This window comes from Peromyscus leucopus, chromosome 10 (assembly GCF_004664715.2).
Source record: "Peromyscus leucopus breed LL Stock chromosome 10, UCI_PerLeu_2.1, whole genome shotgun sequence".
Lineage (NCBI taxonomy): Eukaryota > Metazoa > Chordata > Mammalia > Rodentia > Cricetidae > Peromyscus > Peromyscus leucopus.
The window spans coordinates 14,759,461-14,831,549 of record NC_051071.1 but is presented as its reverse complement, the minus strand read 5'-3'; the positions used below and the strand labels follow the sequence as shown (position 1 = coordinate 14,831,549).

Genomic DNA, 72,089 nt, shown 5'->3' with positions numbered 1-72,089 from the left:
CTGTTGTTGAACACCTTTTAAATCCCCTCCAGCAATGGGATCTGCCTTACCTTTATTTTTTTAAACTTTTATAACTTTTTTCTAATATCTGGGGCCAACTGGGTGACAAGGGAAATCTTTTTAGCAGCAGTCTTTAATCCTTTAAAAAGGACCTAGAAAAAGTTGTTTCAAGTCTTCTTGGTCAGTGTTGGACGGAAGGGAAAATACGTTCTCTCCGGGCTGTATTGGCTGGCAGTAATCCCTCTGCACAGCCGGGGGCAGTTTTTCTACTTCCCCCCCAGAGAATGGTGGGCTTTGTGGATCATTGGTTTAAAAGGAGATATGAATCATGAAAGAGGAAAGAGCAGAGCTTCCTCTTTTCCTTCGGGCTCAGCCCAGGGGAACTTTCCCCCTTCCCTGGGGCTGCTTAGAGCAGACACAGAGCAGAGCAGAGGGAATGCTCACCTTGGGGAACTCTTTTCCCCTCCCTGTGTACATTCTGCTTAGATGGCCGGGGGCCCTGGTTGAGAGGCTTGGCTTCTCCCCACCCCACACAGGGACCAACCTAGACCATGAGCAGGAGTCAGGCAACAAAACCCGCAAGAGCTCCTGCTCCTGGAGTCAGGGGGCAGGCAGAGGGTTTTGGGTTTCTCTGGGTGACCTGGCAGAGTCAAAAGGATTTGGGTCCCCAACAGAAGGGGACATGGGTCTTAAGCTGGGTTGGGGGAGGGTCTCACACCAGAGAAAGCCACTGGTCAATACAGGGAAACAAAACTAACAGAAACACATAGAAAGACACACACACACACACACACACACACACACACACACACACACAGAGAGAGAGAGAGAGAGAGAGAGAGAGAGAGAGAGAAAGAGAGAGAGAGAGAGAGAGAAACCAGGGGAGGCCACCACACACTCATAAACCTGAACAGACAGACAGATCCAATGAAGTCTCACATGGATCCCAGATGCTGGGTCAGCAGCTGCGTCTGACCTCTCCTATGTGTCCAAACAGAAGGCACCGTAACCAGACTCGCCTCTGGAGGTGACAGATGAGACTGTTCTCTACTTTGTTTTCTTTTGGGGTGGACGTGTCTGAATTGTTAGTCAGCAATTAATCAAAGGGAGCCTGGGGATCCGGAGCATCTCTGGTTGCTCATCCTCTAGGAGCCCCTGACCACCACACTCTTCCTCCACCCAAGGGGCTCTGAGAGCCCCAGTGTCTCAAGCTCTGGTCTCCGGAGTCCCCAGAAATGTTGTGGGGATTCACCAGAGAACACTGCTCAGACATGGGTTTAAGCCAATAGAAAGTCTTATTAGCCAGCCAGTGACTACATTGGGTGTTTGGGATTCCATTGTAGCCCTGAGGCTTTCTCAGGGTGAGTTTTAAGCACAAAAACCATGTTCAAGGTTGACATACTTTAGTCAACAAGAACACTTAGTCAGAAGCAGAACTACAGAAGCCAAAAAGCAAGGTTAGTATTTGGAGATGTTCCCCTAACTACGAACTTTGATGGATTAGGTCTTTGTTTTCATTTTTGGCGGGTGGTGCTATCTGCATGTTGAGTTTTACAGCCTGAATGAGACTTCCATCATGGAGTCGGTCGTGCTAAGGTCTGGGCCCTGTTACACAGGGGCTCCCTGGTTGGCTGGGACTGCAGCTTGATTGGTTTCAGGAGTAGCTGGGGTTTTTCTGGCTCTGCCTGTCCCATGGTCAGGGCAAATCTCTCTCACCTGCCAGTCCTGCAGCCACTCAGACCCAACCAAGTAAACACACAGAGACTTATATTGCTTATAAACTGTATGGCCGTAGCAAGCTTCTTGTTATCTAGTTCTTCTATCTTAAATTAATCCATTTCTATTAGTCTATAAGTTGCCATGTGGCTTGTGGCTTACAGGTACCTTACATCTCACTTGTCATGGCAGTGGCTGGCAGTGTCTCTCTGACCCAGCCTTTCTGTTCCCAGAATTCTCCTCTCTGCTTGTCCTGCCTATACTTCCTGCCTGGCTACTGGCCAATCAGCATTTTATTTATACAGAGCGAAATCCACAGCACTTCCCCTTTTCTTTCTTTTTTTTTTTTTCCAAAAGGAAGATTTTAACTTTCACATACTAAAATTACATATAACAAAACAATTATCAAGCAAGAATTACAGTTACAATACCTAGTCTATTTATAATATCTAGTCTATTTGAATTTGGCAAAATTAAATGAAAATACTCTATCCCATATTTGTGAGTCTAAGGTTTCATATCTAACTTATCTTTTATCATAACTAAGGAAAATTATAACTATCTAGTCATCAACTACATCAAAGACCTCAGAAGGATATCATACTACCTGAGAAATGGGAGAAGGACGCAAGCAACTTTCAAGAGTCTTGCAAGAGTAGACAGAGACAGCTGGCAGCCTGGACAGTCACCTAATGTTTTTCTGTAAAGTTGGGGCATCTGTCTTCAGCCCACAGGCCTAGACTCTCTCAGTCACTTTTCTCTGTTTCCTGTAGAATGTCTGGCAGTTTTCTCTGTGAAGCAGGAACCTGAAGGACCATTTTGCGAAGCAAAGTTCAGTGGTTACCTTTCCATGGGTCCTGCATGTCCAGTTGATCAAGCAGTCCAGGCAAGAACAGTTTCTTGTCCAAATGGCTATTTTTGCCAAGGTGAAGATAAACTCCATATAGAGTGTCTTCGATGCCCATCCTCCTCTCTGAAGTAAATCAGTGCTGCCAAGAGCAGACATGTCTCACTGTCCAGAAAGTCTAAATTTTTAAAACATTTTAAATGCCATATTCTGTAGGTCTTTGAAGTGTTTGAAGATTACCTATCTATCTGAAATATATCTATGTATACCTAAAAAACTTAACATAACTTTAAGTTTGACTATCATAGAAGACTAATTGTTCCATTACAATTTAAATGAGTTGTATAAACACAATACCTTAAATTTTGTTATACATACAGTATAACAAAATATCAATAAACTAAAATCCATAGCAATGTAAAACATTTTAAACAAGTTGTTACTCTATAAAAGTAGGTTCATTAATCTACCCTTTCATCCTGTTATATCTAAACTATCCCCTTTTCTTCTTTAGAAAGAGATTGCATTTATAATCAACCTGATTTAAATAAAAATATTGGTTTTTCTCTACCCCACACCAGAGGGCTCTTCTGATATGGGACAAAAGAATCTCTTAACTTTTTTCTTTTCTTTTCTTTTCTTTTTTTTTAGCAATATGTTTGGGTTTAGAGAAGGAGTGAGCCAATTCCATCTCCAAAGCCAGCTTGGTATATTTGGGAATTTGGGCGTAGCCTCTCTTACTACTTCCTGCTTGGGGGGGGGCGCTGTATCTTATGGGGAAACAAAGAAAATTTTAGGATTATTGAGTAGTCCGTGAGGGTGTATCGTCTGAGCCAGTTGCCTTGAAACAGTTCTGGATGTTGGATCATCTGGGCCATGGTGTCATCGAAGACCTTTCAGGGGTTCTTGGCTGGTCAAACCTGATGTATCTTAATCTGGAACAAATCCATAGCCTCTGGTTTTCTGTGGAAACAAAAGCAGAGCCTCCTTTCCAAAGCAACATATCCTTAGATCCAAATTTTGAAGTCAAGGTATCTTTAAAATATACATATTGGCTTAACTCAACAACTTTTACAATCAAATGTTTTTCTGCAGTTAAGAATCCCAAAGACAACACAATCCAGATTTTCTGTGTAATATCCATCTTTATGTGGCTTATTTTTTATACTACCTTTTCTGTTTCTTTAAAGACTTTATTTTTTAAAAATTATCTATTTCTTTATATAACTACATATATTCCTTTCTCTCTCTTTCAAGCCTATGTACATTTTTACACACATTACAAAGCATTTAAAGTCTTGTTTCATCTGAAGCTGTCTTATTGTTAATCTATTGCTTTAAAACTGCAGCATTACTAGGACTGAAAAGGCGCTGTGGCTGCTGGCTCTGCCCACCTCAGCTTCCCAACATGGCTGTGGTACATTTACCGCCAGCTCTGGGAGCCATCAACTCTTAGAAACAGTGGTTCTATGCTTCTATTAAAGCAGCGTGTAGTCCAGAAACCTCTTTTTTTTCCCTTTGTACTAGTAAAGACTAAATCCACCATGCAGTGTAATGTGCCGCTTGTAGATGCCTCATTCCTGCCATACTGCTGGTCAAATGCTCACGCCCGCCATAGTAGCTCAAACCCACAGGCTGCTGTTACCTTGAGAGAGACAGCTAGGATGCTGTTTTTAGCTCCATTTTAGAGTCTTTTTTTCTCAGTTTTTAGGTGGAAACTCTTGCCAACCCGTTGGGTGCCATTTGTAGCTAGAGTTTTCCTGCCTGGCTCACAGTCAGGACAAATTTCTCTCACCCGCCAGTCCTGCAGCCACTCAGACCCAACCAAGTAAACACAGAGACTTATATTGCTTACAAACTGTATGGCCGCAGCAGGCTTCTTATTATCTAGTTCTTCTATCTTAAATTAACCCATTTCTATTAGTCTATATGTTGCCACATGGCTCATGGCTTACCGGTACCTTACATCTTGCTTGTCATGCAGCGGCTGGCAGTGTCTCTCTGACCCAGCCTTCCTGTTTCCAGAATTCTCCTCTCTGCTTGTCCCACCTATACTTCCTGCCTGGCTACTGGCCAATCAGCATTTTATTTATACAAAGAGATATCCACAGCATTCAGGGATTTGTTTTTCTTCTCATTTTGTTTGTTGGTTGGTTGGGACAGGATTTCACACAGCTTAGGCTAGCCTCTACTTGCTAAATATTGGGATTATTGGAGTGAAGGAGGTACCATGCCCAGTCTGAAGCAGGCATTTTTAAACTTTTTCGTTTGTTATTCTTTTATACTGTTAAGCCCAGCAGACAAGGAGTAAATGACCACCAACCCAAATGACCAGATTGGAGCAAGCTTTTTTATTGTGCACAGCAGAACACAGCCTGTATGGAGGCTGTGTCCCCTAATGTGGGTTTCAGAGAGTGGCCCTGGACATGGGGAATATCAGGTTTTTATAGCTCAGGAGTGTGGGGTTTTCAAATAGGGGATTTTGCAGGCAAATACATGGGAATTACAGAAGCAGAATATAAGCATAACAAGTTGGTTATCACAACCTCATCAAACAAAGGCGTGATTGCAAGGTGGTCATAACAAGGTGGCCATAACACAGTGATTATGACAACCTCTTGAAATAAAAGCCTGGCTATCATTTCCTGGAACAGGCAGTACAGAATCAATTGCAGTTACGGTTACAGGTGGGGCATAGCCCAATCCTTGGGAAAAAGAGATTTAATCGTAAACAGGAACAAAAGCTAGTTTGTCACTTATAAGATGGCTTCCAAGCCCAAGATGGAGGCATTCTGGTTTATCAATACCCAAGATGTTTTTATGGACCCTGGGTATATGGGAATATAAGCTATGTATACAAATTGATCATTTACTGATGATAAATCACAAATTTATTTTAAAACAGTTCTTTGGTATGCATATATTTTACCATTTATGAAAAATAAAAGCAAATTTGCATACTGATGAGATGGGAGTGCTTATTTGTTTTACATAAAGAATGAAGTATTGGCTGAATATCTGATACTGAGGTTATAAAGCATCTTCATTTTTCATTATATTTCTATAATAGAAAACCATGCACAGTGAAACAGTGCAATTCTTTTTTTTTTTTTCTTTTGAGTCAGGGTAGCCTTGGAAGTACACTATATAGACCCGACTGGCCTCAAACTTACGGAGACTCATCCACTTCTCCAGTGCCGAGATTAAAGGTGTGTGCCACCATTCCCAGCTACAATGCAGCTCTTAAAATACAATAGTCTAGAGGCTGGGCCGAGGTGTTCAGGCAGTGTTTGTTAGCAGGATGGCATGCACAGTAGTATGAAGTGTGCATGTTGTGTGTTCAGAACCAAGGCTGCAGTGAAGGTCACGATATAATACCACTGAGTGCTGTTGCAAACAGCTGCATTCATTACATGTTTGACATTGAATCTCGGTCATTGCGGATTCAGAAAGCCTTCACTGTTGCCAAAGTTTTCACAGCCTCCACATTCACTCAACCTATGGATCACAACCCACAATTTAAGAAGCTATGGATTGAGTGGGCCATGGCAGCACGTGCTTTTATTTCCAGGACTGGGGAGGCCAAGACAGGAGTTCAAGGACAGCCTCAGCTGTGTAGTGAGTTCCAGGTCAGCCTGGAGTGCATCAGACTTTTTTTTTTTTCTTTTAAGGAAGCTATAGGTTGGAAGACAGTTTCTATTTTCATCATTGCAATTTCAGCCTGTCACTTGACCAGGAAAATTTCCTTCCAGAACAGTCTATGTACAATTACATAGACAAATAAAGAATAAGTACACATGCTATATGTTAGAAAGGCAACAAATGAGGTTCCCAGGGAGAAAGGTATTTAGATCTTGTGGCCAGGAGAGGCTTCTTTGAGGTGACTGAATTTAGAAAGAGGAGAAGGGACCCGCAGGTTAAGTGGGAGGGCAGGAATTCTAGGCATCCTGATGCACAGAGGCTCAAGAATGGGCCCAACTCAAGACAGTGGTGGCCAGGCAGAGGTGGGCAAAAGAAGAGTTCCTCGATGAGGCAGGAGGGGGAAGGCAGGGCTCTGTGTGCCCTTCCTGTGCAGAGAAAAACCCTGAGGATTCGAAGAGCGATGAGATAATCTGGTTTGTGTCACGCTGGAGGGGTGGCTCCCGAGAGACACTCTGGAGGCAGAGGTGGATGAAGTGGTGAGCAGGGGTCAGAGGTGAAAGAAGAACAAAGGCCGACTCCTCAGCTGCTGGCCTGCACACTATGCTATAGGGAAAGGGACTAGTGGCCAGAAGGACCACCCAGTGTCTCTGGGTCCCAATAGCAAACTCCAACAGGAAAGGCTCCCTTGGGTTAGTGGCTGCCTGGCTGGGCTGAGGTGGTAAGAGGAAGGTTGCTAGAAAGCCAAATATGAAGCCCGGGATTCCAGCCTGCCCGCCACTTCCTCTCTCCAGTAGTGGTTCCACCTGCCCTGGGGTAGGGACAGCTGCAGGAAGGGGGCGGGGCGCTGGCTGACCAAACCAACCGAAACACTGGTGAGAAACAGAACTCCTGGCTCCGCACCCTGAAGTTGATGGTCCTAAGGTGGCTGCACTCGCCCTGCTCTGGACTCAAATCCCTCCCGACCCGTGTAGCGCAAACGCCTGGTCATCTCACCAGAACAGCTTTAGAAATGGTTCTCGGATTATCTTATGTGTCTGTTGAAACTTTCTGGCTGCTTGGTGTACCATCTGTATCCGTGGAAACTTCATCTCGTGTCTCTCTGAGGATTCTGTGATGCTGATGTCCCAGAATAGTGTCTCTGTCTGACTGACTAGAGGTACAGAAGCATACTGGTGATGCTGGGCAAAGTACCAAACCACCGATTTCCCCTTTGTAAGGTGGTAATTACAAGGGTGGCAGCCCCACTGAGTTCTCCTGGGGATCAGGTGGGGTCTCTGTATAAGTCACTTAGCGTGGTGTCTGGCACCCGGCAAACCCGACACTTGGTCACAGTTGGCAGCTAGCTAAGTAAAAAGGCAGAAAGCACGTCTCTAAATACTGCCTGGGGCAATTTCCAAAGTTTATTATGAAGTTAAAAAAGTAACAAAGAGCCGTGCAGCGGTGGCGCCAGGCGGTGGCGGCGCACGCCTTCAATCCCAGCACTCGGGAGGCAGAGGCGGGCGATTTTTGAGTTCAAGGCCAGCCTGGTCTATAGAGCTCTGGGGGAAAAAATGGTAGTGGTGGTTAGCATTTAAAATAACATAGAGGGGCTGGAGAGATGGCTCAGAGGTTAAGAGCACTGACTGCTCTTCCAGAGGTCCTGAGTTCAATTCCCAGCAACCATATGATGGCTCACAACCATCTGTAATGAGATCTGGTGCCCTCTTCTGGCCTGCAGACATACAAGCAGGCAGAACACTATACATAATAAATAAATAAATCTTTTAAAAAAATAACATAGAGAAGAGTATGTGGAACATTTTGAAAAACAGATCATTTGAAGAAACAATTATAATTTTGCTAGCAGAATTGTTATGGTATGACAAAGCACTGTGATATGTAACCTTATTCTGCCATTCCCAAAGCAATGAAAACTAGGTATCTGGGGCTGAAGATGTATGGATTTCAGCTGATGTTGTGCTTGGCTAGTACACAGATGCTCATAGTTCAATCCCAGGACCACATATAAACCAGGCACGGTGACAAACATCTGTGATCCTAGCACTCGGGATGTGGGGGAAGGAGGATCAGCAGTTCAGGGCCAGCCTGGGCTACATGACACCCTGTCTCCAAAAAAGAAAGGAAGAAAGAGAAGGAAAAGAAAAAAAATTGATGAGCCTAAAGCAAGAACCTCCCCAGCCTCCAGATCGTGGTCTGAAATGGCCATTTCCCACAAAGAGAGCCGGAATCTGTAGGGACATCACAACATCCAGGTCTTGGGAAGGGGGTACACAGCTGAGTCTGGGGGAAGCTTGCAGAGGTGACTGGGGCCATCCAGAGAGGACTTCAGAGCCAGTGTGAAAATCTGCCTTGGGGCTGAGGAGATCTTTAGCTCAATAGCGTGCTGGCCATGCGCACATGACAACTCAAGTTGGGATCCCCAGAACTTAAGCGGGGTGTGGTGATGCATGCCTGTGATCCCCATACTAGGGAAAATGGAGACAGGCAGATCCCCAGAACTCCCTGGCCAACCAGGTAAGTCAATAGATGAGCTCCAGGCTCAGTAAGAGACCTTGTCTCAAAAAAATAAAGTGGAAACTGGGCGGTGGTGGTCCACGCCTTTAATCCCAGCACTCCGGAGGCAGAGGCAGGCGGAGCTCTGTGAGTTTGAGGCCAGCCTGGTCTACAGAGGCCAGAGCTGCACAGAGAAACCCTGTCTCAAAAAACCAAACCAAACCAAAGCAGTGGAGAGCAATAAAGGAAGACACCCGTATCTACTGTGGCCCCTATGTGTACACATGCACACATGGGTATGTACCTACACACATGTGCACACCATATGCAAATATATATGTTATGCCCAGATAAGGACCCCCAAAGAGACCACCAGGAGACCAGATATATCCAGAATACAATAGCAAGGTTTACTTGTTGGCGCAATACGAGGTAGCAAGGAACCCCCATCCGCAGTGCCCGGCGCAGCGAGGCAGGGAGGAGAGTCCCTCTTTCTTGGGGAGGTTAGCTTTTGAAGGCAAAAACCACAAAATTCTTCAGAGGAGGGGGTTAGTACCGGGTCCACCCTTGATTGGTCCAGTTTTCCTGAGTTTGGACTTTTATCTTATTTTTTTGCTCTGTCAGGAGTTTTACAGCCCATCTCCAAAATTTGGTCATATTATCTCAGGGGAGGGGGGCATCTCATGGTTAGCTACCACCAGACAGTCTGATTTTGTACTTTTAAAACTTCTGACTTCACCCTGTCTGGAAATGGGAACTGACTTGGTTCTGGCTATTTTAAGATGTCCCTTTCCTCAGCTCTCCGGGCCTTAGGGGGAACTGGGGTGGGGGTCTCTCATATACACACAGAGAGAGCCTCCACTGTCCAAAAATAGGGAGATTTTAGTATCAATAAGGGCAAAAGGTGCAAGAAATTAAGTCACCAAGTATATTTAAAACTACAAGTTAATATTTATTGAAAAAAAAAAAAGGAAAATGTTGTCCTGGTTAGTTTTATGTCAATTTCACTAGTTTTTTTTTTTTTAAATCTGGATGCAATATGATTTATATCTTTATTTTTTTCATTTTTAAAATTTATTTATTAAATTTAATTTTACATATCAGCCACGGATTCCCTTGTTCTCCCCCCTCCAACCCCAATTGGTGTGGGAAAATTGAGAAAGAGGAGGGTTTGTATGAGCGAGAATTGTTGAGATCAAGGTTGGAAAAAGCACAGGGACAAATATACAAACGAAAGGAAACACATGAACTATGAACCAATAGCTGAGGAGCCCCCAACTGGATCAGGCCCTCCAGATAAATAAGACAGTTGATTGGCTTGATCTGCTTGGGAGGCATCCAGACAGTGGGACCGGGTCCTGTCCTCAGTGCATGAACTGGCAGTTTGGAATCTGGAGCTTATGCAGGGACACTTGGCCCAGCCTGGGAGGAGGGGACTGGACCTGCCTGGACTGAATCTACCAGGTCTATCTCAATCCTCGGGGGAGTCTCTGCCCTGGAGGAGGTGGGAATGGGGGGTGGGCTGGGGGAAGTTGGAGGTGGGGGGGTGGGGGTGGGCAATTTCACTAGTTTTATGTCAACTTTACACAAGCTAGAGTCATCAGAGAGGAAGGAATCACAATTGAGAAAATGTCTCTGTAAGATTGGGCTGTAGACAAGCCTATAAGACATTTTCTTCATTAGTGACTGATGGGGGAGGGCTCAGCCCACTCTGGGTGGGGCCAACCCTGGGCTCTAGAAGAAAGCAGGCTGAGCAAGCCAGGGGAAGCAAGTCAGTAAGCAGCATCCTCCATGGCCTCTGCATCAGCTCCTGCCTCCAGTTCCTGCCCTGCTTGAGTTCCTGTCCTGACTTCCCTCAGTGGTGAACTATGGCTATGGAAGTGTATGTCACATCAACCCTCTCCTTCCCAAGTTGTTTTACTCATGGTTGTTTCATCGCAGCAATGGAAACCCTAACTAGGACACATGTATTATTCCCTTTTAGAGGATGCTGAGAAACCGGGTCATTGTTTAGAAGACTGGTAGATAAAGACTTAAGCATTTGTCCTGGCTGGGTGTTGTGTTTTGTTTCTTTTCCTTTTCTTTTCAGGACAGTTCACACCCTGCAGCCAAGGCTGGCCTGGAACTTGGAAGTCTCCTCATTCAGCCTTCGGAGTGCTGGGATTGCAGACGTTTCCCACCACCCTGGTTCCTTCTCCTGGTTTTCTGTGTGAACTGTACACCCCCTACAGATAGTTGATGGTGAGTAAGGAATGACGTCGGACTGTCATCATTTTTTTTAAAAGATTTATTTATTTATTTATTATGTATACAGTGTTCTGCTGGCATGTGTCCCTGCAGGCCAGAAGAGGGCACCAGATCTCATCACAAGTGGCGGTGAGCCACCAAGTGGTTGCTGGGAATTGAACTCAGGACCTCTGGAAGAGCAGTTGGTGCTCTTAACCACTGAGCCATCTCTCATGTATTACGGGACATGTGTTTTGTCATAGTAAGAAGTAAAGGACACTGCCAGGCATGAGGATACTCTGATAGAACACATCATTACTCATCAAGCACCTTTACAAAGACACCAAGCCCAGATCTAAAGGAGCCTTGGGTTCCACCGGCGATTTATCCAGGTTGAAGGCAAGGAGAAGGGGGTGTCCAGATGATGCCGCCAAGGAGCTGAGATCTGCAAAATACAGGCTGCAGGAAGCTCTGGACCAATCGGAAACGTGTGGACCGGAGGCTACAACAACCACCTGCACATCTCGATGACTATCGTGAGTAAAGGTCTTACTGTGTAGCCCAGGCTGGCCTTAAACTCCTGGTCTTCCCGCCTCAGCATCTCAGGCGCTGGGATTGCAAGTGTGTACCAGCACACTGGACCACAATCTGTTGTTGAGACAGGGTCTCACTCTACAGCTTAGGCTGGCCTTGAACTCAGAGCAGTCCTCCCTTCTCAGATTCCCAGTTGCCGGAGTTATAGGTGTGAGCCACCACCTTGAGCTAAGGGGTGGAGGATAGTACCTGAATTCCACTGTGTTTTTGTTTGTTTTGTTGTTGTTGTTGTTTGGTTGGCAGGGCTGGCTTGGGAACAGACCTAGAATATTGTGCACACTAAGCAAGCATGCTACCATTGATTGCCACCCCCCCCAACCCCGTCCCCCGATATTTTGGGACAGGGACTCACTATGTGTCTGTGGCTGGCCCGGAACTCACAGAGATCCATCTGCCTTTGTTTCCTGAGTGCTGAGAATTAAAGGCATGCACCACCAGGCCCAGCTTCTGAGCCATATTTTGTAGAATTTTCTAGACACATTCACCATAACATTCTATTGGAAACGAGGCCGTCTAGATGTAAGTAATCATTTAGGTCACTAAAAATGCTGCCCTTATGGTAAATGCTAATTGTTTTGATTGTTTCTCCTAAAATGTCTTATAGTCGCCTGTCATAGAAAACTCAGCCACTAACATCTTTCTTTTTTAAAATGCTATTTGTTTTATTTATTAATTGTGGTGTGTGGTGTGTGTGTGTGTCTGTGTGTGTGTGTGTGTGTGTGTGTGTGTGTGTGTGTGTGTGTGTGTTGTACCTTTCCAGAGAAGGTTTCTCCTTCCACAGAAGGTTTTGTGGATAGAGCTCAGGAGGCCAGGCTTGGCTGGCAGGACAGGTGACTGGCACTTTTACCTGCTGAATCATCTCACTGGCTTTTTTCTGATTCCCTGCCCCCCTCCTCTTTTTTTGACAATGACTCTGTCATTGTTGTGAAACCTCAGGTACCATCCTGGCTGTGACCCATTTCATTATCTGGCGTCACCATAACCACGCGGACGCTCAGAGACTTACTTCTGTCTGTTGGAGAGTTTCCTGCTTCCGCCCTTGCTGCTGGAAGGAAGTTGGCTTCCCCGGCCTGCCATGGAGTTGTAATCTCTGCACGCTCTCTCCATTCATCATCACACTCTAGCAGGGCCCTCTGTGCACCGTGAGCATTCAAGCCCTGGCAGAATTAGATAAGACTTGGGAAGACGGGGTGACTGCCAGAGGAAGCCATTTAATTAACGTGTTAAATCATTAACCTTAATTTTAGGCACGTCTGTGAAGCTCTTGAGTGTGCCTTGGGAACCCATACACACCGGAGTTCTGCATGGTTGAGTCTGACTGCTGAACGGCAGTCGGGCTCTACTGTATGTGAAAGTGTCTGCACACAGACCTCACCGCTGCTGGATCGTACAGCAGGGGAACAAAAGTAGACAGAGACAAAAGAATCCTGTTTCTGCCAGGGGGTGGGGGCGCACGCCTTCAGTCCTAGCACTTGGGAGGCAGAGGCAGGTGGATCTCTGTGAGGTCAAGGCCAGCCTGGTCACCTAAACATTTGCTTGTAACTGTGTGTCTGTGTGTGGGTATGCGCAGACCAGTGCTGGAGGCCAGAGGTGTCAGATCCCCTGGAACTGGAGCTGCAGGTGGTTGTCAGGCGCCCACCTGGGTGCTGGGAACCCAACTCCAGTCTTCTGCAAGAGCAGCGCTGCTCTCAGCTCCTGAGCCGCCTCTCCAGCCCTGACCATCTTAAGAACAGCCACTTCATGACAGATGACAGTTTAGAAAAGTGCCACCATTGCAGTCCAACAGCACAAAGTTCAAATGTGTTTTCAGAAAAGGAGATCAAGGGGCTGAGTGTAGCTAGAGTTTTCCTGCCTTGCCCACAGTCAGGACAAATCTTGTCACCACCAGTCCACAGCCTCAGCCAACAAGTAAACACAGAGATTATATTGCATACAAACTGTATGCCGTGCAGCTTCTTGCTACTTTCTTATAGCTTAATTATCATTTCATAAATCTATACCTTGCCATGTCTGTGGCTACGCATCTTCACATGCTGCTGTCATGCGGCGACTGCAGTGTCTCTCTGCTCAGCTTCTGCTTCAGAATTCTCTCTCTTTGTCCACTACTTTCCTGGCACTGCCATCAGTGTTATTATTGACAATCAGAGCAACAGATTTGACATACAGACCGTCCCACAGCACTTCCCCTTTTCTTTTTTAAAAAGGAAGGTTTTAACTTTTATACATCTCCAAAGCCAGCTTGGTATATTTGGGAATTTGGGCGTAGCTTCTCTTACTACTTCCTGCTGGAGGGGGGCGCTGTATCTTATGGGGACACAAAGAAAATTTTAGGATCATGGAGTAGTCCGTGAGACTGTATCATCTGAGCAAGTTTCCTTGAAACGATTCTGGATGTTGGATCATCTGGGCCATGGTGTCATTGGAGACCTTTCAGGTGGTCTTGGCTGGTCAAACCTGATGTATCTTAATCTGGAACAAATCCATAGCCTCTGGCTTTCTGTAGAAACAAAAGCAGAGCCTCTTTTCCAAAGCAACATATCCTTATAGCCAAATTTTGAAGTCAAGGTACCTTTAAAATATACATTTTGGCATAACTCAACAGCTTTTGCAATCAAATGTTTTTCTTCAGTTACGAATATCAAAGAGAACATAATCCAGATTCTCTGTGTGGTAGCCATCTTTATGTGGCTTAAGTTTTATATTTCCTTGAGCCTATTGCTTTAAACTGCAGCTTCTAAGCCTGAAACGGTGCTGTGGCTGCTGGCTCCTCCCACTTCAGCTTCCCAACATGGCGGTTGTACTTTTCTGCCAGCTCTGGGAGCCATCGTGGGTCTGTGCTTTTATCCAAGCAGTGTGTAGCCCAGAAACCTCTTTTTTTTTGTTTGTACTAGCAAAGGCTAAATCCACTATACAGCTTAATGTGCCACTTGCAGAGGCCTCATTCCGCCATACTGCAGATCAAGGTCGCACACTAGGAACCGCCAGAAACTCAAACCGGCAGGCTGCCGCTCATTTGAGAGACAATTAGGAAGCTGTTTTTAGCTCCATTTTAGAATGTTTTCTCAGGTTTTAGGTAGAAACTCTTGCCAACACATTGGGCGCCATTTGTAGCTAGAGTTTTCCTGCTTGCCCACAGTCAGGACAAATCTTTGTCACCAGTCACAGCGCTCAGACCAACCAATAACACAGAGACTTATATTGCATACAACTGTATGCCGTGCAGCTTCTTGCTAACTGTTTTATAGCTTAATTTCATTTCTATAATCTATCTTGCATGTGCTGTGCTTACCGCATCTTCACATGCTGCTGGTCATGGCGGACTGCAGTGTCTCTGCTCAGCCTTCTGCTTCAGATTCTCCTCTCTCTTGTCCCATACTTCTGCCTGCACTGGCCATCAGTGTTTTATTTATTGACCAATCAGAGCAAAGATTGACATACAGAGTCCACAGCTGAGGGCTGGCTCACTGGTGAAGAGTGCATGCTGCTCTATCTTGAGGACCGGAGCTCAGATCCCAGCCCAAGGGGATCTGATGCTCTCTTCCTGGTCCCTGTGGGCACCAGGACACAACATATGCGTACATTCACACAGATACAGACATAAGACACACACACACTAAAAATAAATAAATCTAAACAACAAAAAGATAAAATAGTTTGTCTAAAACAAAGCCGAGGAATTTGAGGGGCGGGTAATAGTTCAGCCTGTGAAATCCTTGAGTTCGGATTCTGGCACCCACATGAATAGCAGGGTGTAGAGGTGCTCACGTATAATCCCCGTGTTGGGAGGTGGATATCTGGTCCTTGTCAGCCAGCCAGCTTAGCCTAATCATCGAGCTCCAAACCCCAGGGAGAGACCTTATCTTACAAAACAAGGTGGACAGTGCCTGAGGAGAGACGACCAGATCTGTGGTCACCCCCCCCCCACATGCTCACACGTGAACATGCTCACAAACAAATAAACAAGGGATTTGGTGGATTGTATCAAATTTTAAAACAACCCATAATCTTAGTTTTACTGGTTTCCTACTAAAATATTTGTTTAAAAAATACTACACTGGGTTAATACACAGTAATTTGCCAAATAATACTAATTTCCCCTGGGCTGAGGAAAACACAGGCTCTTCTCTCCTAATACGATTTTAATAAGTCTAGATGCTCAGACAGTCCCAGTGTACATTGATGAATTCATAGGGTGGCACCTTTTTACTTTGAGGAATAGGATTTTCTCATCTGTGCTGTGTGTGGTGTTGGGCAGATGGTATTGGTGCAGAGTTACCTGCGTCTGTGTTTGCACAGGATTGGGCATCAAAAGTTGTCCATAGAATGGATCATTCCAGGCCAGGCTGGAAAGCCACTGTGTTACACAGCCTATCATAACTTATCTCAACATATGTATAAAACAGTGGTTCCAACCTGGGGGTCGCAACCCTTTGGGGGTCCCCTAAGACCATCAGAAAACACAGAGACTTACATTATGATTCATCGCAGTAGCAGCATTACAGTTATGAAGCAGCAACAAAAATGCTTTTGTGGTGGGGGTCACCACAGCGTGAGGAACTGTATGAAAGGGTCGCAGCAGTAGGAAGGCTGAGAACCACTGCTCTAAAGGAATGTTACTTGACTCTGGACTCTGAGGATGCTGACAAAGTAGATCTGGCCACTTGACACCAAAGACCAAACATCTCAGAGGAAGGACCCGTAGGGATGACGGCACAGCCAGCCGGCTTTGACTTCCCCTGGGCCTCAGCAGGGCCTCAGCAAGGGTGGTCTCTAGGTCCCTGTAACAGGGAGACTGCTGCAGGAGTGTTTGACACTTAACCTCAGGTGCCTTCTAGATCTAGTAATAGCTTCAGGGCCTCCAATTAAAACAGCTGTTAGTATTTGGAGAAGTTCTATGCCATTTCTCTGAAAGATAACAAAGGTGAATTTGGATCTAAGACTATCTTTCTGTGTGTGTTTGAGCCCCCATGCATATGTTCATGATTTGGCCTATGTATGTTGTCTGTGTGTGTGTGTGTGTGTGTGTGTGTGTGTGTGTGTGTGTGCGCAGGTATTCACACAAGCACTAAAACAGAACATCAAGCATCATTCTCTGTCACTCTTTCTCACTGACCTGAGTTGGGCTCTCACTAGCCCCTAAGCTTGTTAATTTGGCTAGACTGGCTAGCCACTGAGTTCTCAGCGTTCTACCCTCAAATGCTGGGGTTACAGAAGAAGGATCCATGCCAAGCTTTTTGCATGGGTGCCGGGCATTTGAACTCAGGGTTTCGTGCTTGGAGGGCAGCACTTTTAATCACTGAGCAAACCTCCTCGTCCCAGACCAATGGTTTACTGTTTGCACCAGGCCAACATGCAACATAATGGGGCATGTTGGTGTTTTCCTGGGCAATGGGAGTCTGTGTTCAGATGGAAGTCTCTAATGTCAGTTGGAAATATGTGAAAATAAATTTGGAAGCCAGACATGGTACCCCAGCCTTCCTGGTAATTCCAAAAGTGGGCCCAAGCACAGGGCAAACATCCACCCACAAGTAGCCCATGGTGCTATCCATACAGTGAGCACTCTGTAAGCGTGGATCACCCACTCACTGGGATAACAGCGGCAAACCCACATCGCTGAGGACCTTTCCCTTCAGTTTCCAGTGGCCCTTCTTTACTACGTTCTGTGCTCCCAGCCAGACAAGGGTGACAAGGATGGAGGCCGGCTGGCCGGAAGTGCCACCTTCTAGGGCTCTCACGCTGGCACTGTTCTGGCACTGAGAAGGTGGAGTTGGGCTGCTGGGTCCAAATGGTGAGTGCTAGGAGATGCCCTAGGGGAGCAACACAAACTGACCTGAGGTCCAGGTCTTCTCTCCCCACTCCGTACCTGTTCTGTTTTCTTCCTTTGCAGAGAGAGCACACTCTCATACATTAGTGAAACCTGGAAAATGGCATCCAAGTGAGAATATGCAATAGTTAAAATAGCTTTCCACTCCTAGGAGACTCTGCAGGGTACTGTGTTCAGCCGCCACGTACTCCAGGAACAGTCAGAGCAGCGGGAGCACATTCTCGGATGTGAAGAAATGCTTTTCCAGCATCAGCGTAGCTGAGACTGTAGATCAACCGAGTCAGGCACTGCTGATAATTATCTGTGTTGAAGTTTTGTTAAATGTATGCGACTTACGCTCTTTGTGACAAATGTCATTACTTTCAGTTCTCTGCTCCTCACTCATCTGAGGGGTGTGTGTGTGTGTGTGTGTGTGTGTGTGTGTGTGTGTCACATGTAATAAGCTATCCGATGAGCTGTAATACAAATGTACTCACTGAAGATGTTGACTCCATAGAAGCGGCACTGTGACAGAGGTTGAAACATTCACAGCTCGTCTGTGAAAATCTGCATCTGTCACGTAGCAGATGCTGCTGAAGGGAGCTCAGGGCTTGTCTGGAAAAGGGAATGTGCCCTGCAGATAGAGTGACAGCTGATACTGCAGGCTGTGTGCAGGCCCGTTCTGGGTCCCAGCAGATGCGCCATTCTGAGCCTGGGGGATGGATGGCACTAGGCGGGACGCCGCTGTGTGGCTTTTCATTTTCCTTAGCTCTCTTTGAGTTGAGATGCGTCTCCTGGTGCAGTGCCTTCTGGTTCCAGCTCACAGATGTGACCTCTGCCCCCTCGCCCAGATGTTTATCAGCTTCCTGAATTCCTTCTGACTGCTGGTTCTTATCCGCAGTTTCTAAGGTGGTTCTTTGGGGCCTTTCGTCTTGACACTGGCCTGACACATTTACTTGGCACTCCACGGAACTATCATTTGTATGGTTGTTTTGGGTTTGTTTCTGTTTTGTTTGTGGTTATTGTTTTATAGCTATAACCACAGAAACACAAAGATTATGGTGAAGTAAACATGCCAAGTTGCATGACTCACCACGAAATCACCTATGAGTGAGCCTTGATCAGCTCTCACTGAGGCTTGCTGTACTGGCTGGTGCATAGCATTGAAAAAATCATGCCAAACTTGCTCTGTACTGTAACATCTCACATGAACACCGCTGTCAGCTTCTCAGACAACAATACTTACTGCACTGTCATACAAAGGGGGCAGAAACACACCTCTAGAGGGGTTGCTATGGGGATGCTGAAGCTGGTAGGAGCGTCTGCATGTGAGCAGCACCCACCAGACTGTGGGAGAGGGCCCTGCATGTGCTACAAGGCAGCTCTAGAGCGGCCTGCCCCATGGTTTGCAACCTTGGATGCACACTGGAATCACCTAGAACATTTTCATGACTGCCAGCCCTCATCCCGAAGCCTGGCTTGATTGGACTGGAGTCTTGGTGTGTGTGTGCGCTGGCAGCTGTGGAGCCTGGGTGACTAATGGGTCGTCAAGGCTGAGAAGGGCTGGTTGGAGCTGTCTCCCTATTCTGTTTTATTAAATCTCTGTAAATATGGCTCTTTCTTTTCGCCTCACAGGTGTTCTTTGAGGCTTTCCGGTGAAGCCATCACATAGGATTTTCTAGTTAGTATCATCTGTAGCAAGAGGCCAGCTTCTTAGCCAAAGACTGTTTTTCTGGAAAGAATTCAGATACTTTATACAACATCCGACTGGGGACCTTCTGATTCTTAATGGAATCATAGGCAGTCAGCAAGATGAAAAGTGAAAACCAGCCTATAATTATCCTCTGATTAAAAACCAGAGTAGAAAGCTGGGTGTGGTGGTGTAAACCTTTAATCCCAGCACTCGGAGGCAGAGGCAGGTGGATCTCTGAGTTCCAGGCCAGCCTGGTCTATGGAGCGAGTTCCAGGACAGGCACCAAAGCTACACAGAGAAACCCTGCCTTGAAAAACAACAACAATAACAACAACAGGGCGGAAGTGCACGATAGTCTTATTTTCTTGCTATAATTAGTTTCCCTGTGTTAATATTCTGATCCCACCCCTTGGGGCCACCCTGCATCGTCCTGATGAAGGAGCTTCTTCTTCTTTTTTTTTTTTTTTTTTTATTTTTTTTTTTTTTCGAGACAGGGTTTCCCTGTGTAGCTTTGCGCCTTTCCTGGAACTCACTTGGTAGTCCAGGCTGGTCTCGAACTCACAGAGATCTGCCTGCCTCTGCCTCCCAAGTGCTGGGATTAAAGGCGTGCACCACCACGGACCGCCTGGCTTGAAGGAGCTTCTTCTTAAGAAAAAACTCCGCCCCCTCTCTCTTCTCTCCCTCCACTCCCAGGAGGTGTGCACCCCCCCTCTCGATCTTCTTTCCTATCTTCTCTTTGTCTCTCTGTTATAATAAACCATTTCCACGTGGATGTAGCCTCTGGGTTGCGAATATCCACCCGCTGCCCCGCTTCCCTGCTGCCATGCTCACATAGAGTGGGTCACCCGCCAGATCGCAGCTGCATCTGCCCAGCATGCCAGCATGTCAGCATGTTTCCCTGCACACATGGGATACCCTTGGGGCAGCCAGATCCAAAACTCAAGAAATGAGTCCATTCCTGGCTACCCTAGTTAGGAGCTTTTGGAGAATTATGTGGAATGGAGTTTTCTAGCAAAGACCATGAACCAGGAGGACCTGTGGGCACTGAAGCTGCTGGGTCTGTGCAGCCCAAACAGTGGCATGCCCAAGAATCAGTGGAGAGCTTCTCAAACGCAGACTTCCTCATCCTACCCACATGGCTGCTCATCCAGTAGTTTTCCGCCTTAGATACACATCGGAATCCTGACGGCTTGAAAAACACTAGGGCTGGATCCTATTTCCAAAGAACTTGATGGTTTGGTTTGACTGTGTATTAGTCATGTTTACTGTTGCCATGAGTGGTAATTTGAATGAGAAATGTCCCTCACAGGCTCCTGTATCTGAACACTTGGCCCCCATTGACGGCACTGTTTAGGGGAGGTTATGGAACCTTTAGGAGGTGGAGATTTGCTAGAGGAAGTGTACCACTAGGGGCGGCTTAGAGGTTTTTATATCCTTTTTCCACTTCCTGTTCTCTCTCTGTCTCTGTCTCTCTCTCTGCTTCCTGTGTAAGGTTGGGATGAAATCTCTCAGCTTCCTGTTCTATCTCTGTCTCTGTCTCTCCCTGTTTCTCTCTGTCTGTCTCTGCTTCCTGTGTAAGGTTGGGATGAGATTTCTCAGCTTCCTGTTCTCTCTCTGTCTCTGTCTCTCTCTGTTTCTCTCTGTCTCTCTGTTTCTGTCTCTTTCCCTCTCTGCTTCCTGTGTATGGCTGGGATGAGATCTCTCAGCTTCTTGTTCCTGTCCCCATGCCTTCCTTTCCGTTGTGAAACCATAAACCAGGCTAATCTTCAATGAATTGGGTTTGGCCATGGCATTTCATAATCTCTATTCGCTGGCAAAAATTGCCTGGAGAGACTTCAACCTCCAGGAAAAGATCCGCTCCCTCCGCCATGGCCCAGTCCCGAAGCTTGACTTATGACATGATAAACATACAACAAATGTCTGTACAGTAAATGGAAGGAATGAGCAACGACGGAGAATGGGTTCCCCAAGGACCTGAAGAGGATGCTCACAGGCAGCTCACAACAGCAGAAATGTGTGGGCAGGTTTTCTGTTAGCAATCTTGTTTTCAAATAAATGAAAGGGGCGTCCTGCAGAACCAAAGCTGTAGATCTCCACGACACAGGGCATCAACGGGCTATCCGAGAGGGTGCCAGTGAGGATCCGGCACTGATGGTGTATCAGAGGCCTCGAACCAGACCCATGACTCATGGCAATGAACATTTGCAAGTAAAGCTGATTGGACAAAAGTATACACTGTGTGGCACACCGAAGCTTCCATGGAGAGATCTTCGGTTTTGTTTGTTTTCTTTTGGTGGGGGGCGGTTGCAAGGGCAGGGGGTAGATGTGGAGGGACAGGGAGATGAGGGGGGTGGGGGTGCATGATGTGAAGTTCACAAAGAATCAACAAAAAGTTAAAAAAAAAATCCTAAGCTTGTCTGTTATTCCCTCCAGAGTAAGCTGTGTACATTTCTCTCCAAGAGAACATGGAAATTGTGGCCAGGCCTGGTCAATAGAGAGGCCGCAGAGACTCACAGTTTGGCCCACAGACAGTCAAACCTGGGGAGCCTGTGGAGATATAGCACGCACACACTCACACACATACACACAGTCACACAGTAAAACAGGGGAGCCTGTGGAGACATAGCACACAGCACACACACACACACACACACACACACACACACACTCACACAGTCAAACCTGGGGAGCCTGTGGAGACAGAGCACACACCACACATAACACCACACACACACACACACACACACACACACACACACACACTCACACAGTAAAACAGGGGAGCCTGTGGAGACAGCACACACCACACACACACACACACACACACACACACACAGTAAAACAGGGGAGCCTGTGGAGACAGAGCGCACACCACACATAACACACACCACACACACACACACACACACACACACTCATACCACCTAAGCCACTCAGAGCAACAAGAGACAGCCCTGGCTCCCACAGGCTGGGAGAGGCCCGGCTCCTGATAACGATGAGGAGTTAGGACAGCTCACGGAGGAGGACTGTGGATTGTGGGTGCTAAGGTAGTGAGTGCCCCCCACCCACACCACTGTACCCTGCATTGACCTCCTGAAGAAACAATTGCTACAGAAGATGGAACCTTCTCATGCTGTGCAGGCCCTGCAGGCATTTTCTCTTAGTATCTGCTCAGCTGGTCGCTGCTGAGACCAAGCGACATTTGTTTGGCACAGAGGGCAGTGGGACTTCATAACCCTGCATACCCTTTGCAAACTTGCTTGATTTCATAGATGATGGACTGCTAACCTGAGGTTTTTTTTTTTTTTTTTTTTTTTTTTCTTAGAAAAGCATCTGAAAGGCGTGTATGGAACCTAAAGGAGCAGGGGCAGGGAATCAGCTCATCTAGTCGGCCAGGGCACCTGTGGAATCCTTGGGAACTTTGTATTTGGATAAATGACACACAGCACCCATGAATGGGAGAAGCCCTCCACCAGCGGGCACCCGCAAACATTGAGACTGCAGCTAAAAAGTCTGAGCGGAAGTGCCTCGCGCACACTGAAAGGGAAGCCCCTAGAACCTTCAGGTTAGCAGATGAGAATCCCAACGCTGCCGGTCAGGGAGCTCCGGGATGACGACACAGGCTGTTGCCACCGCCGTTGCTTGCCGAGGTGAAACCCCAGGGCTGGAACCACCCTGCGCTCCATGCAGGCACAGGGCTGGGGCTGAGCGCCGAGCTCCTCCCGACTAGCTAACTTTCACAGGCTTGCAGGCACCAGGCAGGCCCAGAGAACTGTCAACAATCCTGCTCAGCCCTGGATCCTGTGTGCTGTATCTACAACCAGTTTACCAGGTAAGATGGCTCCATAGTGATGTGGTCGTTACGCATGTAGCCAGCTGTTTTCTGACTGGACTTAAGGCCCATTCCATACAAGGGAGTTCACATCTGGTCCAAAGCCTGTGGCCGGGAGGTCATATGCTCTAGTTGGGGAGCTACTGGTGTTTTGCTTACTGGGTGCACCTGTCAAATTGCCTTCTAAATATATGCGTATGCCCGTAGATAGGTGTTGCTGTCAGCTCTAGTCAGAGAAGCTTCTTTTATGAAGGGTAGCATGCAAAGACTCGTAAGTCATCAAAGTCCTGAGACCAAGTGATTGTGGATCCCAGGGCTCAGGGCACGGCAGGGAAGAGGGAGTGGAGAGGGTGTGAGCTGGACAAGGGGTGGAGGGCTGCAGAACGCGGTCTTCTAGGCCTGACACGGCTATTGTGTCAGCGGCGGCGGCGGCGGTGTGTGTCTGGAGAGAACTTGCTCATGACTGGGCCCATTAACTCCATCACAGACAGGTGGGGGTAGGGCTCACGAGGTTGTGCTCCAACCCAAGATTTACAGGCAGTTCATAGTTGTGGGGAAGAGAGGTATTTCTATTTTCGTTAGTGGTGTAGCTGTCCATAAGTTGCCCAAGAGTCTGTGTGTAACCCTAACTAAATTCACTGTTTCCCAAGCTAGACTTGAGTGGAATCATTTCTTTGGTCTGTTGTAGGTGCCCCATCTGGGTAACTAGATGTTTGGCTACATGGCTACACACACACACACACACACACACACACCACACAACACACACATACACACATTTGCAAAACATGGGCTCAGCTACAAAGGGACACAGGCTGGTGAGGAACATTTGCAGCCACTGTGTGACGTGAGGATCAGCTTGCACACGGCACTTTGTGTGTGCCGTGGGCTTTCCTGAAGAATCAACACTCCTGTAGCTCGTCTGCTCTTCACAATCACCTGTCGCTGCTGCAGTTGCGGGCCACGTTTCAGTGTGAGGAGGCTGAGGCACTGGGAGGTGACTGTGCCCAGCATCGCAGAGAAGCTAACAGCAGTCAAGAACGGAGAGTGTACGCTCCTCCTGGCTGTGTGCTTTAGGCTGGTCACGGTGAAAACGGACATTTCCCTTGGGCAGGTGAGTTCTAACAGACCTCTGCCCAACCACCCTGACAGAGGTGACGTGAGCCACTGGACGGCTGCTCTGGCTACCTTGGAAAGCTGAGTCACCAGGTACTAATCAGACCTCAGGGCACCCCAAAGCTCCAGGAAGCGGTCTAAACTGTAGTCACGCCTCCCACCAGGCCTTTGATCTAGGCGAACGCTTCCATCCTTTGTGTTGACCTGGAATTAAAGCCAACTTCCATGCTGTATGGAGAGCTGGTGATACCCAGGTCAGAACAGGCATCTGTTTCTCTGGAGCCCCAGGGTTCGGAAACCACAGCTTCCAGTGTGGGCTTGCAGAATCCTCCTCTCCGGAATTCTAGAGTTCCTTGTTGTGCAGGAATGTGACGTCACTGAAAACAGGACAATGTAGGATGCTCCGTGCCTGAAATCCCAGTGTCTGTGAAGCTTTAGGCTAGAGTCTCACCAGTTTAAGGCCAACTTAGGCTACATAGTAATGCCCTATCTCAAAAAAAAAAACCAGATTTTTTTTTTCCCAAAAACGAAGACAAGATTATATAAGAGACTAAGCTGGGTGTGGCGGCGACCCTAGAGCAAGCATGGGCAACTTGACTAATAGGGACTTGCCCAGTAACGTGTATGGCCCGGGGCTTGTTCTTACTCCAATGCTTGACTTAGCATGAGTGCTAATGAAGTCCTGTCAACCTGGTTGTTCCAACAACGCTTCATGTTAGAGGTCTGTGGCAAACTCACACATCTCTGCCAGAGAGCCCTAATCGTGTGGAGCGGGAAACCGATACATGGTTTGCTGGTCACGAGTTGCAGGCAAGCAGCCACAGAGGACCTAGTCACACCAGTTACCAGGCCTTAGCATCCTCTTTACCCCAGGGGCTCATGCTAGCTGAACAGGGAAAGGAGAACCGTATTCGATCATCCCAGGTCATCCCCTAGAAGAGAGACAGTGCCATCAAATATAAGACAAGACTCGAGGACAGGCAGGTGCCAGTAAAAATATAGTGCTCATTTTTGACGGCTGCACTACGTCTTAAGGCGAGTGTCACACATACACAAGACATTAAGAGAGGAACATGTTAGAAAAATAGCAAGGAGACATTTCAGACAGTTACAGTGGAATCTTCCTTGATGCCCAACTCCATCAGCTTCTCTGGGAGCCAAAAGGAAGGTCCCGTGTTCTGCCTAGGCACCTTCCTCCAGACCACAGCAGCACTCTTACTGTGGGTTCAGGTTGGGACCCGAGTTCTAGCCAGTTCGCTGTCCAGCTCCATCCCTACTTAATAAAATCCTTTAGCATATCGGGAGGTCAAAGACGTAATTTGTAATTTAATTCCCCTTATTCAAACGCAAACTTGCTTGAAGTTAAAAACCACGAAACACACACCACACACACACACACACACACACACACACACACACACACACACACACAGACCCCATACATAAAGTATACGTAAATACTCGAGGAAAAGATTCACTGAAACTTAAAAAACACCAAATGCTCATTTGTAATCAAACAGTGGGATTGAGTCCCCATTAAAAAACAGTGTTGGCAACAAGGTCTGGCCACTCTCCATCAGTCCCTGGTCACCCCTGGCCCCACAGCAGGATGGAATGGCTCCATGGATTTAAAGGGCCGGGCCTTCTCACTTTGGGCTCTGTTCCTCATGGACCTTCCCCATCCCCTCACTCTGCACAGGCCGCATTTTAAAATGGCCTCTGTCCCAAGTACGTGGGGCCCAGTGATACACAGGCCAGGGAAAACGAGGCTGCGCGGGGCTTAAGCTCCTCTTACGAGCAGGGTGGACAGAACTGTGGGTTAAGAAGCAGCAATGGAATCGGGCACCCAGAAATGTGGTAGAAGGTGGGTACCAGCGCAGAGGCTGCATGGAATGCTATCAGGACTCTTCAGAAGGCAGGCTCTGGAGTCTGACGGGAACACGGGCCCGTCCAGGAGAGCCGATCACACCAGCAGGCAGCCTCCATGGAGAAAGCTGTCTCCCAGGTAGACTGGGTGCTTACAGATGTTTGAACGTGACTTCTGAGAGGCAAAATGGCCATTTCCACAGCTTTCCCGTTCGCCTTACCAGATGCCAACGAAGCAGGTAAGAGGCAGGTAACATCAGACCCAGGACTTACCACAGGACTTACGTACACTGTGGAAACCAAAGCCGGGGGCCTGGACACAGGGCTCCCCCTCGATTAGTGCGTGGGTTTATTGGGGGAGTATGTGATTTTGCTGCTCTGCAGGGCTTTAGGGAGGACCTAGTCAAACTGTAGTAATACACTGACCAACCAACATGGGTCGGCGATGCAGTGACCACACCACCCCTCCAGAGAAAGAGGTCTTAGGGTCTGCGGCCAAGTCAGAATGGAAACAGGGATGTGCTGGCAGAGGCCCACGCCTCAGGAGGAGACAGAAGAGGAGGTCTAGAACGGGACCAGTTCTGTCTTGTCCTGATTAGCGTGCTCCATTGTCTTTCCCCTGACCTCAGCACTGAAATGGTTTCCTCAAGCTGAGACCCCAGCTGTGCTGACCACCACTTGGAATATATCTAACTTGACACTGGCCAGCACCTCTGGTCCCTCCGGAGCCACCACACAGGTGGAGTACAACTCTCTAACCTGAGGGCCGGCTCGTCAGATTCCAGCCAGTCTGCTTCCAGAAACATCTTCAACGTCTACTGCTGATGAGACAGTGTGTGACACAGTGCGACAGACAATCACAAACCCCTCCGGTTTGCCCAGAAAGCACCAGATGCAGAGCTAGCCAGGGGCAATAGAAGAACACATCTGCATTCCCCTGACCTTTACCCCCAGGCCTCCAAGAACCTGGAATCCTCCCCAGGCCTGGCAGCTCCAGGGGGTTTCCAAATCGAGCCAAGGTGTATCTACAGCTCCACCGAGACATGGATCAAGACAAATGCCAGAGTGTTCTAGTCCTCAGTAATCAGTCCTGGCCCGGGAGCCCAATGCCTGTGCTGAGGATCTGGCCCTCAAATTGGTGATTGGGCCAAAGCATCGCCTGGGAGATGAAAAGTCTGTGAGGGCCACGCCCACGTCTAAATAATGGGGCAGGCTACCAGGGTGGGTTGCTGGTAACTAGCAGGCCGGCCCAAGCCCAGCCCCATCACAGAACCGACTCCTTGGATTCGAGTTCTGGAGCAACGGGCACGGAGCCTGCTGGGTTCTGGTGGGTCACCAGAGGCGACGTCTCCTCCTCAGACTTGCAATTGGGAACAGCTTCCACCTTCACTTCCTGCAGCTCCTGCTCGCCCTTCTTCACTGCCTTCTGGTTCAGGTGGTTGAGGATTCCAGCGCCCAGGGCATCCCCTTCCACATTCACCACCGTGGTAGTCCGGTCCCTGGTAGCAACGGGAAGGAAAAAGGACTGATGTTATACCCAGAGCAGTCAGTGGAGGGCGCTGTCGCAGCAGGCAGATGGCCACAGGGGTAGCTGACTTGTAGGGAGTGAGTGAAGTTTCTGAGTGAATGTGTTTTGTCTGACATGGGCACCGCCTTGTCAAGGACTCCATGTCAGACCCAAGGGGGTGAAAAAGCCTGCCTTCCCCACATGAAGCCTCAGGAGGGACGGCAAAGCCTCCCCCCGGTTCTTGTGAGGATTTTGACAGTGTGTGCAAAAACCGTACACTGTAGTACACGGCATACACACAGAGAGAAAACATATACTATATGCAACACACACACACACACACACACACACACACACACACACACACACACACACGGCCTGGAGACTGTTCTCTTAGAGACTGTTCCTACTGAGGGCAGCTAAGTTTGCCTTCTTTATTCAGCGGTATACCATAAACTCTGCACCCTGTTCAACCGAATCTAACCGACATGCTGAACTTCCTGGGAGCTGTGGCCCCTCCATCCATGACAGTGGTCCAGCCAATCCCAGCCTCGCTGGGCCTGCATGCTTGTCCCTGCTGGACGCGGGTGTGCTATTACAGGGCGGGCACAGCACTAACAGACCTGCTCCGAACTGCTTTTCTCTGAGCAGTATTTACGCCTGGAAAGCGGTGAGACTCTCACTGCAGAAAATATGGGAGACGTTGAAGGTAGCGGACAACTCACTTGTGCATGTTGCACAGCTCTGGGAGTGGATCTGAGCAATGCAACCCAGTCCCCTCCAGCCAGCATCCCACACAGTTCTGAGAACATTGCAAGCATTTGGGAGAAGAGAGCAGGTACGGCCTTGTGTTCAGTTTTTCTTCCCCTCAGTGCTGCGGTACACTAGAACTTCAATGCCACTTCAATCCTTCAGCCAACGGCAGGAACATTCCCCAGTTGTGGACAAGCATATCACAGAAAAAAAAAAAAAAAATAGCACCAGCTTTCCCACAGCCTGCTTAGCACAGGTTAGCTCAACATCTACCCCAGTCACTGGCGCTCAGAAAAGGTCCTGTAGCCATTTTGAAGACAGAAAAATGGTGGTCTTCCCCAAAGGCACTGGAGGACTGAAGTCCCGACCTTGAGTGGCTTGGGCGCCCAAAGGCCCCTGCTGGGCATCCAGCAGGGTGCGATTTCCCTTCTCAGCTGAGCACCTCGGAGTTACATTCTCCAGGCACAGGAGGCAGCCGGAAGGACAAGACAGATGATCCCTGCCATTGCTCTGGTCCTGGCCAGCCCAGGGATGGAGCTTCCTCTGATGAGGTGTCTGGAAGACAGGCGTCTCTATGGGACGCTTCACCCCATTTCCACGAAGAGCCCTCAGAATTCCACACAGCTATTTTAAGTTGGAAAGACTACCGTTTCCAAGTCCCGCCGCAGTGCCAGGCACCTGAAGTGAGCTCCTCTGAGCCCGGCTGTGAGCAGCCCAGCAGGACTGTCCTCCTCACTAATGTTCACAGAAAGCTGTCCCGCCTGCCCCACGCCCTGTGCACGGCACATATGCGGACTCGTGTAGTCCTCACCATGACTGGCGTGGCTTCTACAAGAGCAGATGCGTGGGAGGGCCGGGCTCAAAGCCTCCCTGGCTCACCCATGGGCTCTTCTCTTTCAGGATCACTGCCTCTGTCAACTTTCCTACAGAACAGTAGACTTACACCTGCAAAGGGTATCCCAAGGCTCAAACAATATCCAGACACTCTTGTGTTCTAAGGATCCCCAGGGACAGCAGCCTGATCATACGCTCACCGAAGGTCTCCTGAGTCCAAGCACAAGGTGTTTGCATGCTCTCCTTGCACAGCAAGCATTCCTTGGGTATTTGCAGGCCAGGGCCAAGCACTGCTCCAGTCACTTATTACTCCACCCTGCCGTCACCTGCACAGCCCCTCACACCTACTGAGTATTACAAGTTCTGGATGGTCGCGTCTCCGGCCATTCATGGATGTTCACAGGCTCTTGCCTGTTACACTGTTGACGACTTCTTCTTCTTCTTCTTCTTCTTCTTCTTCTTCTTCTTCTTCTTCCTTTCTTCTCCTCCTCCTCCTCCTCCTCCTCCTCCTCCTCTCCCCTCCTCCTCTCCTCCCTCCTCCTCTTCCTCCTCCTCCTCCTCCTTCTCCGACAGGGTTTCTCTGTGTAGCCTTGGAGCCTGTCCTGTCCATCTGCCTCTCCCTCCCAAGCACTGGGATTAAAGGCGTGCGCCGCCCCTGCCGGCCCCGCCGCCGCCGCCGCCGCCGCCGCCGCCGCCGCCACCTCCCAGCAACGGTTGACTTCTTATAGTTCTAAATCTGGTTTTGCCAGCTTAACTATAGACTCCTTCCAAAGCAAGGGTTTTAAGTTTCCCTGCATACTCCAGGCCTAGTGGAGCATTAAGTTCCCAGGGGCCTCAATAGACTTTCTTTATTCCAGGATCCTTGGTATCAGCTACTTACACGATCCAGTCCACAGCCAGGATCAGAGAGAGGTAATCTGTGGACAATCCAATGGCCTCTAGGATAATGGCAATGGTGAGGACCCCTCCAGCGGGCACACCTGCTGCTCCAACACTGGACGCCGTGGCAGTCACTCTAGGGTACAGCAAAGCAAAGTCAGCCATGAACACAGATCAGAGAGGGGACCAGAGAATCACACAGCATTGCAGCCAGGACTTGTAAAAAACAACCACACACCTCAGTGGTTCTCAACCTTCCTAATGCTGCAGTCCTTTAATGCAGTTCCTCGTGTTGTGGTGACCCCCAACCATAAAATTATTTTTGTTACTACTTCATAACTGTAATTATGCTACTGCCATGAATCATAATGTATGATATCTGATATGCAGAATATTGGATCAGTGACTCCTGTGAAAGGTGCTGTGGGATAATGCTTTTGTACACTGTGCTGTGGGATGATGCTTTTGTACACTGTGCTGTGGGATGATGCTTTTGTACACTGGTTTAATAAAATGCTGATTGGCCAGTAGCCAGGCAGAAAGTATAGGTGGGATAAGCAGACAAGGAGAATTCTGGGAAGAGGAAGGCTGAGTGAGGAGACGCCAGCCTGCCATCCAGGAAGCAGCATGTAATGGCACACAGGTAAACCCACAGAACATGTGGTGACATACAGATTAACAGAAATGGGCTGAGTAAGTGTAAGAGCTAGTCAGTGGTAGGCCTGAACCAATGGCCTAGCAGTTTTAATTAATATAAGCCTCTGTGTGTTTACTTGGGTCTGAGTGACTGCAGACCGGGTGGGCACAGGAAAACTAGCTACAGAAAGGGTCATTTGTGACCCACAGGTTGAGAACCACTGCTCTGGGAGTTTGAGAGATGATGCATTCTCCAAGTACCCTCAGACTTCACATCTTCAGGTTCTGTGTTCACAAATTAAACCAACCACAGATCAAAAACAGTGAAAACAAACTGTCACTACTTAACATCTGTAGATCATTTTCTTAACGAAACAGTATAACAATCACACAGCACTTACGTCATATTAAGTATATAAGTAATCTAGAAACGATTTAAAGTAACGAGGAAAATATGTGCAAATTATATACAAGACACTACTGATATGGTTTGACTCTGAAATGTTCCCTACAGGTGCATGTTTTAACACCTGTTTCCCAGCTGGTGGCTGTACTTTGAAGGCTGTGGAGTCTTTGGGAGATGGGGCTTGGCTATCCAAAGTAGTTCACTAGGGAAGGCCCTTGAAGGTTATACCTGCCCCGTTTCCTGACCTACATCCTTCCTGTCTGTCACCATGGAAACAAGACATCATCTTTCTCTACCATGATGGACTAAAATCCCTCTAAACCATGATCCCAACAAACCTTTCACCTTCTAAGTTATTTCTGACAAATATTTGCTCATGGCAATGCAAAAACTAACTACTGCAACTACCCACCATCTGCAGGGAAAAGGAGGTCCTGTGACCAATGCTCCTGTGACAGATGATCTGGATTGTCAGTTTGCTTGAATTGGGAAACACCTAGGGCCTTAGTGAGACACACTTCTGGGTATGTTTGTGGGGACATTTCCAGAAATGGTTAACTGGGTTGGGAAGACTCATCCTAAAGTTGGGGAGCACCATCCACAGGCTGGAGTCCCTAACTGCATAAAAAAGGAAAAGGAGAATAGCAGCTGAATGCCGGCACACATCTCTCCCTGCACCCTGATCCACCCAGATGTGAGCAAACAGTCTTACCCTCACGCTTCCATACCTTTCCCACAACGGACTGTGTCCTCTCAAACCGTAAGACAAAATACAGCTTTCTGCCCTCACACAGCTTCCTGTCAGGTAATCCGTCCCAGTAGTAAGAAAACTAATACATCCCCAGGACACTGAGGGATGACGGTGACAAATTCTCACTGTCTTCCAAAGGAGACACTGAATGATGGGGAAACCTTTTCCAAAGGAAATCAGAAAACAACAAACTAACTAACGAAAAACAAAAAATCCAGAGCTTTAAGCCAGGCCTGGAGTCGTAGGGAAGAACAAGAGGCTCACAGGATGGTGAAGATCTGTCCCGCATTTAGGTCGACGTTGTTGAGCTGAGCGATGAACACCGCCGCGACACACTGGAAGATGGCGGCTCCATCCATGTTCACGGTGGCCCCGATGGGGAGGATGAACCTGCTGATCCTCTTGTCCACGCCATTGTTTTCTTCGATGCACTTTATCATAGATGGAAGCGTTGCCGAGCTAGGGGTGAACCAAACAACCAGACATGCATACAGTCCTTCCCAGCCAGGCGGACACCACTTACTCGGACCCCGGAACGGATCACGAGCAGCACCCTAGCACGTTTCTGGCCCTCTTCCCTTGAAATACGGCAGCCCTCTTTCAAAGTTTCTAGGGTAACACACGGCGTTATCAAGCCCCACGGGATTCAGACAGGATTTCCAGGGCCCACTTAATCCATTATTCATGCAGATTCAGCCCAGAGCCACATCCGTGGCCCAGTACACAGTGTTCCCGCGAGGACCAGTCTGTTCACCTGGCTCCGCACCCGGGTGGTAGTTCCCAGCTCACTCACCTGGAACAGGTGGCAAAAGCCGTCGCAAATGGTGTGAGGAGGCCCAGGAGGAACCTGTAAGGGTTTTTTCGTGTAAAAGCGAAGTAGACAAGAGGCAGGACAATTCCTCCGTGAATAACGTGGCCCAGGATAGACGCGAAGATGTATTTCCCGAGGCTGGTCACCAGCATGATGATGTCCTTCATTTCCACAATCTTGCTTCCAATCAGGAATGTGATGCCTATAGGTACGTACCTAGGTTATAAGCACAGATACTCATCAGAGAGGCGCAGGGGGTGGTGGTGGGGTGGGTGGTAGTGGTGGGGTGGGGGTGGGGGCAGGAGATGCCGGGCCTCCCAAAACAGGAACTTTCAACTGGGCTGTTGTCATCTCTGCATAGAGTTACTCTAAAACAGAAAAAGATGGGCTACGCCCCCCCTTTTTTTTAATAAACAGGTTGTGTGACCGTGCAGTGAAGACAGTCATTCCAGGGTGAGTACATCTGCACACATAGACTGCTTCCCTTCGATAAACACTTACTTTCTTTCATTCTTTTCTCCTCTCTGTCCCCTTTCCTTCCCTTCAGACAAGGTCTCACCACATAGTCTAGGTTAGCCCGGAGCTTGAAATCCTCCTGCTTCAATCTCCTGCTCTACATACGTTCCTAAGCGACGGATTGCTACCAACTTCATGGCAAGTAAAGGCCTTGAGACTATAAACTTGACTTCTGGCTTTGCTCAGACCTGTCCTGAGAACTCAGAAAGACAAAAATTCCACAGAAATGCTGTGATACAAAATGGAACATAGCCCAGGGCTTCTGTGAAGTTTTACATTCTTTTTGGTTTGGAAGACACGATCCCGTGGGAAGAAATCATTAACAATGATGTTCTGGGAACATGGCCAAAACAGGGAGGGCTTTTTTTTTTTTTTTTTTTTTTTTTTGGTGAGAAAAGGAATAAACTGTAGAAAGTACAAAGAACAAAAGTCAGTTCTGTAAGTTTAATACCAATTCAGTAACAGTTCTACGGTCGTTTTAATTATAAATTTTAATTTATGCTTAATAATGCCTGCTAGTTCAGATTTCAAGAGGCATAAAGGGGTGAGTGGTGGAAAGTCGTCCCGTGTGGCTGGCCTCTTGAGTTCTCTTTCTAGAGACATTCTACACGGTGTTAGGACATTTCAGTCTCATCTTCGACAAGAATACATCCCCTCTAGACTAGAACGCTGCTCCTTAGCACCACACTCAAGCCGGATCTCTCCTCAGAGAAGCGCTCCACTTCCTGTCTACCTAGAGGTGCTGGGATGCACTGAAATCTGAATTTACTTATTTTACACTCCACATTACACTGCCAAGATATTTTCATATCAGTATTTAGAAAGCTACCTTTTTTTGTGATGAAATACACATAAAAATGAGCACTTAGATCATCTTTAGAGTTGATTGTCACTAAGTACATCCAAATTGTCCGGCAGCCACCACCGCCACCCAGACCAAGAGTGAAGCTCTGTTCTCACCGAAGTGTGGTTCCCACGCCCTCCGCCCCGGCCAGCCTCTGGCACACAAAAGCAGAACACACATTTTGTCCTTCTTGACCTGTTTCGTTAGCCCAATGCCTTTAAGGCTCCTCCATGTTGTAGTGTATATCAGAATATCATTTTTATAACACTCCATTTTGTATATTCCACATTTTGTTTATCCACTGCCTACTATTGATAGACATTTGGGTTGTTTCTAATTTTCACTACACTTTTTTTTTTTTTTCCCAAAGGAGGCTGAGTTTGAGACAGGATCACATTTAGTCAAGGCTGTCCTTGAACTCTGGATCCTCTTACCTCCACCTGTCATGGGCTGGTAGTACACGTGTGTCTAGCTTACAGCCTTGTCTTTAGTATTTCCTCAGAATGGAAGTGTCCTGATTTCTTCCTACGTTCTCATCTTTGGAAACACTGTCTGTGCCCATCCGCCGTGTTCTCTAGGTGAAGACACCAAGCAGGGCCTCTGCTGATTTGGAGGTGTGCACATTTTAAACATCAGCAAATGGTTGTTTTCTGACTGTCTGTGCCAATTCCCAACCCCAGTGACAGTCCAGAGGGAAGCCGTCCACCCTGCTCCCGCACCAGTGGCCACCCAGGGGACATTTCTCTCTTAGGGGATGTCTGGAGATGTCAGGAAGACAGATTTTTTGTCACAACTTTGAAGGCCAGACCTAGAGGTCAAAAGGACCAGGGTTAAGGACCCTGTTCTCATTCTCACCACCTCCCGACAAAGCCAGCTTGCTGTTACTTTGATTTTCAACCCGGGCAGGCCCTCCTTAGAATGCTGACTGCTCCTGCTGGCTCTCCTCTCTGTGAACTGCCCGCTTCCATGCCCGTGCTTTCTCTAACAGTTTAAACACGCTGTTTTCACTAGTAAGGACACTTGAGTGGGATGTGGAAAAACAGGTCTGCCAGTACTTGGGAGATTCAAACATGGGGACTGGGAGTTCTAGATCATCCTTGGCTGCATAGCAAGTTCAAGGCCAGCCTGGGCTCCGCTAGACCCTACCTCAAAAACAAACAAACAAACAAACAGCAGACCCCAGTTCTCCCCCCAGAACGACAGTCAAGCGAAGCGGCATGTTTGCAGAGAGCTGGGCTACATGATTTTTATACTGAGCAAGAGAAATACCACTGATGGGATCTGTATTTGTTTTAGTTTCAAATTTTTGTCAGTTTCAAATTTCTCCTCAAACTAGTCCAGTTGGGACCTACGTCATCAGAGAGGGGAAAGTGCTGGATTATTAGTGGTCGACAACAAGAAATACTTTGTAATTATTTTGTATTGAAATTGAAAGCATAAACAAGTTTTTCACAACTAATGGATGGGGTCTAAGATCCAGAGGTCTGCTTGGGGGATGTGTTAGCTTGTTTTTAATGTCAGCTTGTCACAGGCTAGCTAAGTCACTTGGGAGAAGGGAACATTAACTGAGACAATGCCCCCCCCACGCCATTGGCCTGTGGTATAGTGCATTATCTTGACTGATGATTGGTGGAGGAGGGCCCAGATGATCTTAGGCAGTTGGTCTTGGGTACTGTAAGAAAGCAGGCTGAGCAAGCCATGAGGACAAGCCGGTAAGCAACACTCCATGGCCTCTGCATCAGCTCCTGCCCCAGGTTCCTGCCCTGCTGGAGTTCCTGCCCTGACTTCCTTCCATGAGGACTGGGATGTGAAGCTGTAAGCTAAAATAAACCCTTTCCTCCCCAAGATGTTTATGGTCATGGTGTTTAAAGCAGATGAAATGACAGGAAAAGCTTTGAAGACATGAGGTCTGGGACTGGCCTGATTTCAGGGAAGTTGCTTTGAAGGAAGCCAAGAATCAAGCTAGTGATTTTTATTGAGCAATCATCCTTCCATTAACATCACACAAAGAAGCTCTTACAAATTAAAAGCTTTCATAAATGAGCATTTTAAGTTTTACCTAAGCAGGGTGAGATGAGTTTCTCCTCTTTACTGTAAAAGGTCACACCGACAAGCCTCCTTGAATCTTAAAGTTTATCATTTGAAGATAAGAGAAACTTCTTTTATGCAGCAGACTGCAAACAGGACATGGAGAACACATGTGTCCACATGGGAACCCATGCATGGATGGTGGTGATAGGAGTCAAGGAGTCTGTGGACACCACACAGGAACTGTGTGCACACCAGCTCTCTAGGAGTCAAGGAGTCTGTGGACACCACACAGGAACTGTGTGCACACCAGCTCTCTAGGAGTCAAGGAGTCGGTGTGGACACCACACAGGAACTATGTGCACACCAGCTCTCTAGGAGTCAAGGAGTCAGTGTGGACACCACACAGGAACTGTGTGCACACCAGCTCTCTAGGAGTCAAGGAGTCTGTGGACACCACACAGGAACTGTGTGCACCACACAGAACTATGTTCTCTAGGAGATCCAGACCAGATGATTGCACCAGCATCACTTTTTGAAATACTGAAAACATCATCATCATCATGGTGTGTGTGTGTGTGTGTGTGTGTGTGTGTGTGTTTGTATGTGTGTGTGTGTGTGTGTGTAATGTCTGGGTACATATGAAGGTGGAAGACAACTTTTAGGTATCTGTTTGCTCCTCCCACTGTGGGTTCCAGAGATCAAACCAGGGTTTTCAGGTTTACTCTTACCCACTGAGCCATCTAACTGGTCCAACCATCACCTCGTGTACCATGGCGGGCCTATATTTCATTAACTGCATACCCGGCATGAGGCCAGGTCTCCCACAGGGTAACCTAGAGTATTGAAATCTTTCCTAGATGTGAGGGGGACAGAGGAAGGAGATGGCATGGTGGCACTCACCACATAATCCAGGACACCAGCACCATCGTTGCCTCATTGAAGGAATTGAAGAATCGGATGAGCTCTTCTCCCTCGGGGCCTAGCTTCTTTAGAGCCACCCCTAACACCAGGGCAAAAAGGACCAGTCCTAAGATATTCATCCCTTCAATGTCGGTGACGATGGGGACCTGACGATCAGAAGACAGAGACTCAAGTCAACAACAGAGGGGTAACGAGCGTGTGTCTGCTTGGTGTCTGATGCATTGTGTGTAGAACAATCAAACACTCCCATTTCCTTTAACTTTAGTGAATCAAAAACAGAGCAGCAGAAAACAGCAGGAGATAGAGTTGGGGGACACACAAAGTCAACCGAAAAAAATGTTTACCTATTAGCCAGGAGCGAAAGCTCACACCTGGAATCATAGTACTCGGGAGACATGGAAGGAGGATCAATGGAGTTTTGAGGCTAGCCTGGGCTATAAAGTAAAATCTTGTTCTCAAAAATAAAAACCAAAACCAAAATAAAACCCCAAAACCAAAATAAAACAAAAGAAACAAAGAAAATCTGGCTGTAAGGAAGTTCCTTCAGAGACCCAAGGACTGTAACCGTCAACTCCTAAATGTCAGCACATCTGCTGATTGGCTTATACTGACCTCCTGGCTGCCAAGTCTCAGGAGATTTTTAGGACTCACACGGCTTTCCCCAGAGGATCTTCGCTAAACACTGACTAGATTGAAGACGTGTAGACATAACGGAGCCTTTGTATCTCCAACAACGCTGAGACCCACTGCTGCGGCAGGGAGTAGACAAGCATTTCATCCCACCAAAACACCAGAGCCTGGCAGGATGGTGCTGGAACCTAGCACTTAGGAGGCCAGGGCAGCAGGATTCTAAGTTCAAGGCCATTCACTGAGACCCCAACTCAAAACCAAACAAACAAACACAAATGGACTGGAAAGATGGCGCGGAGGTTAAGATCATTTGCTGTTTGTGCAGAGGATTAGAGTTCAGTTCCCAGTATCTACAGCTCACAAGGACATGTAACTCCAGAGGATCCAATACCCTCTTCTGGCCTCCACAGATGGCTGTTCTCAGGCATAAAACCCTCACACAGACACATCTACATGCACATAATAACTAGAACTAAAATAACTCTTTAAAAAAACAACAAGAAAAAAAAAAGAAAAACACACCAAAAAGTGATGAATAAAGGAGCAAAAGTGAAAAACAAAGAAATCGAAAAACAAAAAAAACAAAAACAAAAACAAAAAAAAAAGTGGTGATATAACTTAAAAGCTCAGATATCAGTTCCAGTTCTGGGAACAACTGCCTCTCTGAACCTCAGGTCCGTCATGTACAAGACAAGCATCAGACTAAGTAGTTCTCAACTGCTGGTTTTTTTTTTTTTTTTAATTACATTTATTTGCCAGGCAGTGGTGGCACAAACCTTTAATCCCAGCACTCAGGAGACAGAGGCAGTTGGATCTCTGTAAGTTCGAGGCCAGCCTGGTCTACAGAGTGAGTTCTAGGACAGCCAGGACTGTTACACAGAGAAACCCTGTCTTGGAAAACAAAAACAAAAGCAATTCAAATGTATTCATTTATTATATGCACGATTGTGTGTGCACACACATGGCACAGCACCTGTGTGTCTAGGCACAGTGGGTCCCACAGATCAAATTTGGGTCATCAGAACCTGGCAGCAACTGACTTAACCCACGGGTTCATCTCATCTGTCCCTCGATTATTTTTTAATAGAACTTTTCCTGTAAGGAAAGGCTGGTAGAGTCGTGAGCCCTTCAGCCCATGTAGGAAAAGGTGTGTGAGCTGGGTGGAGGGCTGGGTCACTCCTCTTTCCTGTGACAGCCCAGGGCAGTAAGGAAATTACTGGGCTACACAGTTCCCAGATCCCTTATCCCTGCTAGCTCTGTCACAGAAGCGAGGCGGTGGCTCAGCATCTGGTACACAGACACCTAAATTTTCCATAAATATACTTTCAATAGATTTCACTAATTCCCAGGTTAACTGGACACATCTGAGTGAAAGGCGACTCACATGAAGCTTGTCAATGACCAAGAATGCAAACATGTCGTAAGGATGGACAGGAGGTGGCTGTGTCGTCACCTTCTAATTTTTCATTAAGAAACATCTCAAATCTACTAGTAATGCTGAAGGACAGGAAGACACTCATCATACACTGTTTATACTATATATATATAATACACACACACACACACACACACACACACACACACACACACACACACACACACACTTACCAGGGACATTTCTAGCAGTGGTACTAGGTGAGGAAGCCCGCTGTGGAGCCTTAGCTGAGTGAGTTTAGGTGAATTACTTAATCTCTCTGTGTATCAGTTCTCTACCTACAAAATAATAAAAAACAACAGCTGATATGCAGCTGTTGGGAAGTATATGTGTGAAGTACTCAGGCTATTTCTGGAAAATCAAAACTAGTAATTGTTTGGTTTGGGGGGGGGGGATAGGGTCTCTTGCAGCCAAGGCTGGTCTTGCACTTATGTAGCTAAAGATGGCCTTAACTGATCCAGCCGCTTCCACATCCTGGGCATCAGAATCACAGGCATGCGCCACCACGCCTGGCTTTAGGTGGGTCTGGGGATAGAACCCAGGGCTTGGGCATGTAAGGCAATTCTACCAATGCCGCTATATCCCCGGAAGTTGTTTGTCTGTTTGGTTTGGTTTTTGGAGGAAAGGTTTATTTTGGTTTACAGTTTCAGATATTTTAGGTTCGCCATGACAGGGAGCATATAGTAAAGGGAGGCATTTTTAAATTTCGTGATACAGAGTCTCACTGTATAGCCAGAGCAGGCCTGGAACTCACAATTTTACCGCCTCCGCCTCTCAAGTGATGAGACTACCACTCTTATTATTTTAATGGATATTGCCTTAGAGATCATCCTGGAGTATGTTCTTACAATGGCATTGTAATACCATAGATTTCTGAGTACTGCTGTTTTATCCTGGACTTGGCCTATTAAAGAACTATAGAAAAAGATTTTGAATGGCAGTGCCATCTCTACTGCTGGCTTTGGTAGTCTGTGGAGAAGCCAACACTACCAGGACCTATGGGCTGCCTGGCAAGCACCCGTTACTGACCTGAGAGTACCAACTCATTCTCTGGTCCATGTCCAGCGCCCTAGCCGGGACTGACAGGAGAATCAGTACAACCAGGGAATTCATCTATTGCCAAATGCTGGTTTCAGAAGGCCTGTCAGTCCAAGATGTGGTATTTGAGATCAGGTAATTCCAGCTAAGGAACGGACTTTCTGGCCTGCCAGAGCAACCAATGAGATGAGTCTTTTTGGGGGGGGGGGGGGGTGGAGGAAGCTGGCGGCAGGTGGTGTGAAGCATGCTGGGATTGACAGGGTCAGGAAAGCCTAGACACAATCAGCCACAGCCAGGGCTGCACCCCAAGTAGTGTTATGTCTTTCCATAGTCTGTTCCCATTACCTGCATCATTCTCTCTCCAGATTGTCTTCTATCTCCCCCGTCGGCTCTATGGAAAGGACTCCCTGCCCACCGAGGCTAATCACCATCTAGCACATGCATGTACTTTCTCTGCCTGTTTACATACTCTGTTTCTATTTTCTCCTAAGCGGATGCATTTGTTCTATGGTCCCTTTCATCAGAATGAGCTCTACCAGGGCAGGGCTTTGTTGAGGGTGAGCACCACCTGAGTCTGGCACTCAGCAGCTGCCAAATGTCACTGTTTACTGAATTAATGACTCAATCAATAAAAGGCTAGGTTTGCACCCATGGCAAGTTATCACAGGAGATCAAAGCAGGCGTGGCAGAGAGCCACAGGTGAGGCCTGCAGCCTCCTGGGTGTCCTTAGGTTCCTGGTTAATTCCACCAGCAGCATCCCACCCTTGAGGACAAGACTTACGCTACCTGTGTCTTTAAAAAAGAAGCCCGGAACTGACAAGGCCACATAGCTCCTCTGCTAAAGAGCTGACATTCTTCGAATTTACCATGAGAACAGGGGGACATCAGCCGGGGGATACTCATGGGTCGCTGGCACTTCCATCGGGGAAGCCAGAGCAGCCAGGGATGCCATGTTTGACAGAACTTGAAGGTATCCAGGTGATGCTCTAGTCACCTGCACTGCCCGAGGCTCCGAGAGTCCCGATGAGCCTTAGCAAACCCCTTCCAGCCATTTGCAAAGGGGACCAGGCTGTCCGGAGGGTCAAGTGACACACCCAAGGAGAATGTTGACTCTGGTGCTTTGTTTTGAGACAAGATCTCACTATGTAGTCCTGGCTGGCCTGGAACTTAATCTGTAGACCAGGTTGGCCTCGAACTCAGAGATCCACCTGCCTCTGTCTCCCAAGTGCTAAATTAAAGGTGTGTACCACCACACCTGACTTGACTGTTTTATATACACAAAGAACCTGAACTTTCCAAAGATACCGAGTTGATGTAAAGTCAAGAGAAACACTATTTTGTTTTAACTTTACCAAGTGTCATTTACCATTTTAGAAAGTGTGTTGACCAGACAAAGCACTAAAATCCAAATCACTGGTACAACATGTCAACCTGCAGACGCAGCCACAGCATTCTGGGTTACTATACATATGACAGATGTGAAAGTATTTACCTAGCAGTCTTTTTTTCAAAATATGCAAAAAAAAGGACTAACAATATATATTAGGTTGGATTCTGCCTTACTGCTTTTGTTGATTACTTTTGTTATTCCGAGACGGGCATTTCAACTCTGCATCTCAGGCTGACTTGAAACTCCTGTCTCAGCCTCCTTAGTGCTGAGATTGTAGGAGTCTACAGCAGCAGACTTTATTATATTCACAGAGACGGGGCTTCACTGTGCTGTGCTGCCTGCCCTGCGCCCTTGGTTCAAGTGATCCTCTTGCCTCGGCTCCTCAAGTAGCTGGAACTATAGGCACATGCCACCATGCTTATTTGCTTGTTTGTTTGTTTTTCGAGACAGAGTTTCACTGTGTAGCTTTGCGCCTTTCCTGGAACTCACTCTGTAGACCAGGCTGGTCTCAAACTCACAGAGATCCGCCTGCCTCTGCCTCCCAAGAGCTGGGATTAAAGGCGTGCGCCATCACTGCCTGGCTCACCATGCATTTTTTAAAAAATGATTACTACTTAATCTTACTTTTGAGATAGAGTCTTCCTGTATAGCCTAGGCTATCCTAGAGCTCACAGTGATTCTCTTGCTTCAGCCTCAAAAGTGCTGGGATTACAACAGTACCCTATCAGTACCAGACCTCACTGGTTTTTAAATTCATATTTATTAATTCCAAGTCGATGGAAACATACGAAAACTTGGTTATAGCTTCTATAATTGTCCATTAATGTGGTAAAATATGCATTGGGTTATTATATGTCATTTTTATTTCTTTTTTTTTTATTGTGTTAGTTTTTTTTTTTTTTTTCAAGTTCTATGTGTATTCTGAGTCACCTTCCCATTGCATTAGGAGAGAAGGAGTTATGAAGTAGCTTACAGACCTCTGAAGATTCCCATGCTCCAGACTCTGGCTTTTGGCCATTGTGAGAAGGAGCCAACCTAACCTGGAGGCTTTTAACATTCCATTCAGAAGCCCCAATCTCCAACCACAGTAAGTGAAAGACACATTGTGGACATGCTTTATCAAGGCAGCTGGATTGCTTTCCACACACTTTTGTGATCTTCTGGAGAACCTTACCTTCTCGTAGGTCACGTTCCCGGAGCTGGTGTTATGGCTCACCATCGTGTAACTGGTTGCAGACTGATAAAAAGGAAGAAACCCATCATCAGTGAGCAGGTCTAAGGACCCACCCAGAGGCACTGAGGCAGGGAGGCCTCCATCTACTGCTGCTGTTCAGTGAGTGTGCTGGGCAGGCTGCACTTGGCTGGCCTGACACTGACCTCTGAAACCTGCATAAAAGTTACGTTAACACCAAGGCAGCAAAGCCCTTCCAGAAATTTTTGGGTTATTTAGGAACCCAACAATTTCCACCTGTTCCTTGGGCAAAAGGTTAGAGAAGATGTACACCGTTTCCTGCTGATAGTTTGGTACTCCAACAGCTCATGCTTCAGATTATTTGAAGAAGTTTGGTACCAATTCCAGAAAGTCAAAATCCATCACATTTTCCCCCCATTCATCTATTTATGCTCCACTGCGTTCCAGAATGACTCGTGTGGCTGCTCTCCTGGCATGCTTCTAATATGGCTTGAGCTGTGATCTCTAGAGGAGGAGACTCAAGGCAAGGCAGTGTCTGCTGGCCAAGTCTCCTGGCCCTTGTCCTACTGCTGGTTGACTAGACACACCTTTGCACGGTGCGCGCCGCATCTCTGTCCCTGCTGCCGAGTGGGTTCTGCTGGAGCCACCGAGGTCGTGTGGCCCCAGACCTGTCAGGGGTCCATACAGTACAGACCTGAGTGCCTGCCGACTTATGCCCCTGTTTGATGAGCTTCAACTCCTCTCAACCTTATCAGAGTTCCAGAGAGGCAGCTCCAGTCAGCTGTGCCATGATCGGGGTGGCACGAAACCAAGCCCACCTCACCCCTTTTGTGACAAGCACAAAAAGCTCTATGTAACTATTTTTTCTCTACCTCATATTATATATACAAGGCACTCCTGTGCTTACATGCAGGTTAAAAATGCAAAATAGGTAGTTTTTTTTCCTATGTAAAAAATATGCAAAACAAAAACTGTTGTAAGAAAGTTTTTTTTTTTTTTCTCATAAAAAGCAATCACACGCCTAGACCTGTCTACTCATGTTCTGTGTGAAGAGTGGCTGGGGGGACTTCTTCTCCACATTGCTTAAAAAGGGGGAAAATCTCTAACCAACCTGAATACCCATCAACAGGGCACAGTTGGAAGAAAAGTGTGCTACATTCTTACAGCCACCAACTTCTAGGTGAAAGGAAATTTACCCACATGGGAAAATGTTTGTAATATGCCGCCACAGAAAAAGCAGGTCATAAAGCATATCTGTATATGTCTACATGGGAGCAATACATTTGCATAATCATGTTTAAAAACTGTGCATTCCCAGGGGCTAGAGAAATGGCCAGAGCACTGGCTGTTCTTCCAGAGGCTCCAGATTCAGTTCCCAGCATCCAAACGGCAACTCACAACCATCTGTAACTCTAGGGGATCCAATGCCCTCTTCTGGCCTGCCAAGGGCACCAGGCATGCATGTAGTACACAGATACACATGCAGAAGAACGCATAGAATAAAATAAATAAATAAATAAATAAATACTGTCTGTACATTTACAGAAAAAAGAACACATCGGAAGGAAGCACACCAAAATGTTGATGAGAGGTAATTCTATGGAGTAACATGGGAAGATTTTCCCCCACTTTTTTTTTTTTGGAACATGTACATCCAAACGAAAGTATTATTTCTAATAATAATTCTACAATGTTTGAGACATTCTCCAAACAATGGTTTGAGGGTGCTTTCTAAATGCTGTAGGAAGATTTGGGAGGCCCCTTTCTACATTTTAGAGTTTTGTCATTTTTTTTTTTTAATTTTGTTCCAAGTATCCATCTATAAAAACTGACTCTAATGTTTGTTTATAACATGATCCCTCTGGGTTGCCCTGGAATGTCTATGAAGAGGTTCCTCTGGCCTCCCCGCTCACCCTCATGGTCCCCCCCCCATCTCTCTTATTCTCACTATTAATGACCTTGTCTCCAGGTTTCCCAGGGAAGCCTCTCCTCCTTCATGGCCACACCCTTTGGCTCTAACACATATTGTACTTTTTTTTTTTGTATTATGCTCTCCTCACTTCGAGGCCTGATCCTGATTTCAGGACCATTTCTCCTAACAAGCCTCATTCCTGAAGGGATTTGGGGATGGACTACACTAGGATCTGTCCTCACTGTCTGTTATCAAACTCTGGGGCACTGATTCACACGGTTCTCCAGTTCAAGTCTCATGTGTTTGGAAAGCATCAAACCTTACCGTAGAGAATGCGGCAACCACAAGATTGGAAGGAAACAGGTTCCTGTTGGAAAAGAAAGTATTTTGTCAGAATTGGCTTGTAAGTTTGTTTGTTTGTTTGTTTTGTTTTGTTCAGTACTGAGGTTTGATAACCCGGGGTTCTGCATATAGTAGCCAAGCGTGCTATCATTGCGATATACCCCCAGCTCGTTCTTTAAAAATTCATAGTATCTCTATGGAGCAGATATGATGTTGAACTTCTATGAATCACAAGCTTGGGTTTTTGTTGTTTTAAGATTTCCTTTTATGCCACGGCGGTGGTGGCACTCACCTTTAATCCCAGCACTCGAGAGGCAGAGGCAGGCGGATCTCTGAGACCAAGGCCAGCCTGGGCTACAGAGCGAGTTCCAGAACAGCCAGAGCTACACAGAGAAACCCTGTCTCAAAGAAAAAAACCAACATTTACTTTTACTATTCGTGTGTGTTCGTGCACTCTCTTAGGCGTGCATGCATGTGTGCAGGCACTCTCGGAGGTCAAACAAGGGCGCTGGATCCCGGAGGCTGTTGTCACAGCGGGGCGTCTGAGGCGGGCCTGGGAACTGAACACTAGTCCTCAAGGCAATAGCCAACACTCCTCACTGCTGAGCCAGCTCTCCAGCACCAGGGGTTTTTACTAATTTGGAAACGAAGTTTACTGTGTAGTCCAGGCTGACTTTAAACCCCCCATCTTCCTCCTGGGCTTCCCAAGTGCTGGATCACAGGCACACATCACCACACCTGCCAACCAACATTTGTCCTTTCGACAGTAACCGAGATCCGTTTATGGAACCGAGAGATTTTGGAAGGGAGGCTACCAGGGTCCAGAAATTTGTCCTGGCAAGTACAACAAACTTCTCTATAACTACCTTTCTCAGAACCCTTGGAGTCCCCAGTGTTCAGCACGACAATAGTCTTATTTATAACTACCTGAGCCTGGACTAACTCCAACCAAGAGATTGTTTTTTCTTTTAACAATTTGAACACACATTCAAATTTCCAGGAATACAACTACTATGTAAATTATGGGCTAATGGTTTGTTTTGTTTTGAAAGTTTCCAAGAATTACTCATCTGGCTAAAAAACTGCAGCACCAAAGGCAAATCTAAGATTGGAGACCTCCCTTGAAGTTCAAGCACGTCTGGTCAGCAGTGACTCTAAGCCAGAAAGGAGGATCCAACCTCGGTGTTTTAGAGAATTGACATATTATTGTTTTGAATTTACATGTTTTTTAAAGACTTGGTTAGTTATCTGTGGTTGTGTGCATGCTCCCTCGGCATGCTTATGTGAGTGTGCACTGTGGTTGTGTGCATGCTCACTCAGCCTGCATGTATGAATGTGCACTGTGGTCGTGCATGTTGCCGCTAGAGGCTGAAGTCAGGTCTCCTCAATCATTCACCACTTTATTTTTGTAAGATAAGGCTTCTCACTAAATCCGGAGCAAGCAAATTCCAGCAATTCTATCTCTCCTCCTCCTCCTCCTCCTCAGAGCTGGGTTAAAGGCATATGTAGGGGGCCTGGTTTGTTCCATGAGTGCTGAGAACCAAACTTTGGTCCTCATGATACACAACAATCACTTTAACCACTGACCACCTCTCCAGCCCTGCATTTATAGAGTCAAACACATTTTTAGGTGGCTGGAGAGATGGCTTAGTGGTTAAGAGCACTAATTGCTCTTCCCAGAGGATCCAGACTTTCTCAGTACCCATGTGGCGGTTCACAACCTTCTGTAACTCACACATATGGTGCACAGATATACATGCAGGCAAAACACCAATACACATAAAATAAACTCTTTATTGTAATTATTCTCCTTTTATCTGTTATATTAGTAAAGTCATTTTGATGTTTTGGAATGCAGGTATAGAAATTGATTTTATATTTGGATGAAAGTTATAAAGTATTTGTTATTAAGAAAAAGGCAGCAGAGGCAGAGGAAAACGGCTCAGTTAGTAACGTGCTCGTGGCTGAAGCACGAGAGAGAGCCTGACTTAGATCCCAGGGACCGTCATAAAAGCTGGGAGCAGCTAGGGCCTGAGACCGGAGAAGCCAGGCCAGGTAGCACACGCCTTTGATCCCAGCACCTGGGAAGTAGAGGCAGTGGATCACTGTGAGTTCGAGGCCAGCCTGGTCTGCAGAGCAAGTTTCAGGATAGCCAGGGCTACACAGAGGGACCCTGTCTCAAAACAAACAAACAAAAAAGTGAAGCATGATTAGGAGGAAGATGCCTGGTTTTGATTTCTGGTATTCATGTACATTCTCTCTCTTCCTCTCTCTTTTCTTTCTCTCACCACACACACACACACACACACACACACACACACACACACACATTAAATAAATGAGTTTTCAAAAGAACTAAGTCCAAAATCTATTCAGGCAAACAATTTTTACTGATGTCTTTTTTTTTTTTTTGTAAGACATCTCATATAGACTAAGCTGGCCTTAAACTCACAGAGGTCAACCTGGCTCTGCCTCCCAAGGCTGGGAATCTCCTCTTTGGAGCCGGGCTCTGTGTAGGACATGCTCTCAGCTGTGTACTTCCAGCAGGGACAAGGAGTCTGCAAGGATGAAAGGCTCAGGGCCATCACTACACAGACCCTGGTGCTGGCCTTGCCCACCAGTTCTTACTCCTGTGGTGGTGTGAGTAGGAACGGTCCCCACGGACTCGTGTTTGAATGCTTAGCCCAGAGGGAGTGGCACTATTAGGAGGTGTGTTCTTGTTGGAAGAAGTGTGTCACTGTGGAGGCAGGCTTTGAGGTCTTTTTTTTAAAAAATTAAATTAATTTATTTTACATCCTGACCACAGTTTCCCACCCCATTCCCTCCCCTATCTCCATTCTGCAAACCCCGCCCCCAGTCCACTCCTCCACTTCTATTCAGAAAGGGCAGGCCTCCCATGGGTATCAACAAAGCGTGGTGTATCACACTGCAGTAAGACTAAGCACCTCCCTTGTATTGAGGCTGGGCAAGGTGACCCAGTATGAGGAATAGGGTCCCAAAAGCCAGCCAGGGCTTTGAGGTCTCCTATGCTCAAGCTGTGCCCTGTGTGATGCAGTCTCCGTCTGCTGCCTGCAGATCCAGATGCAGCTCTCTCAGCTCCTTCTCAAGCTCCATGTCTGCCTGTATGCCACCATGCTTCCTGCTGTGATGATCATGGAAAAACCTCTGAGCTGTAAACCAGTTCCAATGAAATGTTTTTTCTTTATAAGAGCTGCCGTGGTCACCATGTCTCTTCACAGCAATAGTAACTTGGTGGAATCTAGGAGCACCTGAGAGATAAACCTCTGGCCACTGCTTTCAGGGATTATCTTAATTTGGTTAATTGGGGAGGGAAGACACAGGCTAAAGGTGGACAGAACCATTCCCTGGGCTTGGGGACCTGGATTGAGTAGAAAGAGAAAGCGAGCTCAACACACACACACACACACAGTGCACCATTCTGTTTTCTGATGTGGATGCAATGCACCCGGCTGCTGCAGGCTCCTCCCACCTTGGTGGACTCTACCTTGAACTGTGAGCCAAAACAAACTCTGTCTCCTGTAAGCTGCTTTTGTTAGAGTATTTCATCACAGCAACAGGAAAGGAAACTAAGATAGGCTGCTCAGCTAGCAAACAATGTGCACACGCGCACACGCACACACGCACACGCACACGCACACACGCACGCACACACACACACACACGCACACACGCACACACACACACACACACACACGCACACGCACACGCACACGCACACGCACACGCACACACAAAATATACAGCACTGGGCTTCTGAGATAGGCAGGTGTGGCCACAACCCAATCCGAGATAGCCCCCTGGTATTCGGTTTTGCACAATCCCCTTTCCTTGTGTGATTGGGTTGGTGACTTGCTCATAATTGCTACAATGCTCCAAAAGCGAGGGGTCATTCCTCCACGTCTGGTTAGCTAACCCTGGAGCTTCCTGTCCTGTTAGCATGCTCTCGGGACAGTCGTCTGGGCTCACGCACTTGAACAAAGGAAGCCGCTATTCTGGGAAGCCCCACTTGATGAGGAACCGAGCCAACAGCCAAGTAGGAACCATGGCTCCAAGTCCAAACCTCAGAGAGCTAACTTCTGCCAACAGCCTCCAAAGTAAGGCTTCCGCAGATGAGCCTTCAGATGGGAGCCCAGCCCTGGCCGAGGCCTGACTGCGGTCCTCTAACAGATGGGAGCCCAATGCCAAGGTTCTTGCCTGAGATCCCTGCGATTATACCGGTCTGGGGGTTGGAGCCGCTATATCCAAGCCGTTTGTTATGTGCTACTAGATAGCTAATACACAGCCCAACAGTACAAGTGAGATGAAAAGCAAACCCCAAAACCGTTAGCCCTCTCACTGTGCTTCCAGACGGCAGCCAGCATTTCCAGCCTCCCCACCCCTATGGGTCTACGAAACCTGAATTGCTTTCTGCATCCTTAAGAACAACCAGCAAGTATCTACCTACACGGGAGCAGAAAAATGGTGATTCTTGGCCAAATTAACTGTTGAGAATTGTGATAAATTCTCACCGTGGGCATATTTTCTTTAAACAAGCAGATGTGGGTTAGAGGTGAAGCTCAATTGGTAGCGTGTATGAACTGGATTTGGTCTCCAGCACCACTTAAACCAGGCACATACCTATCATCCAAGCCCTCGGGAGGTGGAGGCAGGAGGATCAGAAGTTCAGAGTCACCATAGGCTATATCATGAGTTTAAGACTGGCCTGGGTTACATAAAAGCCCATTTTTTTTTTTTTTTAAATTTTTGAAGGATAAGCTAGCAACCTAAATTGGGTAGTCTTTGGTTTATCTGTGACTAGCAATACATTTGCCTTCTTTCCATTACAAAACAACTTCCTATCCCAGCTCCCTCTTGAGACTAGGTCTGGCATCTGCTTCTGTTTGCTCGTCTCCTCAGGAGCAGTAAGAGCGCCCACGCCAGCCTTCCCCGTCTTTACCTACCACTTGCCAATTCTCAGTTCCCAGACCCAGTTGGCCGGAGGGTTCTCTTTCTGTGAGGACAGAGAAGTGGAAACTGCCAGGTTGGACATCCTCCAGCTTCAGTCCTCACTAGCTTTATGTCAACTTGACACAAGCTGGACCAGCGGTTCCCAACCTTTCACAGGGGTCGCCTAAGACCACTGGAAACCATAGGTACTGACATCACGATTCATAACAGTAGCAAGATTGCAGGTGTGAAGTAGCAATGAAAACATTTTGATGGTTGGAGCTATTACAGCCTGAGGAACTGTATTAAAGGGTCTCAGGAAGGCTGAGAACCAGTGAACTAGCATCATCTGAAAGGAAGCACCTCAGTTAGAAATCGCTTCCCTAAGATCCTGCCGTAGGGCATTTTCTTCATTGGTGGTTGATAGGGAAGGGCCCAGCCCGTTGTATGGGCTGGTGGTCCAGGAAACTCCTCCATGACCTCTGCATTAGTTCCTGCCCCCAGGTTCCTGCACTGTTTATGATCCTGCCCTGTCTGTGTTCCTGTCCTGACTTCCTTCAGTGATGAAGAGTGATGTGGAAGTGGAAGCCACATCAACCCTTTCCTCCCTAAGTTGCTTTGGTCCTGGTGTACCATCACAGCAACAGAAACCCTAACTAGGAAATCCTCCCCACAGGGAATAATTTGCTCCGTAAATGCTTCACATCTTCAGGGCTAGATGCTTCCTCAGGGTGTGAGCAGCTTTCACTCACAGCTTAGAAATAGACTCTCTGACAAGGAGTACAACTCGTGGTTTAAATCCTTCTCTTCTCTGTCTAATCTCTTAATCATGAGCCCTAACTCTGTATCATTTCCTCTAGAATGGATCCTAACATGGAGTACATCTTAAGACCATCAACGAGCCGGGCGGTGGTGGCGCACACCTTTAATCCCAGCACTCAGGAGGCAGAGGCAGGTGGATCTTTGTGAGTTCGAGGCCAGCCTGGACTACAAGTGAGTTCCAGGAAAGGCGCAAAGCTACACAGAGAAACCCTGTCTCGAAAAACCAAAAAAAAAAAAAAAAAAAAAAAAAAAAAAAAAGACCATCAACGAACTTCAACAAAAACAAAGGGGTGCAGACAATACCTAAGGCAAAAGAACAACTCCTGACGCCACCCCCTAAAGAAAAAGGGTAGCGTTCAAAAGAGTGTAGTGTATTTTGGCAGTCCACGATAAAAGTTAAAGTACATTCCCCATGATTCAGCACTTCTATGCCTAGATATGTGCCCGAGAGAAACGGAAATATGTATCTGCAAGAAGATCTGTATGCATGACAGCACCATTCATAAAGGCCCAAGCACCGTGTCCATCACAGATGAATGAGCAGACTGTGGTAAATCAATACAGAGCAGCAACAGTTGGCAGTGAAAAACCCGACTGATAAACACAGCAGCACAGAGCGTCTCAACAGCACTGTCCTGAGCAAACAAAGCCAAAGTAAATACATACTGAATAAGCGCGCTGATAGGACACTCTAGAAAGTAAAATTATTGGTTATTTTTTAAAAAGTCAGCTGTCCGAGGCCCAGGATGGAAAACACTGAACACTTATGAGCCAGTGAGGACAACTTCATTCAGTGTGTGGGTTTTGGTGGTGGCTATTCACGTCTCAAAGTTCACAAAACTGTATGCTTGCCATGGGTACCTTTCACTGCATATAAACCATACCTTAAAACTGTTCATAAACAGTCAAAAAAAAAAAAAAGGAAAAAAAAGAAAAGAAATAAAGACCTGCAATTCTAGTCCTCGGGAGGTAGTGGTGGAGGATCAGAAAGTCAAGGTCATCCTGGGTTACATTTGACGCCAAATGCAGTCAAACAAAGTCAAAAGGGCTCAGCGACAACTGAAGAGATTCTACAGTGAAAGAACGCACACACTCAACAGGACGGCCAGAGGTCAGTGACAGCACAGATCTCCAGCCCTCGGGAGCTGCGGGAGCTTCCTCGAAGCTCTGTCTACACTATACAAGAGAAGAACTTGAAGGGAGGAATTATTCACTGATGCCAGGGTTCCCTAAGGTTGGGTGTTTCACAGCAGGGGGGGCATGGGGGAGCAACCACATCAGAGCAGACAGGAAACAGGGGAAGAGCTCCAGGGAGGGGCAAGATACAGCCCCTCAGAACACTGACTGCTCTGATCCGATTCCCCCAGCCAGGTTCTGCCAGGTCCACCACCCCCAATAGTCCATTCAGCTTTCGGGTCCATCCGGTGAATTAAACCATTCCGTATGTCAGAAGCCTCATGATCTAACCACCTCCAGAAACGTCCTTACAGCTACATTTAGGAGCATGCCTCGCTCACTTCCTAGGTTTTTCTCAACCAGCTTAAGTTGACAATCAAGATTAACCATCACAGGACTCACCTAAAATCTACTTCTTTCATTCAGTGCCCTGGTTGCTACCTCCCAGGGGTTGGAGGGCTCCCTCAGGCTGGCTACCAGGGACCTCCCAAGGATGGAGCTGGGGCTGCAGGGGAAAAGCACAATTCTCTGACTCCCCTTTGATTTTTCCAACAGATACTTATCTTAGCCCACGGCAGCTGCTTGCCAGGCAAGCAGCTTCCTTCAGGGCTTTGCCTGTAGGCACTTTCTCAGCTTCGTGGGCTTTCCACATAGAGACACCGAGTGGGAAAGGATTCTGAAGGTGATGTTTCACCTTCCCAGGGCCCAGCATCATAAAGTTGGCCCACTTCCCTTTCCCTGGACCAGCCCTGTCCGGTGGAAGTATTAGTATGTGTATAGCCCAGTGGTGACTGTGGCTACTGGACCCTTCCAGAAGCAGGCAAGCATATCTTTGCAACCTGGAACTCTACCTGAGTGGGCTCTGCTAAGAATGCACTGGGCAGCCGAGGCCCTTCACCTGCACAGCCTGTGTATACACACTCCTCTGAACAATGCACCTGGCAGCCGTTAGCAACCGGAGCCCTTTTCCACCTGCATCAAGCGACACCACATTCCACCGCACACAATGGACTAAGTTTCTCTTCCCCCCATTCACATCAAACACAAACAGGTTCTATTCAAATGTATTTTCAACACATCCTGTAAGAGCATAAGAGCGCCAGTCTCTCCAGAACGAGCTTATGTGTGTGAGCATAAGACAAGTTGTGTCCTCAGCATGAATTTTTAGGGGGAAAACTACTTACCATCTTATATCTATGCTTAATTGGGAATGCGTATGATTAAAATTAGATACATTATAAAAAAAGAATATGTACAGTGAACAAAAGTTTACATAGCATTATTCATAACAGCCCCAAGTGCCATCCATTAGTGTCAATCAGAAGACTGTCAGTCAAAACAGAACCACCCATGCTACACACCTTAGCAACCAAACTCCTCTTTCTATTTTATTTATTAATACATTTTACATGCATGGGTGTTTTGTCTATATGTTGTGTACTGTATGTGTGCCTGCTACCTGGAGAGGCCAGAAGAGGGTATTGGATCCCCTAAACCAGGAGTAACGGATGGCTGGAGGCTACTATATGGATACTGGGAACCAAATTGTGTACTCTTCAAGAGTTCAGTGTGTGCTCTGACCTGCTGAGCTTTCTTTCTGGTTCCTCTTCTTTCTCTTGAATCCCACCAAAGGAAGTCTCAAATAGTAAGCGGGCCCTTGAGGAACCTCACTCATGTGGCCTCCTGTTTTCTTTCTGATAGGTATCACTTGGCTTTTGAATAAAGTTTCCTTGCTACTTTGTAGATGAGTATAACCCTTTATTTTAATTCCTCAAATAAGAGGCCAATAACCTGGAAACACCTAGACTAGACACTGATAATCAGTTAACCATGCAACTGAGGAAATGAAATTTTGACTTACTTTTAAAGTAAATTTATTATTCTATTTTCAGACAGGATCTCATGTATCCTAGGCTAGCTTCGACTATGTAGTTGAGGATGGCCTGGAACTTTCGCTCCTCCCAAGTGCAGGGATCAAACCCAGGGCCTTGTGTGTTCCAGGCAAGCCCTCTACCAAATGAGCTACATCCCTGGCCCTAATTTCATTTAAATAACTACACACAATTAGTGTATATCCCTACTGGGCAGCACATACATGCAGTCCTGAGACTCAGAACCTGAAATACCACATAGTCTTTCTGGACTCATCTCTAGGCATACTAGATCTCCCTGAGCAGAGTGTTTGGTTTTTTGAGATACAGTTTCATGTAGCCAATTCTCCTGTCTCTACTTTCCAAGGGCTGGAGTTACAGGCGTGCACCATCACGCCCAGCTGTTTCTAACCCTGGGACTCTTCACCTTATCTGGTTTTCCTTCTATCTCTTCTTTCTGTTGTTAGATCCCAATTTACTTGCATTACTGAACACTGTTTATGCATTAGACCAAAGTGAGTTGGCCACAAAAGTCAATTTATTGGCTTTATCAGCATTTTAGAAGTGATTACGTACCACACTGAAACAGTGTTTGTTGTACCTTGCTGTGACCTGTGTATGTGAGTGAGTCCAGGGAATGTGTATATGTAGATGCTATAATATAAAAAGTATGTTTCACCATGGGCCAAAGTGAAAACACAAAAAACGCTGAGTGTACTCTTCAATCCAGATCAGTCACTCTGACCAAACTTGGGCAGAGTGGACGGACAAGCCTTCACGGTACAGTATGAATCTTTGGATACATCTCTTAAACAGGAAAACAGGTGTGAGGCGTATCTGGACTGGCAAATGGAGCGCTCAGCTGGGGCGCTTCGGACCCACAGCTCCACGTGAAACACTTCAAAAACGTTTCTTCTGTATACATTGGTGCTGCTTGTCCTTCTGATCTCTTGTCAAGGATGGCGTGCATTTCCCCGGTCTATAGGAGGACATAAAATAGTGAACCTGGCTCCTTTTGTTGTTGCTGCTTCAGAAGATTTCCTTTTATTTAAGTTCAAAACTTCTTTACTACGTCTGTAGGAACTTCAAAGACTCCAGAACAGGATAAGGCATGGTATGTATGTATGTCTTTATCAGTCCTAGTGTTTATTGTCTCAGAACTAGTTAACAAAGGTTTCTCCTTTCAGATCTTGGCACCCCTATAAGGATGGAAGCTGAGGAAGGGCTGGGATGGGAGGCTTGCAGATCTGGTGCTGTTGATAATAGTATGCATGCATGCATGTGTTTTCAAGCTCCAGGCCAGCCTTGAGCTATGGAGTGAGTTCTAAGACAGCCAGGGCTAGAGTGTGAAATCTTGTCTTAAAAAACAAAAACAAAAACAAAAAAAACTGAAAAGAAAAAAATTGACCTAGAGACTCCCTAGGCCCCAGAAGCATTTTGGGTGGCTTGGGCTGTTTCCTGTCAAGCTGCTGGAATCAAACTAAATCTGAGCAGACATGGGCCTATGCTCCTTCACTGAAGCGCCTGGTCGCCTGGTCGGAGGAGTGGGCAGCGACCTGGCTGAATGGCAGTTCCTCTTCTTAGTTCCCCTTTTGCTCGCAGCCAACATTTCTGAGACAGTGGCATCAGAGCAGCCACGGATTACCATTATTACACATGCTGCCTTGGGGAAGGAGCAGACAGACAGCCATGAACCACGGGGCTGAAGACCCGCTGTTCTCCTAAGCCCACCCCTGTCCCTGGTGATGAGGGACAAACTCAGTGCCTTAAGCAGGCTGGACAAGCACTGAATTAAGCCCCACCCTTGGTTACGATTTCACTAGTAGCCCAGGCTGGTCTCAAACTGGAGATGCTCTAGCCTCTGCCTCCTGAGTGTCCTAAACCCTCTCAGGCTCAACCTTGGTCTCAGCCGGAAGGGAGATTGTACTGCCTGCTCTGCCTTTACCGGGAGCTGCCAGATCAAGTGAAGCTAGTTGGGAGAAGGCTCAGAAAATACTATTCCACCCAACAGGCCAGAGAAAGCATTTGCATGCAGATGTGATGGGTGTGGTCCTGGTCACTGAGAAGTTACAAGTACATTGAGTCGTAAGCCATGACACTGGGTCACCATTCACTAGGAAAGCAGGAGCTGAAGGGCTCCACTCTAAAGCCCGGCCATACAGCAGTAGTTGAGTTCTCGGACGGCACCGAAGTGTACCTCACGCCTCAAGCCCCAGACTCCGGTCAGTTCCTTTTGCAGAGATGGAAGGACACCAGTAAGGCCGTGTGAGTCACCAAGAGGTGCCCAGATGAATATCCCGGGCCACAGACCACTCCAAAAAGAGAATCCTGGAACTCTAATCGCCCTTCCTCCCTGAGGGAGCTGGCCTGATAGAACAAGTTCTCTGGACTTTAATACGTCTCATCTCTGAACCCATCTACAGTTATTTCTCAAACCTTAAAACTCTCAGACCATCAAGCCGCCTGGCAGGGACCAAAGGCTTCACTCCCATTGAAGTCCCCATAGCGACCTCCACTTGCTCTGTTTGCAAGAATTTTTGGTCCTTCTCATCAGATTTTTTTTTTTTCCAAATACCATGTCTCAGGTTTTTTATTTTGCTTTAGATGAACAATCCCTTTCTTAAGCGGCAGACAGTTGTCACATTTTCCAAATGAAGACATGGAAACAGGAGAAAGGCAAGTCACTGGCACAGAGTTTTTTGGTTTTCACCCTCTCATCAATGAGGAGCTTTGCCCGGTGACTCAAGACAAAACATACCACTAAGGCTCAGAAAGCTGGAAGGGGAGCCAGCTGGACTCCTCACTCTGATGAACCAGGTTAGATTAGTAAACGCCTGCAGGCTGCTGTTTCACCATTTGTGAACTTTGGATTAGTGTAGAAACGGAGAGGTGAGCTCTGGAAACTACACTGTGTCATCTCAGAGGATGAAATACAACCTCCTAGTGAAAAAACAAGCAAACTTAAGTGAAGCCTTGTCACACCTTCCTACAGAGAAACAAGGCTGGGCAGTGGTCCTGATGAAGTCAGCAACCTGTCCCAAGCCTAAGGGACAGTTACGTATCTGGGCAATGTGCCCCACATAACTAACTAACTCCAGGCTTATTATTATTGGACACATCCACAATTCTGCGGAAAACTGCCAACTTCCTTCACAGTCAGGAGGCTGAGAAGCCTCAGACTCAAAGCTGGATGGCTCCACGGACAAAAGTCATTCAATGTGCTAGAAGCTTTGGGATACTGTAGGGGGAGAAAATGAAGATTTTAGAATTATGATGGGGACAATTAAAAAAAAAAAACAATGAGAGCAGCCCACGTCTAAGGATTAGAGCACATGGGACGGCAGACTAATAGCCCCATCTAACGGAAAACTGGTTCCAGCCGAAAGCTGTAGCCTCGTCTTTAAAGGTGTGGCCAGCATGCAGCCTGGACTTAATTTTGATATTTTAACGTTAAAGGCCAACAGTAGCTGAATTAACTCTAGGTGATATGAGTACACGTGGCGTCTCCCACCGTTCCTTTGGCAGGGTCGACAGCATTCATTACCTGAGTAAGTCGAGGAAAGAATCCACCGTCTCTTTGGAGACCGGAGGAGACGCCGAATCCTCCAGCCCCAGGCTGCTGGACTGGAGGGTCTGCGCGCCTGCCCCTGGCTTGATGATGAACGCCAAAGCGACCGCGAGCGCAGAGGCGCTCAGCGTGGTGAGGCCAAAGTAAGCGACTGCAATGCCGCCCAGACGCCCGAGGGAGCTGGCGTCCAGGGAGGCGGCGCCCGACACCAGACTGCAAACCACCAGCGGCAGGATGATCATGCGCAGCATGCGGAGTAGCATCTCGCCGGGGAAGGCCAGGTAGGTGACCTGAGTGCGGGTGAGCTGCAGCCCGCGCAGCGCCGCGCCCATGCCGGCGCCCACCAACACCCCCGACACAGTGAGCAGCACCAGCGCGTGGCGCCGAAAAAAGCCAGCGCAGCGCCGCGCTTTGCCAGCCGGCATCTCCGGCGTGCGGGGCTCGGCCGCAGGCTCTGCCTGGGTGCCGTCGAGGTAGCCGTTGGTCTCGCTGCTCTTCTCCATGTCGCTGCCCGCCGCTCCAAGCTGCAGCACGCAAGGAACTTGGACTCAGAGGGAAAAAGCGGCTTCCAATGAATGGGTCAGGCGGAGACAGTGGCCTGCGCCAGCTGCGGCTCCGGAGCTCTGCGAGTCCCTACAGGAACAATTTCCAGAAAGATGAAGAGAGACGTGGGTTGCGGGCTGGAGCCGAGGCAGAGCAGACCGTGCCGCGCCCAGCCTTCTTTCAGAGCGGCTGCTGGCTGGAGATGATGCAACAACGCAGGAGGCTCGCAGGAGGCTGCAGCCCAGGAAGGAGGGAGGGGCCGGAGTCCGCTCCGCCCATGTCGCCCCGCCCCCCGGGATTACCACCAATCAGAGCCCTGAAGACCCGTGCCCCGCCTTTCCCAGGCCCCGCCCTTCTCCCTCCCTCCCTGGGGCACAGCAAAGGGAGTGAGACCCGCAGGCGGGGTCTCCCGACACCGCGGGGCGTGCGGCTGTCGGCCAATCCTGTCGCCCGGTCGCTAACGGGAGCGGCTCCCAGTGCTGGCGGAGGTGCGGCTCGAGAGGCACCCTCCGGGGCCTCTCTGTGCTGGGCGCCGTCCAGGCCTCGGGGTGTGTGTGGAACGCCCCTGTGTTCTTCACCTCTGCCGGTGGGTGGACGAGAGGGGCCCGCCCTCCCGCTTTGTGCCAGGGACGGCCCACCCTCCCTTTTGCGGGAAATCCTTTCTTTCAAGGGTTCTGTGGGCTTCCGTGAGGTGGAACTTGCTTCGGTGCAGACAAAGGAGTGGGTGGATGGGTGGAGAGAAGTCTCATCGCGTGCACGCACAGGACTCTAGCAGAGCTTTATTTACTTTTAGGTGACGGGGGACTCCCGGTAGGCTCCAGCATCAAGGCTGCACCACTGCACGCACCAGCGCACTCCAGGCGGGTCCCCGGGTCTCTGGGCAACAGCCTGGTGTACGCTGAAGATGCAAAACTCTCTCGGAAGCGGAGCTCTGACGCCACCACTTTCGGTGGCGTGTCTGCCACGTAACCTCAGCAGAAACACAAGTCACAGGATTTTAACCACCTCTTCTCAGGGCTCCAGACTTGGCACGACAACAGCACTTGGCCAGTCTGAAAGATAATTCCATGCGGTTATAGTCAATGGATTAAAAAAAAAATACATTTATTTACTATCATTCATTTAGTATCTTCTTTGGCCACAGCAGATAGAAGGAAAACTTTCGCAGTCATTTCGTGTGTCTTATTTATTCTTACATTTTCCTCATTCTGCTTTTGAAAGGAGCTAGCGCACTCCCGCCCAGATGCCCGAGAAAGTCTTAGGTGTAGCTAAATTAAATTAAAGGCGAAGACAATGTGCAGAAAAGTAATCTTAAAGCATGCCATAACAGATAGCTGGGTGTGTGCAAATCAAGATGTCCTCGTGAGGAACTTTCAGAGGCTGTCCAGTTTTTGAGAAAGGGAAAAGTTCCTTACTTGAAGCCATTGGCTGTCGTGTAGGGCTTGCTGAAGTAGCCGCTCATTGGTGGGAGGGTGGTGCGAACATTAGACGAAAACCTGTACCTATTTTTAATCTTGTTTCCCAGAACATGCTTTGTCAGTGTGCAAGGATGAGTGATTTCTACAGACCGGTGCTCTTCCTTTCCATGTTTTTCTTCCTCCCTTTGCTTAGGCTGTAACTTTTATGCAAAAGGCAGAAGTCATGCTCCATAAGTGGGTTTCCAACTGTCGGACTTACACCGCCGCCCAGACATCTGCGGCATCTCAGCTCAGCATTTTCAGAACTGAATTTATGATTGCCTCCCTCCAGCCTGCTCATCCCTTTGACACCCCTGTTTCTGTTGCCGCGATCATTATGATTTGCCTCCGAGAACCTTTGAGTTTAAATCTTCTCTCATCTGATCAGTGTCAAGACCAAAGATGCTCCTTTTGTAACGTTTATCAGGCCCTTTCTCACTTCTACTCCCGATGCTACCAACAGCTATGTTCTTGATTCCTTATTATTATTTTTTTAACAGATTATTCCTATGTAGCCCAAGCAGGCCTTGAACTCACAATCCCCCTGCCTCTACTTTCTGATTACAGGTATGTGTCACTGCATCTTGTTTATTTCCATTCTTCTAAATCTAGGGGTTAAACAATTACTTTTTTTTTTTAAATGATCTGAGGACCGAACCCAGGGCCTTGTGCTTGCTAGGCAAGTGCTCTAACACTGAGCTAAATCTCCAACCCCAACAATGACTACTTTTGTGTATCTGTTTTCTGATGTGTATATGTGCACCTCTGTGGGGACCAGAGGAGGGGACCAGGTTTCCCGTTCTATCACTCTCTGCTTTATTCCTTTGAAACAGGGCCTCTCACTGAACCTAGAGCTAGGCTGGTGACCAGTAAGTCACAGCCATCCTCCTGTCTCTGCACCACAGCCCTGCAGTTACAACAGTGTATGGCCACACCCAACTCCATGAGCAAGTGCTGGGATCTGAACTCTTACCCACAGAGCCATCTCTACAACCCCCTTATCAAGGCTTTTGAAATTTTGTGGGTTTTTTGTTTGTTTTTTGTTTGGGGTTGGTCTTGAACTCTCTATGTAGCTAAGATGACCTTGAATTACTAATCCTCCTGGTCCCAACACATAAAGGCTGGAATTATAGGTGTGTGCCACTGGACTTGGCTGAACCTGGGACTTTGTGTACTCTTCTACTGTTCCTTTGAGGCAGGGTCTCTTTCTGAGTCTGGGGTCAACAATTGCTTGACTAGGCTAGAAGTCAGCAAGTTCCCAATTATCCTCCTGCCTCCGCCATCCTTAGAGCTGAACTTCTAGGAGAGCACAGGACTCTGATTTGTTGGATGTAGGGCTTGGATCTGAACTCTATTTCTCCTGATTGTGTGGTAAGTGCTTTACTGCTGACCCATCTCTCCAGACCCCTCATCCCTTTTTAAGAGAGAGTCTTGCTATGTAGCCTAGACCAACCCTGGAGCCTGGATTAGGCTCGACTTCTTGATCCTGAAGACTCCTGTATGCTGGGATTATAGGTGTGAGCAACTATACTCAATTATTTCCTCCCCTGTCTGGTCATCTGACTTGTTCCAAGCTGGCTGCGCCTTCAGTGATTCTGTTTATGCAGCTCACCTGAGTTTTACCTTCGCTCCAGGGCAATGTTTCTGGAGACATGGCAGCCATGAAGGCATGAATTCTTACTTTATCTTAAAAGGGAAAATAAAAAACCAGGCATGGTGGCACATCCTTGCAAACCCGGTATTTAGGAGGCAGAGGCAGGATGAGTGCTATAAATTAGAGATCAGCCTGGTCTATTTAGGACATCACAGGCCAACCAGGGATATGCAGTGAGAGTTTGTTTTTTTAAAAAAACAAACAAAAACAGCAACAAAACCCACATCGTTTCATTTATGTTCATTAGTGAGAACTTAGCCAAATGACCACACCCAGCTGCAAGAGATAGCATCTTTATTTTGCACAGTGAAAGATTGGAGCTGCTGTCACTAAGGAGGCATGGAAAAGGCATTGGGCTGTAGCTTGCTGTGGGATGTCATTCCGTATGCTGTGAATATGTGCTGCTCTGATTGGTTGATAAATAAAGTGCTGGCCAGTAACCAGGCAGGAAGTATAGGTGGGATAAGCAGACAAGGAGAATTCTGGGAAGAGGAAGACCAGCCAGAAAAAAAGGAAGCAATATGTCAAGACAGAACTGAGAAAGGGTACCAAGCCACATGGCTAAATATAGATAAGAATTATGGGTTAATTTAAGTGTAAGAGCCAGTCAGTAATAAGCCTGAGCTAATGGCCAAGAGTTCATAATTAATATAAACCTCTGTGTGTTTATTTGGGTCTGAGCAGCTGCAGGCCAGGCAGGACACAGGGAAACTTCCAGCTACAGTAGCTCATTTGGTGGAGTTCTGGCTTAGCAAGCACAGGTCCCTGGGTTCAGTCCCCAGACATGGTGATGATTGACTGTAATCCCAGAAGTTGAGAGATGGGGGAATGGGAGTGTGGAGGCAAGAGTGTTAAGGTCATCCTCAGCTACACAGGCAGCTTGAGGCCAGCCTTGTGTTTGTGAGACCCTGTCAATCAACTGATCAATCAAACAAAAAACACCGGAGAATGACAGACGATAGATGCTCCATGTTGAAAAGCCTTTATTGACTCCCACAGAATTAAGTGTTTCTTATCCTGGCATTCCTGTCCTGTTAACATCTTACTCTCTTGCCTTGTGCCTCTGTATGTGTTGTGGGCTCTAGGCCGTATGAATCACCACTTTTAGAAGTTTGGAAGCCCTTGTACCTCTTTGAATAACTCTATTAGAAAGTTTCTTTGGACAGTCTTCAATGACAGTGCTTAGGAAACTGGCTATTAATGGAATTTTCTCAAGTACCTGCACTGTGAAAATCCCTCCCAGAGTCCTGGGAAGACCCTATGTCCAGCGTGGGGTTATCTGAGGGAAAAGATTCTACGTACACCATGCTCTTTGTCCGTTGATTTTACTCCCCTATGACAAAATTCTATCTATGCAGCTTCAGCTCCGTCCTCATATTCAGCTCCTCTCTGTACCCACTTTTCCTGTCCTCATAGTTTTAGTAAGCTCCCATGCTTTTGATCTCATCTTCGTCCTCTGTTCCTTCATCCTCCATCTATGCTTCCTAGCTCCTTACTCCTGGCCCTGATAAACTCTACAAGAGATCTGCTTTATCATCTACAGAATCTCTGCCTTTCTCTCTTCTCTGTCTCTCAGGAATCCTGTTTCACCTTTCACTCCACCTGGATATGCAAAACCCTCCTGTTGTTCTTAGTCAATTGCTCTGGAATCCACTAGGCTTGAAGGCAAGGGATGGTCTCAGCTATTCTGTTCCTGATAGTCCTTCAATGCTTTGTTTGGGGCTGGCCCTAGCTAAAGGGGAAATTTGCAAAAGGCAGATACCCAATTCAAATGCTAAAAAGGAAGTAGGGAGCTCAGAGGCAGAAGGCCCTGCCTACATGACCTTATCCAAGTACTGGCCTGAGCAGGATGCTCACACATACATGTTCTATGGGAATTATGAGCACAAGAAATTCATAACGAGGAGCAGCTGAATATTAAAGCTGAATAACACCAAATATTCCATGATAAATGGCTTCCCACTTGAAGGACCCTTGGTTGGTCAAGGTATAGCTTATTATATACAGCTGGACTTCCTCTACCATATTCTTGTCGCTCGCCCCAGGATATCCATATGCAGAGAGTAAAATTAGACCCTACACACAGCAGAAATTTATCAAAATTGACAAAGGTTTTAAATATAAGATCTGAAATTGTAAAACTGCCAGAAGAGAGTTGTAAGAAACACTGTGGCAGGTCCTTAAAAAATTAAAAGGCATTTGATCCAGGAATCCCAGGTACAGTCAAAAGAGGTGAACTCAGCATGTTGAGTTCGCTTATTAATATTAATATTAATTGGTACTTAATATTTTACATTTTTTCTGGGTATGGGCACTGGAGTGCTAAGGCACTTCCTGTGGATATCAAACAACAATGCATGGTTGCTTTCTCCCTCCGATGAGTATTCAGGGATGGAACTCAGATTGTCAGTGGCAGGTGCCTTTTACTCACTGAGTGATCTCACCAGCCTGACATCTGTGCTCCTGCTCACAACACCCAAGAGACAGAAGCAAATGGATAGAGAAGGGGATCATTTCAAATGCTGGATCTAATGGAACCTAAATCTGCATGAACCTGAAGGACATTATGCAAAGTGAAATAAGAAAAACAGACAAATATTGTGTGATTTCACTTGTATATGGAATTTTGTTCTTTTTTTTTTTTTTTTTTTTTTTTAAGTATGATTCAGAGGCTGAGAATTTGGCCAGAATGGAGCAAAAGGCAGCCTGAAGCGAAAACAGAAAACTTGCTCCTAGTTTTCGGAAACAGCTAAAGTATGCTAGCTGATGCCTTTTCCTTGGAGAAGGCTGGTAAAGCAGAAGCATTGGAGAAAATGAGCTAACCAAGGGGAATGTAATTAGTCTGGTGTCTAGGATCTGTGGGGCAAATGTTTGTGGAGATTTCATTCAATGATACAACTTGATGTTTATGGAGTTACTGAGTGCAAATGATCCTGAGAAGTCTATAGAGTCGGGGTTGGGGGAGGAGAGTAAAAGCTGAGATGGTGGCTCATACCTGAAATCCCAGCATTCAGGAGTCGGAGGCAGAAGCATCACTGAATATTCAACATCAGCCTGGACTAGACACTAAATTCAAGACCAGCTGGACTTCCACAGTAAGTCCTGATCTGCTGTGGATATCATACTGTATAAATAAAACACTGATTGACCAGTGGCTAGGCAGGAAGTATAGGCAGGACAAGGAGAGAGGAGAATTCTGGGAAGTCGAAGGCTGAGTCGAGGAGACACTGCCAACCGCTGCCATGACAAGCAGCATGTGAAGATGCCACAAGCCACGTGGCAAGGTGTAGATTTATAGAAATGGGTTAATTTAAGATATAAGAACAGTTAGCAAGAAGCCTGCCATGGCCATACAGTTTGTAAATAATATAAGCGTCTGTGTGTTTATTTTATAAGTGGGCTTTCGGACTGCCAGGGCTTGGTGGGACCCAGAGAGAAAACTCTCCAGCTACACTGATCTGCAGAATGAGACCTTGTCTCAAAACAACCACAAACCAAGCCAAAACCAACCCTGATTGAACCCACTCCCTCCATCTATAAAAGGAGCTAAGAATGACTTGTCTGGAGCCAGGCATAGTGGCTCAGATCTGTGAGCTCAGGTCTTGGGAGCTATGACAAAGAATGGAGGGTCTGAGGGCAGCCCAAATATAGAGAATTCCATGCTTGCCTGGCCTACGGAAGAAGATCTGGCCTCAATCTCCCACCTTTGGGGGTGGGGTGGGGTGCGGTGGTGGTGGTGGAGTACTTGAACGGTTGGTTAACATGCATATTCTGAGGCTAGAACAGAGCTCAGGACCCTAAACCTCCACAGATGAGCCTTGCCCCCTCCTCACTCCATTATTTAAGTAAGGAGTATTGTATAAGGGCGCTGAGTTAACAGATTAGAATTAATGCAAAGCCCCAAATAAGATTTAGGGCTAGCTGCTCCAAGCCTATTAATCAGGCCCTTCTTTCTAAGTGCAAGGCTGCAAGGTAAGAGGCTTGGCAGATAGAGCAGAAAGAAGTAAATTTCTATTAGAGTGAATCATAGATCTTATTAGAATTTGGCACAATAATTCACAGAAGTAGATTAAGGCCTATTGGGAGAGGTAAACATGAATATCTTTAACCAGCTACAAGGAGAACCCAGTGGTCCCCTGCTGTGGGATGGTCTGTATGTCAAATCTGTTGCTCTGATTGGTCAATAAATAAAACACTGATTGCCAGTGCCAGGCAGAAGTAGGTGGGACAAGGAGAGGAGAGTCTGGAAGCAGAAGGCTGAGGTGGAGAACACTGCAGCCGCAGCATGACCAGCAGCATGTGAAGATGCGTAACACACCATGCAAGTAAGATTATGGAAATGGATAATTAACTATAAGAACAGTTAGCAAGAAGCTGCCACCATACAGTGTAGCAATATAAGTCCTGTGTTTACTGGTTGGGTCTGGTGGCTGTGGGACTGGCGGTGAAAGATTTGTCCTGACTGGGCAAGCAGGAAAACTCTAGCTACAGTCCCTGCTGTGGGATGTTCTGTATGTCCTGTGGGAGCCCGTTCTTAGGTTCCTCGTGGCTTTACCCAGCAGGTCCACATAGAGGATGATTAGGACCACGGGCCTGAATACAGGTGTCTGAGATGGTCTGCACTTGGCTGTGCTGGGGATGGTCTGTATGTCAAGTTGCTCTGATTGGTCAATAAATAAAACCTGATTGGCCATGGCTAGGCAGGAAGTATAGGCGAGACTAACAGAGAGGAGAAATAAAAGAACAGGAAGGCAGAAGGGGACACTGCCTGGAGCTACTGCCAGGACAAAGAAGATGTAAAGTACCAGTAAGCCATGAGCTGCGTGGCAGGGTATAGATTTGATGGAAATGGATTAATTTAAGCTATAAGAACAGTTAGCAAGAAGCCTGCCACAGCCATACAGTTTGTAAGCAATATAAGTCTCTGTGTTTACTTGGTTGGGTCTGAGTGACTGTGGGACTGGTGGGTGACAAAGATTTGTCCTGACTGTGGGCAAGGCAGGAAAACTCTAGCTACAGTCCCCAACTTGAATGCAGCAGGAAGAATTTGAAAAGGACGGATTACAAACACTACCCCCGAGGAAAGCCAGGCATGGCACTACACACCTGTATTCCCAGCGCTTGGGAGGCGGAGGCAGGAGAATTAGGAGTTCAAGGCTAGCCTTAGCTACACTGCAAGCCTGAGGCCAACCTAGGATATATGAGATCCTGTTTAAAAAACAAAACAAAACACAAGTGTTGTCAATATTTGTATAATCCTGGGGTAGAACCCAACCATCTATATATAATTTTTCTTCTTTTTCTTTCCTTCAGGCTAGGGAGATGACTCATTAGTTAAGAGCATTGGCTGCTTACCTTGTCCTGACTAGGGACATGGAAGGGATGAAAGAATAAACAAGAAAAGCTGGGATCAGGTGGCTGTGCACACTGGGACGGAGCTGGGATCAGGTGGGCTGTGCACACTGGGACAGAGCTGGGATCAGGTGGGCTGTGCACACTGGGATGGACCTGGGATCAGGTGGCTGTGCACACTGGGACGGAGCTGGGATCAGGTGGCTGTGCACACTGGGATAGATCTGGGATCAATGGGCTGTGCACACTGGGACGGAGCTGGGATCAGGTGGCTGTGCACACTGGGACGGAGCTGGGATCAGGTGGCCTGTGCACACTGGGACAGAGCTGGGATCAATGGGCTGTGCACACTGGGACAGAGCTGGGATCAGGTGGCCTGTGCACACTGGGACAGAGCTGGGATCAATGGGCTGTGCACACTGGGACAGAGCTGCACCAACTATGGGAACCTAGGCCCCCAGTGTGTTTAGTGTGTGCAGCAGAGAGGGAAGAGGTAGCTAGTCTAGGCAGGAGGTCTTTGTAGGCAGCAGTCTTCAGGCTGTAAATGTCAGGGAGGAGGAAGCTACAGTTACTCGTTTTTTCACACTGGTCAGTTGTTCATAAACAACCGTACTTGTTGTACACATGTCAACATGCTGCACAGACATTCATACACACAGAACATCCATAAACATAAAATCAATAAGTAAATTTAAATTTTTATTTTTGAAAATTCATACATGTCTACAATGAAACATGATTATATATACTCCTTCCCAACACATCCCACAATGAACTTCATGTCTTTTAATACTTATTAAATCCAGATAGCACTGCCTATAAATGCATGGGTGTGAGGGCATCCGATGGAGCATGGGAATCCTGTCATTGGCCTCACTCATACAAAGAATGATTCTCTTCCCCCAGAATCTATCAACGCCAATAGCTGCTCCATAAGGGTGGGTCCCAGAGACCGTCTATCCAGTTTATGCTGGAATTTTGGCTAGCTTGATCTGTGTTACCAGTTGTGAAGACACAGAGCTGCAATTACTTGCATCTACATGCTTATATTCTTTCAGTTAATAAAGGAAAGAGATACAGTAACAAAATGTAGAGAAATCTAGATCGAAAGAGAACTAAAGCATAATCAGGACACAACTGGGAAACGTTTTATGCACTAGCTGTGGGATTCAAGGTGAGGTTTTTGTGTGGCCTCAGTGCTCTGGGTAGCGGAACCAGTCTTGAGAGGGTAGAGGAGTCTTTGGGTGAAGTTCACAGCATCTGCACACCAGTCCCGAGGTTTAGTGGGAGGGGGCAGGTGTAGAGTGGTGGCTTGGAGAGGCGAGGTGTGAAAATTCCTGAAACGAGCTGACAAGTGTTGGCAGACACTGCTTTATCGGGAAACTCATCTGTAAGTTAAAATTGTTCAGACTTGTGAAATGGTTGTTTGTAAGAATAAACAGATGATGCGGCATAGGTTCAGGCTTGATCCTGTGGTAGTACAGCAATGGGTGGTCTTAGCAGAGAGGCACAAATGACCGTCCTAGAGAGGTCACTGTGGCCTGACTGTGCTTCTCCACCTACATTCTGGTAGGCTAGGCATGAAAACGGAGGCTGTACACAGTCCTCACGGCCACAGGTGGGTGCAGACAGGCTAATTCTTGGCTACCAACCCAAAACATAGAAGATGTTCTCTCCACTTAATAAAGAACATTGGTCTAAAAATAAGTGACATTATCATGAGGGTAACTGAATCCACTGAATTTATTTTTAAAATAAGAATGTCCTAAATTTTGTGTGCAATGGTTTGAAGATTCAAGAACTAATTTTGATGTCCCAATGAAATACAGATTCTTTATTGTCTGTAACATATCTAATTGGTGTCATAGGCAGCTAGGGTCCTGGGTCACTGTACAGAGCTAAAAACATCTTTAACTTTAACAGCATGAGTGGCTATGATGGAAATCCTTCCTGGTCAAATAGTGTATGATTCAGAGTCCTTCAGTAATTCAGACTCTGTGAAAAATGATTCAATGATGGTCTGATATGGGAAGTTGTTAATAGTTACTAAGTCCAGTTCTGAATCTGGTCCTGGCCATGGGATTTTCTCTACCACTGAGTAGAGCTCACCTGAGGGAGACGGAAGTCTCCAATTGGTTATCCATGGCCTATCATTTGCCTTTGCCATTTCATCAGACCAGACTTGGGCTCACCTACTCACACAGAGCCTACACGAGTCCCCCAGTCATTTAGTGTGGGTCCTCCTAGGCCAGGTATCCATCAGTCCACCCCCAGGTATGGGGCAAGCACAGCTGAGATCAGGAAAGCTGTCTACCCCCCCCCACACACACACACACTCCACCGTGGCTATGGAACATTTGCCGTGATGCCTGTCTGGCAGGAGCAGGGTACTATGAGCAGGCTTTTGAAGGTTCCTTCTGCTCAGGTTCTGCCCTTGATTTCCACTCCCCTGTCTGCTGTGATGTGAACAGCCTCTGCCACACTCTCCTGCCTCCAGGAACTGATCTGAGCTGCTTCACCATGCCTCCCCAATGTGATGGAGTGAAACTTCTGAAATGGTTAGTCAAGATAAATCTTCCCCAGGGCTGGAGAGGGCTCCGCAGTTAAGAGCGCTTGCTGCTCTTCAGAGGACCAGAGTTTGGTTCCTGGGACCCATATTGGGCAGCTCACATCTGCCTGCAACTCCAGCTCTGTGGCATCTGGTGCCCTCTTCTGGCCTCTGGGGGCACCTGCACACATGTGACATATACACTGAGGCACACACACACACACACACACACACACACACACACACACACACTTTTTTAAAAATCTTTTAAAAAATGAATAACTCTCCTCCCTTAATCTTTTTCCATTGGGTATTTTGGTTACAGCTGCAGAAAGGTAACTACCACAGAATGTATATAAAAATTTACTGAGAGAAATACCTCTGTGACAGAAAATGAAGAGGATGCTATAGGAAGCAGAGCTGTCAAAAGGCAGAACAAGTCTGGCCCCAAGTAAAAGGAATCAGGAAGAAAAACTGAAGAAACACATCCTAGACCGCCATGCCGTAAGCACGGTGTCATGGGAAGCCTCAGCTGGTGTCAAAGAAGCCATAGGAACAGGGGAATCTTAGCACCCTCACACCCAGCTATTGGTTGAGAGAAACTTGTGGGAAGCATGGCCTTGGCACACACATAGCCATGGATCTCAGCGACATTAGTTGGTCAGTTTACCTGGCTTTCCCATGGCTGCCACAGTTGGACAGAATTTCTGTGGTGAGGTTTCACTGGCATGATATCCTGTCCTGAGGACATAAACAAATGTCTACTCTCCTCAGATAGTGAGCTGACAACCGACCAAAGTGTGAATACAATCAACATCCAACTTAGGCAACCAGTGTGTTTTATTGGGGTTACTTATAGGGACAGAAATGACTCAAAACAGCTGCATCACCCAAATCGACCCCCACCCCAGCATGGATGAAACCTCACAAAAGCTGGAAGCCTGAAGCTTCCTGCACAGCCTGTGGATAGCTCAATAGGTTGGAGAGTGTCCTTTCCTGGTGGCTCAGTCCTTACTGCTTATATATGGTTGAGGAGGGAGGAGCCTAGTGAATATGGTCAGTTTCAGGGACTTCCTGAAGTCATTCAATTATTTACTTCTTGAGCTTAATGAGCTTCCCTGGAGGATGGAATGCTTTACCTCTCCTTTAACATTCTGTGTCTTAAACTTCCCTCCAACAAGGAGGGTTTTAATCTCAGAGGACACTGCTGTTCAACATATGGACGGGCACGTGTCTACTCACTGTACACCAACCATTCTCATATGGGCAGTTCTGCCTCCTAGAGTCATTTTGGAAATGTCTGTGGCTAGAGACATATGGAGAGGACTTTGGAGATCTTCCAAGAACTTTGGATTTCACTATGACTGACATAGAGAGCTATCTGAGAGTTTGGAGTCTTCTTGACTGATCTTAAAGAACTAGGCTGTAAGGGACACAAGAGCAGAAACAGGGAGATCTGCCAGGAAGTATTGTGATTATCAAAGGGAGAGGAGCCTGGGGTCAGGGAGGAAGGAGATGATAATGCACCACTCACCTCTGAATGAAGTTGTAAGAGAGAGCCACCAGGACTTGGAAAAGATTGGTTATAGGGTGTGAGAGGAGTGGAGCATGGGCCCTTAGAGAGACAGAAATGATACTCTGTGGATACAGGGAGGTTGAATGGGGCAGGGATTTTTGGAAGGTGAGAGGGGAGAATAGAAATTGAGCTATGAATTTATTAGTTCTGAAATGCCTATCTAGTCATCTCACTGGGGATGATGAGCTAGTATTTGAAGTCTTTGTAGAGGAAGAGGTCTTCCCTGGGGCCTCACTTAACTATTTCTCATAGTAGGGTTTGCTCTGTGTTGGTTCCCCTCTGTGATGCAAACTAAGAGGGGCTTTATTAACTGAACTACAGCAAGAGGAAGAGGTGGAGTCACACACTGGCAATGAAATACAGGTCTTAGCCAAAGTCAGACATGTGGTCACAGTGAAATTTCAAGAGGACGAGGAAGGGCTATTCTGTTAGGTGTTTGGGAAAGGAGGACCAGAAATATGGGTAAATAACACTAGCACCTACTGGATATGGAGATATGTGATAGGGAATCACCACCACACAGGAATTAATGTCATAGAATATTATTTTTAATTAATTAATTAATTTTTTTATTGTTGGTTTTTCGAGAAAGGGTTTCTCTGTGTAGTTTTGGTGCTTGTCACTCTGTAGACCAGGCTGGCCTTGAACTCACAGAGATCAGCTTGTCTCTGCCTCCTGAGTGCTGGGATTAAAAGCGTGTGCCACTGCCGCCCGCCCAGCAGCAGAATATTATTTTAAGATGTGTTATATTTGTTTATGCTCTGGAACATTTGTTGAATGATATAAAGATGTGTCACATTCTTTTATGTTGCATTTGTTTAACTCTGGGAAGCTGTGTTACTTTGCCTGTTTAAAACACCTGATGGTCTAATAAAGAGCTGAATGGCCAATAGCGAGGCAGAAGAGAGGATAGGCAGGGCTGGCAGGCAGAGAGAATAGATAGAAGGAGAAATCTGGGAGGGAAAAAAAAGCAAGAGAACAGGAGAGGAGGATGCTAGTGGCCAGCCACCCAGCCACCCAGCCACCCAGCCACCCAGCCACCCAGCCAGCCACAGAGTAAGAGAGAAAATAAGATATACAGAAGTAAGAAAAGCCCAGAAGCAAAAGGTAGATGGGATAGTTTAAAGTTAAGAAAAACTGGCTAGAAACAAGCCAAGCTAAAGGCCGGGCATTTATAATTAAGAATATGCCTCTGTGTGTGATTTATTTGGGAGCTGGGTGGTGGGCCCCCCAAAAGAACAAAGAGCCAAAAGATTAAGAGTAAAAAATAACAACTACATGTAAAGCCGTGGGACTGGTGGGGATGAACAGGAAGTACAGAGACAATAGAAAGTTTGAGAACAGAGCCCTAGGGAACTTCACTATCTAGAGTCCATCAACTCAGATGACATGACAAGCTTAAAGTAATTGTTCTGTTCCCTTTGGTTACGCAAATAATCTTAACTCTAGGATGAAGTAATAAGCCCAAAACATTGTAAGCTATGTAAGTAACATTTTAATCTTTGTGTTACTCATGTGAATCTCCCTCCCTCCCTCCCTCCCTCCTCCCTCCTCTCCCTCCCTCCCTCCCTCCCCTCCCTCCCTCTCTCTCCCTCTCTCTCTCTCTCTCTCTCTCTCATGTGGTATATACATACATGTGTATGCATAGGTATGTGCTTCTGTGTGTATGTGCAGAAGCCAGAGAAGGCATAGTGGGTGTCCTCTATTACTTTCCACTTTATTACTTGAGCAGGATCTCTCTTGAACCCAGAGCTCATGTTTTTGGCTACGGTGGCAGCAGTTGGCAATCCTATGGGCCCTTCTGTCTTTGCTCCCCACAAGTAATGGGAATACAGGTTTGCGAAAGACTATTACCCCTTCGTTATGTGGGTGCTGAGATCTGAACTCAGGTCCAAATAGTTTGAGCAAGTGCTCTTGAC

At 47.1% G+C, this 72,089-nt stretch overlaps 1 protein-coding gene across 1 annotated transcript; it reads right to left on the bottom strand.

Annotated features, from left to right (window-relative positions):
• Positions 1-25,446: 25,446 nt before the first annotated feature.
• On the bottom strand, positions 25,447-57,825 carry Slc1a4 (solute carrier family 1 member 4). The gene is made up of 8 exons (XM_028884534.2): positions 57,017-57,825; positions 44,639-44,681; positions 42,385-42,447; positions 36,697-36,863; positions 32,388-32,621; positions 31,859-32,053; positions 29,803-29,937; positions 25,447-27,327 (listed from the first exon to the last, which is right to left on the bottom strand). The coding sequence occupies exons 1-8, from the start codon at positions 57,541-57,543 to the stop codon at positions 27,093-27,095; spliced, it is 1,599 nt and encodes a 532-aa protein (XP_028740367.1). The 5' UTR covers positions 57,544-57,825; the 3' UTR covers positions 25,447-27,092.
• Between the last annotated feature and the right edge of the window lie 14,264 nt (positions 57,826-72,089).

Excerpts from the sequence above, each read along its gene's own strand:
- Slc1a4 (XM_028884534.2), bottom strand. The coding sequence starts at position 57,543 with ATGGAGAAGAGCAGCGAGACCAACGGCTACCTCGACGGCACCCAGGCA. Across the intron at positions 36,864-42,384 it reads GGAACGTGACCTACGAGAAG|GTCCCCATCGTCACCGACAT; the intron begins GTAAGGTTCTCC and ends TCTGATCGTCAG. Across the intron at positions 29,938-31,858 it reads GGACAGATCTTCACCATCCT|AGTGACTGCCACGGCGTCCA; the intron begins GTGAGCCTCTTG and ends GCTGTACCCTAG.